Source organism: Helianthus annuus, chromosome 9 (genome assembly GCF_002127325.2).
Source record: "Helianthus annuus cultivar XRQ/B chromosome 9, HanXRQr2.0-SUNRISE, whole genome shotgun sequence".
NCBI classification, from domain to species: domain Eukaryota; kingdom Viridiplantae; phylum Streptophyta; class Magnoliopsida; order Asterales; family Asteraceae; genus Helianthus; species Helianthus annuus.
Window position 1 is genome coordinate 27,429,747 of NC_035441.2, and position 72,089 is coordinate 27,501,835.

General features: G+C 36.7%; 3 protein-coding genes, 1 long non-coding RNA gene and 1 other non-coding gene across 5 annotated transcripts; 3 read left to right on the forward strand and 2 right to left on the reverse strand.

The window, feature by feature from the left end:
- Positions 1 to 15,149: 15,149 nt before the first annotated feature.
- Positions 15,150 to 16,309, forward strand: LOC110875439 (GEM-like protein 1). Its single transcript, XM_035976888.1, has 3 exons — positions 15,150 to 15,246; positions 15,874 to 16,145; positions 16,280 to 16,309. Exons 1-3 carry the CDS (start codon positions 15,150 to 15,152, stop codon positions 16,307 to 16,309), a joined length of 399 nt encoding a protein of 132 aa, XP_035832781.1.
- Positions 16,310 to 34,176: 17,867 nt separating this feature from the next.
- LOC110877356 lies at positions 34,177 to 39,055 on the reverse strand. The gene is made up of 2 exons (XR_002556968.2): positions 38,812 to 39,055; positions 34,177 to 34,897 (listed from the first exon to the last, which is right to left on the reverse strand). It is a non-coding gene; the product is annotated as an uncharacterized LOC110877356 (long non-coding RNA).
- Positions 35,302 to 37,951, forward strand: LOC110877355 (receptor-like protein kinase FERONIA). Its single transcript, XM_022125501.2, has 5 exons — positions 35,302 to 36,443; positions 36,562 to 36,722; positions 36,812 to 36,947; positions 37,043 to 37,194; positions 37,397 to 37,951. The coding sequence occupies exons 1-5, from the start codon at positions 35,429 to 35,431 to the stop codon at positions 37,748 to 37,750; spliced, it is 1,818 nt and encodes a 605-aa protein (XP_021981193.1). The 5' UTR covers positions 35,302 to 35,428; the 3' UTR covers positions 37,751 to 37,951.
- A 488-nt stretch (positions 39,056 to 39,543) lies between the features above and the next one.
- On the forward strand, positions 39,544 to 40,685 carry LOC118481689 (photosystem II CP47 reaction center protein-like). Its single transcript, XM_035976889.1, has one exon. The coding sequence runs from the start codon at positions 39,582 to 39,584 to the stop codon at positions 40,683 to 40,685; it is 1,104 nt and encodes a 367-aa protein (XP_035832782.1). The 5' UTR covers positions 39,544 to 39,581.
- TRNAC-GCA lies at positions 40,667 to 40,737 on the reverse strand. Its single transcript has one exon. It is a non-coding gene; the product is annotated as a tRNA-Cys (tRNA).
- Positions 40,738 to 72,089: the final 31,352 nt, after the last annotated feature.

Here is a 72,089-nt window from a genome sequence, read left to right on the forward strand (position 1 = left end):
GACTTTGACAGCGCCAAGTCGAACTTTTACTCGGACAAAATGGATATCCAGTTCTATATGTGTAGTGCATTGATGTTGGACTAGATTGTCAGAGAGGTAAACAGTCAAGATGTTATCGCAATAAATGATAGATGTGTGGCGAACAGGGACAGATAATTCAAGTAAAAGATTGTGAACCTAGCTAAGTTCGGCAACTGTGTTTGCCACGCAACGGTATTCAGCTTCTGCACTTGACCTGGATATTGTGGACTGGCGTTTAGAAGACTAGGAGATCAAGTTGGATCCCAAAAGGACGCAGTAGCCACGTCTGGAGTCAGGGCACCCGCCCCAATCAGCATCAGAGTAAGCTGTCAACTCAGTGGAGGAGGATGGAGAAAGTAATAATCCGTGATCAAGGGTGCCCTTAATATAGCGTAGGATCCGTTTCAGAAACTGGAAGTGTGGTTCTCGAGGAGCATGCATGAATAAACAGACCTGTTGAACAGCATAGGCAATGTCAGGTCTGGTGATGGTGAGGTACTGGAGGGCCCAGTCCAAGTTACGGTATAAAGAACTATCAGAAAAGGGAGAACCATTGTCGGCGCTAAGTTTAGATCTAACTTCGACAGGAGTGGTAGCAGGCTTACAATTAGACATGTTTGCATGGGACAAAATATCAGCTGCATAGGTGGACTGAGATAAAAATAACCCGTTAGTATGTTTGGTGACAGCAATACCCAAAAAATGATGCAAAGTCCTCAAGTCAGTCATCTTGAATTCAGCAGTGAGGGACTTAATAATGTTCTATAACAGATCATCACTTGAGGCAGTTAAAATTATATCGTCGACGTATAACAGTAAATAAGTCATCTGATTTCTGTGATGGTAGATGAAAAGTGATGTATCACAGACACTGCACTTGAATGCACAGCTGAGTAAGTAACCTGCAAAACGTTGATACCAAGCCCTGGGAGCCTGTTTTAGACCATATAAAGATTTTTTTAAGTTTGCAAACATGCTTTGGACAGTCTGAGGAGACGAAACCGGGTGGTTGAAACATGTAGACGGTTTCCTTTAAGTGCCCGTGAAAAAAACGCTTTTTTGACATCAAGCTGGTGTGTTGACTAACCGCGCGAGACAGCGTGACTGAGCACCGTGCGAATGGTGGTGGGTTTGACCGCGGGCCTAAATGTCTCATCACAATCAACACCGACGGTTTGGCTTTTTCCATTTACTACCAAACGAGCCTTATGGCGTTCTAAAGAGCCATCAACGTGGAACTTGTGCTTGAAAAGCCACATGCATCGAATAATCGGAACATTAGGTGGACGAGGGACAAGTTCCCACGTGTTGTTGGCCGATAGAGCTTCATATTCGTCAGTCATGGCAACCTTCCAGTTTGGGTCGGATAAGGAGGTCAGATGGGATTTTCGTAGGGGTGGGATGGTTAGGGTATTGAGTGAGTAAGGGAGTTTCGGACCAATCCACACCCGCTACGCCTTCTGCCCCACTAACCGTCTCTAGTCCAGCCCAATCTCCACAGGCCCACAGTACACCTCGGCCCAATCCCCAGCCCGCACCACATAACCCACTCGACCCCTCTCAACCTCCTGCCCGGTGGTCCGGTTGAACACTAGGTAACATGGGTAAAAGAGTAGTGGATTGGGGTCGAGGAAGTCGTGAGAGGGAAGTTGGTTTTGAGGGTCGGCCATGGGGAATACTTCTTCGTCAAAGGTGACGTGACGAGAGAAGATAGTTTTACCCGAGGTAATGTCAAGGCACTGATAACTGTGACAAACGGCAAAATTCCGGTAATTCCGTACAACTTGAACAACTATTTCGACTATTATTTTCGCGTATTTGACTTAATTTTAATTAATTAAAGTCTTGAGAGTCTAGGAATTACTAAAATCATAGTGAAGTATGATAACGAATCCGTTGCGATTAGAAACAATATCCTAGACTAACAATAGGAACGCGAATAAACGATACTTGTCAGTACTAGTCGCGGTACGGTCTGACACAATGAAAACAAGACATACAGTTATGTCTACACAAATATTCTATAAAAAGCTTTGTCCAAAAATAATATGTGCTTTATCATTTACAAAATTCCAATTAAAAACCAATTTGTCCAAGTCCGAAGAAAAATACAGCAATCGTGCGGAATATACAGCATTCCGCAGAACGAAACAGTAATTGTCCGAAAAACCCAAAAATAAATATTATTTGACATAAATAATATAATGGGTATTAAAAACGACACAAAATCCGCAATCAAATCTTATTGAGTTAAGCTGCACGGCTAGTTCAGTAAGCTGCCAGTCAGCAAAGCCGGTACCGGAACCGTGTCAAAAATAATAAAATTTTTAGTCTAAAAAGTTGGATTAATTATTTGGATAATAAATCAAGTGCAAAAATAATTTTTGTTATGTATTTATCCAAACGAAACACGGTGTCAGTATTTAACCCGGTACAGGACCCGAACCGACTTTTTCAACCGAATTACAAACTAAAAATTTTGGTGAACTAGTTTTACCTAGTGTCACACTACTTTAAAATATTAGAGCTTAAAACCTTGTAGATATTTTTATATAAAATATCAAAGTTCTTAAAATTCCTAAGGTTTCTAGTTTAAATAAGATTTTAATAAAAAAATTCAGCAAATAACCCCCATATTTAGCTGATTTTCGAAATTATGTGGGCCCCATAAGCCTACTCATTTTGTTGATAGTGTGTTGGAAGTCTTAGAGCATGATTAGTGTAGTTTCCAAGATTTTAATTGATTTTTACACTCCATCTTCCTTTCATAATTCCTAAAACCATCAACAAAATACCACCTTCTTACTCTCTCTCTAAAAATTCGGCTAAGGCCGTGGGGTATGGTGGGGCTTGGGTTGGGCAAAAGGTGACACGTGTAAAGGGAGCCAGCCCACGGGGTGGTTACGTGTCCGCTGGGTATGGTGGGGCGTGGGTTGGGCTTGGGTTGGGCGGGTGGCTATGCCATCTCAACAATTAATTTTAATATATATTTATATTTATAATTATACAAAAAATAAACACACATATAACATACATATTTTAAAAAAAAATACATAAATATACATAATAATTATCAAAATAAAAGACAGTCATTCTTCGTCGTCTTCGTCGGTTTCGAACCCAGGAATCATTGAAACGTGTTCCACCAAATCAGCTCGAAGGTTCTGATGTATCTCCCTTGACTTTATTAAATATTCATTTGCCGCTTTATCTTCGTCTACGTTACCTGGTTGGGGGTCATCGTCATCATAGTAGGTAACGACCGCTCTACCTTCATCCTCCAAAATCATGTTGTGAAGAATGATACATGTGTACATCACGTTTCCAATCTGATCCTTGTCCCATAGTCGACAAGGAATTCCCAATATTCGCCACCTTTTCTTCAAAACACCGAATGCTCGCTCGACGTCTTTACGTGCAGCCATCTGGACCCTGTTAAACTTTAATCTCTTTGGATCTGTGGTACCGTGTTTTGTGAACGATTTTACAAAAACCCCCCACTCTGGGTAAATCCCATCAACTAGGTAGTACCCGTACGCGTACTCAACCCCGTTTACAAAGAAACTTCCTTTGGGTCCTATACCATTTACCCGATCATTGAAAAGAGGCGAGTGGTGTATGATGGTAATATCATTATGTGAACCTGGCATATCGAAGAACGCATGCCATATCCAAAGATCTTGGGACGCAACCGCTTCAAGCATGATGGCTGGCACCCCGTGAAATCCACTAGTGTGAGCACCTTGCCATTGGGTAGGACAAAGTTCCCAGGGCCATTTCATACAATCTAAACTACCTATCATCCCGGATAGCCCATGATAATCAGCGTGATGTTCCAATATTTGTTGCATGTCACTGAAGGGGGGCTTTCTCAAATATCTTTTCTTATAAAGTTCTAGAATACACGAACAAAAGTTGTGAAGAGTTTCTCTAGCTACACGTGCAGACATTTTTAAATAGTCATCCATAATGTCCGAACTATTGCCGTACGCTAACTGCCTAAGTGCGGCCGTGACCTTTTGCCACGTACTAAATCCTAATTGCCCGGTTACATCGGGTTTTTGTTTGAAATAATCATATTTCTCTTCAAGATCTCTAGATATTCTTAAAAATAAGTTTTTACTCATACGAAAACGACGCCTAAACATTTTTTCATCATACTTAGGTTCCGCTGAGAAGTAATCGCTTACCAACAAATCGTTAGCGGTGTGCCGTTCATGAGCGATGTACCTCCTCCTCCGTTTAGGTTGTTGAGTCTCTTCCTCATCGTCTTCGTCTTCCACGATAGCTTTCACCACAGCCGTGATCATTTGTAGAAATATTTCCGCACCATCGTCAGATGATGATGACGATTCACTATAACTTGAAGAACTCATGGTAATATTGTGTTTTATGTGTTTGATATTGTGTGAGAAAAATGTTAAATGTGGTAAGTATATATAAAATAAAAAAGATTTTTTTTTAAAACCTAGCCCCCAACGGCTACTTTGAATGGGCCACTCAGCAACCGCCATGTCACCTTGGTCCCCCGCCCCACGCCCGCTTGAAACCCAAGCCCCAAGGGCCACGCCCCAAACCCAAGCCCACCCGGGGTGGTGACTTGGGCGTTTTACCCCAACCCACGCCAAAAGTCCCGCCCCATACCCCACGGCCTAAGAGCATTCATCACCATCTTCATCTTTTTCAAACTCAAGAACACTAAGTTCAAACATGCATGGATGATTCAAGAAGGGTTCAAGACTTGAAGAAGCACTAGGAACCTTGGATAATCTTATTTTCTCATCTTCATCCATATTTTCCTATCAAAAATTGTAAGAACATCATACTAACTTCACTTCTATTTTGATTTCTTTTACAAGTTCATCTAAACCCACTTGAAAAATAACAAGAAATAACTAAAAATCATTATTTTTAAACATGATTTTTCTATGATTATGAGATGAACTTGGAGAAATCTAGGCTAATAAACTCGAATCTTGGTTATTTCTACTCAAAAATATGATCTACATACATGCATGTAGGATCAACCAAGATTCATCAACAAAGTGCTGAACATGAGTTTTTGATGAACATGCATGCTAGTAAAATGTGAAAAACCATTTAAAAACAAGAAAATAAATTTTTGAAAAATTTGTTGAATAAAGTTTCCATTTCTGGAAAGGATCAAAATCAAGAAATATGTTGGTAGTAAACGTTTTGAATACACATTTATGCTTTAAATGACTTTGTAAGACATCTAAAACAAGAGTTTTTCATAAAATCTCGTTTTACAAATTTTTGGCAAAAATAAGGAATAAAGTTTCCTTTTTGGGAAAGTTGAGAACAATATCATGTTCATGCTACTTTTGTTGACAAATTTTGATAGATATTGATACTTGATGATGTTTTGTATTGAAATAATTTGAAAACAAGTTTTGTATAAACTTGGGGAAAAAACAATATTTCAAACTAAACTATGGCAAAATTTTTATAAATTTTGTGATATATTAAAAGTTGTTAAACAAAGAAGTTTGTGACTAAAATTATTATTTGAGGCCTTTAAACATGCTTAAACAATTTTTGGACAAAGTCATGAATCCATGTTTTATAAAAGATTTCTAAATAAAAATGACAAGTATATATTTTTGGATAAAATGTGTACTTACAAAAATATTCATCAAGTATCATAAGTTTATATATTTTGATGTGTACATCATATGTTAGTTCTAGTAGGATCAAATGAAAAATTATTACACATCCATAAAAATTACAAAATATATATATAAACTTGAAAATGAAATAAAATGTCCATCCTTGGACACGAAAACACAAATGGACAAATTCGGACACTATTGGACTATATGGACTTTTGAACAAACAAAAATGGCACAAACAAAACAAATGGTAAAATGTGACGGACGACACAAACGGGATAAATGATACGAATAAATAAAACCGACAAGCAGTAAATGACTAGAATAAAATACGAACCGTTACACAAGTTTATGCACTAAAATGTTCAACTATGGCATAAGTAATGATTTTTATAAAAATTAGATTTTTATAAAAATACAAGTATTACTATTATTATTTTTTTATATTTTATTTACTAGCCCAAAAATTATGTAGTTTAAAAACTGGTCCATAAATTAAAATTGGGCTAATGCCCATTTCTCATAAACAAAATTTGGGCTAGGCCCACTTTTACAAAACAATGGACTAAAAATATATTTTTAGTCAAAGTTGGGCTAAAGCCCACTTTACAAAATACTTGGGCTAAAACCCCAATATTTACAAATTATTATGGACTAGATATATTTTAGAAAACAATTTGGGCTAGGCCCATTCTTACACAAGTTATTTGGGCTAAGTCCACAACTATAAACTAAATTGGGCTAGGCCTACTTTTATAAAATGTTTTGGACTAAGGCCCACTCCTACAAATTAATTTGGGCTTGACCCATTTTAAACAAAGTTATTTGGGCTAGACCCATAAACACCAAATACCCAAAATGGACTTAAATTCTAAAACATAAATTAAGCCCATACAAACACAAATAAAATAAAATAAATATATATATACAAGGAAGTTATATATATACGAAAACACAAACACAAAATACAAGATAGAATATTTGTACGATACACAAAAACAAACCTAAGTGTCTAACTAGATTAGAACACTTGTAGGTCGAGAAACGAACCGCGAACAAGGAATCGAATAGAGATTTGCACGGAACGCAAATCTGTGAGTTCATGTTTTCCCCTTTTTACTTTGAATGTTTATAGTTTTAAACTTTTGGGGATGTATACATGTTACAAATAGTATGATAATACAATGAAACTATTTTGATCACATGCGGATAGGTGTTAAAATAAAGGGGCCATTAATGAATAAACAAGTACCGAGGAACAAACTGATAGATCTATTTGGGTTTTGGCAAGCCCCACTCTTATCGGCAACGATAACCATGATCGATAAGAGTGCCTTTGTGTCCAAACTAGTGTCGTTGACACACACGATAAATTGTCAAGGTTTGGTTGCCTCCTATTCGGCATACATATTAGTGTCCTTGCAACACACTAATGATCATACAATTTCTTTATCATGCTATACAAAAACGAATTTTAGTACTTCAAATGTTTTGGAGACTCATTTGATGCGAAAACAAAATAACATGAATTCACTCAACTTTTGTTGATGTTTTCAAAATTAACATGTATTACAGGAGATTAGCGGACGGCTATGGAAAAATATGTTCAAGTGGTTATCAAGAACACAAGCTTTTGTGATGTCATCCGTTTTTAGTGTTATGTTTTGAACTTTGAATAATGTAGTTAAAGTTGTTGTTTCAACTTTCAAACAAGACATATGTAATGTAAATTATGGTTTTGAATCAAATGTATGGATGAGCATCTTTTATGTTTCAAATATGTTGTTTACTCGATTGATTGTAATGATTGCCGCTCTCGTCACACCTCGCCATACGCTTCCGCACAAACCGAAAATCGGGGTGTGACAATAACCACGGTAGTTGGCCAGGTATCCAAGGAAAAGGCACGCTGTGGAGCGGTAAGCGAGTTTGTTAGGACGAGTGGCAGAGGTATTAGGGTAACAAATGCATCCGAAGACGCGAAGGTGGTCATAAGAGGGTTCCCGAAGATATAGGAGAGACAGGGGGTGTGGTTTTGGTGTAATTTAGTGGGTAGAATGTTGTGGAGGTAAGACGCGGTGTGAAGGGCCTCGACCCAAAAGTTGGAGGGAAGAGAGGCATGAGTGAGGAGGGTAAACATTATTTCGTTTAAATGACGAAGCATACGCTCCGTGTAACATATCCATTTTTTTATAAGAGCTATAGGTTGTTTAAATTTATTAACCCCTAGTAACTAGTTTTATTTTTAAAATAATTATTCAACTCATATAGTTTTAAAAAAAAGTTATTATATATATATTTGGTTGAAATGTTATACTAACTAATTGGCTTATATATGTGTTACATTTCTATTTTCTATATTAAAATAAAGTATATAAAAACTTATATTATTAGACGGGTAGATTACGGGTAAGTTGACTGTTACAAATATGAAGTACCTAAACGAGTCCAGGAACCGTTTAATAAGTAAACTATAAAAAATACATTGTATTTGAACTTACTCTGCTTTTAATGAAACTTGGTTCAAAATGTAGATAAGATTATTCTCGTTCTAATGGTATATTCATAGTTTTATAACACGTCATATTTTAGACGTTATAAGCGCCAAATAAGTGAAGCAGCTGAATTAATTATAATAATAAAATAATAATAAATTTAACATTTGAGATTTGAGATTTGTAAATATTGTGTGTACGTGTCTTCGAGATAATTAGAAAGGAATAAAATAATAATTAAAATTGAAACACTCTACAATTGAAATGGTGGACGAAACTTACGTGTCTTCAACATAAGGCTACATGTGGCCTCCAAAGATCTTGGAGATAGTATAAATATGGACTGAACCTTTGCCAATTTCTTTCATTCTCTCGTACCCCCTCTTCACTATTCTATATACTTCTATTTTCTTAAGTATTATACTAATAATACTTTAAAGGCTTGCCCTGTTTTAAGTGTTGTTTTAACTCCCGATCACCGATACCGTTTCCGATTGATTTGGAGCCCCATGACGCATGTCAAGGCTCTGCCCGACTAAGTTTGTTGGGGTTCTGTCTCGTGACATAGGGATAAGGTTGAATTAGGGTTACTATACTTAACACGAGTGCATTATATATATATATATATATATATATATATATATATATATATATATATATATATATATATATATATTTGCAGCTCAGGAGTTATACTCAAGATTTATACCAGGAGGCTTTCTAGTTGAACCCTAAAGTTACAAAGTGAGTCCATTCTACTTTTCTCACCGTTTGTGAGTCATTCTTCTTTTATCACATTTTTTGCAATACAGTTATATTTAAAAATGCTTTTCAAAAACCCTAAAGGTTTATTAGATATACTTACAGTAATTAAGTTTTTATATTATACAATAGTTGTCACTATGTGGAATTTTTATACATTACTTGACCTTCGTTACTATTGGCCAAAAAGTTAACCAATAGTAGCATGACCACAAGCACGGGGGAATTATGCCCCAGTAGCCATAGCCTATAACTAATATTATTTTTACATTACTATATTAAAATATTGAATATATCTTATATATTTATATAAGATATATGGAATGGGCAATGTTATGCGGTTGGTTTGGGACACCTAGCTAGGCCAAGTTTGTCAAAGCAAATTGACATGATGAATAAACTTATATATAAATAATGAACAAGAAAAAGACTATATAATTTACTAGACTATTAAACATCATACATTTTCTGCAAATATGATATAATATGTAATATACTAAATTATTACATGTTATATTTGACATAAATGTATATCATAATAAAATATGTCAAAAATAATATATTCTATTTTTAATATACTAAGATTATATTTTAATCTTAGTACGATAATATATTAAAGAATAATATCACAATTAACTAATATATTATATTTGATAAAGTTATAGCTACTAGTTTGACAGAAATGATATATTTCATTTTCTGGGTTGAGTGGTTTTGTGCCATAGAAAATATATTTGATAAAGTAATATCACGGGACACTACTAAGTCTAGAGTCACTAGTTGAGAGAATGATCAACAATAACATGACCAAAGGCACTAGTTGAGAGAATGATCAACAGTGTTATGACCAGAGTCATTAGTTGAAAGAATGATCAACAGTGATATGACCATAATTACTAGTTGAGAGAATGAACAATAGTAATATGACACGAGTCACTACTTGAAAGAATGATCAACAGTGATATGACCACAATTACTAGTTGAGAATGATCAATAGTAATATGACCCGAGTCACTAGTTGAAAGAACGATCAACAGTGATTTGACCACCGTCACAGGAGTCGCCTAGTGACCAATATAATAGTAAGATATACTATATATCTATTACTTGATAAATTCACTATTGGACGAAAGTGAGCCAATGAGTGATATGACCACTGTCACATCGGAACTGCCACAATGTGACAAATACTGATTGAGTTTTGGGTAAATATAAACAAATATAAACACTCTTAATGCTCTAAAGTATAACAATATATTTTTATAAAAATGGAATGATCTCGCCAGTATTTATTACTGATAAAATGTTTTCAAAACATGTTTCAGGTAACTTGTTGTAAAGATAATAGAAGCCAGCTATGGAGAACTGAAGGTTTAAATAAAGTGGCTGTAAACACCTGAATAAAAGAAGAAAATTATGTTTTATTTATTTGGGTTTATCCCTATAAAAACAATTGAATTAAATATGGTTTTTAAGCATATTTGTTTAATATTAAAAGTTTGGTGTTTATAAACTCTGAAATTATTTCCTAACTACGATCCTGATGAAAATTTTTCCGCTGGGTAATTAATAAACACCGAAACCATCAGACTGGTTCACGGCTCCCGCTCCCGGGCCGGGGTCGGGGGCTGTGACAGAAGGTGGTATCAGAGCCACTTGTTTAAGTTATTTAGGTGTTTTTTTAATACCTAATCTGAAACAATAAAGTTAGGAAATTAATACAAAGTAACATATGTGTTATTTTTGTAGATTTAAATATATGAATATATATATATATATATATATATATATATATATATATATATATATATATATATATATATATATATATATATATATATATATATATATGTAGATATGCATATATGATTCCTGGAAGTATTGTTTTGTTTTAATTATTCTGTGATATTAATAATTGAAAATGTTTGTCATTCAGATGTCGAATGAAGTATCACATAATCCAGAAGTTCATGCTAATAATGAAAATCCTTTGGATAAAAATGCTATAGAAAATCTAATAGCCCAAGGAATAGCTAATGTTTTATCTTTAATAATTAAAGCTGTTAAAAACCCCGTAGAACCTACCAAAGTTGTGAGTAGCAAGCATACTCGTGACGATAGTTTTAGCCATAGTGTCAATGGAGGCAATTATGATATTATCAAAACCCCATTTCCCAAGAAAAAGAAGGCGATGACTCTCGGGTGTACCTACAAAGAATTTCTAGCTTTTAAACCAACTGAGTTCGCCGGCAGTGAAGGAGCCACGACTGCTCTGCGTTGGTTGGAAAAGACGGAAGTTGTTCTTAAAATCAGCAAATGTGCCAAAGAAGATAAGGTGAGGTATGCTTCTAACCTCTTTAAGGAAGAAGCCTTAGAATGGTGGAATACAATTCTTCAGGCAAAAGGAAGTGACATGGCTTATGACATGAACTGGGAAAAGTTCAAGGAAATGACAGAAAGGAAATTTTGTCCCCCTTATGAAAAGGAACGAATGGCTAACGAGTTCCTAAATCATAAAATGATAGATGTAAATTGTCGGAAGTATACGACGACGTTCTTCGAGTACGCAAGAATGGTACCAACTCTAGCTTCGCCAGAACCCGTACTAATTTCTTGTTATATTTGGGGATTAGTTAGCGAAATCCGAGACATGGTCAAGGTCGCCAGACCACAGACTATTAAAGAAACAGTTGAACTCGCTAACATCCTGACAGATGGAATAATCCGCACAAGAGAAGAAAACAAGAAGAAAGAGTTAGCCCAGAAAATTTCCCAAGAATTCAAGAAGAAAGGAACTGAACCGTCATTGGAGCAACCTACCTGCAGAAGCTGTAACAAAAAGCATTCGGGAAGATGTCGTTTTAGGAGAACACCCTACTGTGACTTCTGCAAGATGACCAGGCATATAGAGAAAGAGTGTAGAAGGAAAACTAATATTTGTTTCAACTGCGGAGAAACGAGACACATCAAACCATATTGCCCGAAACTGACCAAAGAACTCGACAACCAGGCCAAAACAACAGACGGAGCTAAGAAGAACGCGTGAGCATTCGTACTTACTATGCAAGAAGCAGAAATGATTCCAGACGTAATCGCTAATATGTAATATCTAAGTTAAGCTATTATTTGACCCTAGTACAAATAAAAGTTTTTTTTTAAATAAATGCATCCTGTCAAGTACTTCATCTATTCAAACCCATAACAGACTTGTTTGGTCTTCACTTTCATTGAATCATTTATTTGGTTACGACACCTTGTGGTGGCATTCTCATTAACTTGAAACTTGAGCTAATTCCATTCTCACACCTGATGTACATCTTTATTTATTTAATTTCTGTTGATTTATTATCTTAAAACAGTCTTAATACAATTATGTGTTAAGATTCGTATTATATTCTGGTGTACCTCTAAGGATTCTTTCATCATTGATCGAAAATTCTATGATATTCATTTGGTCTTTCATTATCAATTGGAAATCCTATAATATTTATTTTAAATGAATATCCAAATTTACTTCATTAAAGCTTTCAGTTGATTACGAACACGGTGAAATTGTTCGGTCACCGTAATTATCAAACCATTTCAATCATTACGACACCTTGCGGCGTCGGTATAAACTTGTAGCTTGGGCTAATCATAATCATACGAATCATTCAAAACCATATCTGTCTTTCAGTTGACTGATCATTTAAAAGTAGTCTTGATACAATTATGTATTAAGACAATGATGCGCTAAACTCTGTTGTATTTCGGTGTATCCTTGCAATTCAATAAATGTCAACACATTGATTTTTCTCATGTCATGGTTTGATAATTGACAAATCATTTTTGTGCATCTATTTCATTTTGCGCTTGTTGATTCTGAGTCTTCCTCAGTTGACAAACAAAGTAAGTTTCTTTTGACGAAGAAATCTATTGATTCGAAAAGTCATTTCACGACTTGTAAACAGTCAATTTAGACATCTATTAATCATATATCTCTTTTGGGTTGAACATAGTCACCATGGAAATTATATCATTTCACCTCGTTCGTTTGACATCGATTCCTAGAAATAATTCAGTTGAACCATTGAGCCCTGTTTATTGTAAAACACGTATTCATTTGAACTTGTCTTGATTCTGTGTCATTTACCTTAATACTGTTTTTATTGACTAAGACGTGACTTAACTTTAAAAAGAAATCGTAGCCCAAATCTCGAGGACGAGATTTAAAACAAGGTGGGGAGGATGTAACATATATATTTTATAAGAGATATAGGTTGTTTAAATTTATTAACCCCTAGTAACTAGTTTTATTTTTAAAATAATTATTCAACCCATATAGTATTAAAAAAATTATTTTATATATATTTGGTTGAAATGTTATATTAACTAATTGGCTTATATATGTGTTACATTTCTATTTTCTATATTAAAATAAAGTATATAAAAACTTATATTATTAGACGGGTAGATTACGGGTAAGTTGACTGTTACAAATATGAAGTACCTAAACGAGCTCAGGAACCATTTAATAAGTAAACTATAAAAATACATTGTATTTGAACTTACTCTGTTTTTAATGAAACTTGGTTCAAAATGTAGATAAGATTATTCTCGTTCTAATGGTATATTCATAGTTTTATAACATGTCATATTTTAGAAGTTATAAACTCCAAATAAGTGAAGCAGCTGAATTATTTATAATAATAAATTTAACATTTGAGATTTGTAAATCTTGTGTGTACGTATCGTCGAGATAATTAGAAAGGAATAAAATAATAATTAAAATTGAAACACTCTACAATTGAAATGGTGGACGCAACTTACGTGTCTTCAACATAAGGCTACGTGTAGCCTCCAAAGATCTTGGAGATAGTATAAATATGGACTGAACCTTTGCCAATTTCTTTCATTCTCTCGTGCCCCCTCTCCACTATTCTATATACTTCTATTTTCTTAAGTATTATACCAATAATACTTTAAAGGCTTGCCCTGTTTTAAGTGTTTTAACTCCCGATCACCGATACCCTTTACGATTGAGCCCCATGACGCATGTCAAGGCTCTGCCCGACTAAGTTCGTTGGGGTTCTGTCTCGTGACGTAAGGATAAGGTTGAATTAGGGTTACTATACTTAACACGAGTACATTATATATATATATATATATATATATACTATCTATAATATACATATCCAAAGGACTTCTTAAGGTCATTAAAATTTCCTTAAAACACCCTTAAAGCATGGCATGATGTACAAATCTTTTAAGCATCAGAAAACATCACTTTCCACTTATACCCTTTACTAAAAAACACGGGATACCATTAGGGTTTCAACTTCATTCATTTCAAAACATTTCAAAATCGCCCGCTTCCCTACAACCCTCTCTTTCTCTCTATCCCTCTCTGGCGATTCAGAACGATTTCACTAGATTTGTTCCTCTCTCTGGCGATTTAGGAACGGTTTCACAAGATCTATGAAGTTTCAACAAATCGATGAAGATTCTTACCTCCTGGTTCCGTTTTCCGGCTTTTATTGGCGTTTTGCAACATTCATCAAGGGTAAGTGACACTGTCCTTTTGATTCTGAACACTATTTCTTCATGTATTCACTGGATTTTACTTACGTTTGTTTGTGTTTTAAGATAGATTTTCGTTTTTTGTAGGTCATGGTTTAAAGACTAGATCTGGTGAAGAATAATAAGAATATTTGGAAGAAGACAACAAAATCATGGAGAAGAATCAGATCTCGGTGGTGGGAGTTCCAGATGTGATTCCCGTCAAGTATATGGAGGTGACCGAGGTTTTAATTTCAGTATAGTGGATAAATTCCCGTCTTTTTGTGTTCATGTGAAGTTTCGTACTTATCAATTGAATTTACAGTCTGTCAATCTATGTGAACGAGGTTTTAATTTCAGTATGGTGGATAAATTACTTGATAATGTGTGAAACTTCTAGATCTGGTCTGTTTATATGCAATTTGTAGAAATGATTGTGCTTAAATTGCGTTCTCTCACCAAATAATTTCTGTCTTATTCATGGTAGATTTGTCTGAAGTACTATTTGCTTTTTGTACCAAGCAAGAGGGGGGGAGCCAGGTCTTCCTGTTTCTTTCTACGATTTGAAGTAGCAATGCTGAGTGGATATTGGTGTCGGCTGCTCCCGTGCGGGATTCTTCAACCAAGAGTGAGTTTACATATTATTAATAATACCATCCCATGTTAAGCCATTATATGTTTTGTTTGTTTGGCAGATACCATGGATTCGGTAAAGGTTGTGGTGGGGAGATGGGCGAAGAAGGCCACTGAAGCAACCAAGAAGGGGCAAGAATATGCTGGAGATATGTGGCAATATTGTATGTTTCATTAATTTTATATATCTATAGTGGTACTGGTCGCATTACATTAACTAAAAAATAAAAATGGCTATGGTAAGTAAAATTCCACTTGATATGTTTGCATACATACAATATAACTCAAAAGATGGTTACCATGCAAGTTAGACCCCATAGTTTTCATCATTTTTGGTATAATTCTCTGAACAATTTAGTAAAGAGGTTTAATCTTTGTCATCACAAGCGTAAGTTGAAGTTTTGGCATCATTATTCATTACATATGCATCATCATTGTCTGAACATGTGAATAAAGATGTTTATTATCTCAAGTGTAAATACATCATAATTTTGGACACATCACATACTAAGATTTGTTACCGCCTGCCTGGTAGTGAATCTTTGTATCAAGTAGTATTTGTATATCTATTGGGATTGATTTGACTTCTCTTCTACAATTGGTAAGTGATATTCGGTTATTTTTTATCATGTTAAAGAAAAAGCAAAATTATCTGAAGGCAATGTAATTGGCTCTGAGATGGATGAGAAAGGTAACACAATTTCACACGGGTGTGGAGTAATAATGATTACTGGACTCTTAATATTTATACATATTTATTTGATTAACTCTTTATTTAAATGTGTTGGCAGTGAAAACAGGTCCCAGCATTGCTGATGCTGCTGTTGGAAGAATTGCTCAAGGAACCAAAGTTCTTGCAGAAGGTGGATATGATAAAATCTTTAGAACAACATTCCAAACCATTCCTGAGGAACGGCTTCTCAAGTCGTATGCATGCTACCTATCAACTTCTGCAGGGCCCGTCATGGGATTACTCTACATCTCAACTGCAAAGCTTGCATTCTGCAGTGATAATCCACTTCCATATAAAGTTGGCGATGAAAAGAAATGGAGCTATTACAAGGTCAACTCCCTTCTTCAGTTATGCCTTATTTCATTTCAATATATTCAATTACCGCAGAGGTCTCTAATGAGGTAACACATTTGTTTATCTAGATCCGATGTTATTGTTTCTGATTATGAATTTGCATAATTCAGGAAGATGCGAAATCCGATGTGAGGCCCTAATTTTGTGATTTTTTTCCATTCGTTATCAGCAGCGGCAAACCCCTTCCGCCGGCCTCCTTTTCGGGCTTGAGCTCTTACAGTCTGTGGTAATGATGCTTGAAATTCTCAACTAAACATTTTTAGGAAGAAATATTTAAATTAAGGGGGTGCTTGGATGTGCTTCTGATGTTTCAAGTTGTAATTATCATGTTTACTAAAATCATTTAAGACCCCATAAAATAGAATGACCAAAAAGGACGTGCTTGTGAGTTGTGATTGTTTATAGTACTTTAGAATATAGTGTTTTGAATTTGTACTTTCGTATTGTGTTGTTGTTAGCACTACAGATAGCTCATTCTGATGATTTGAAATGCAGGTGTCCGACACTGACCTTGCAAAGGAGTTACATAAAAAGTACAGTGCGGTTAGTACTTTATAGCTTCTTTCTTTAATGCTATCGTAAACTTTGTGCGACTTTTTAATTTGTTTTTTTTCTCTGACCACCAAATGCCATCACAAAACCACCAATCGCCGCACACTTCTGATTCTCCGCCGCTGAAGTACGCCGCAACCAACCCTCACGTTCTGCTAGATTGCCACCATCGTCGACTCAGCAAAATCAGAAACTACATCCCCGTACATAGCCCTAAATTCACTAACTTAAGTGATATGTTTTCCGCTGCATCGCGCGGGTAAACGGCTAGTGTGTATATATATATATATATATATATATATATATATATATATATATATTTTAAACAGCTCAGGAGTTATACCCAAGATTTATACCAGGAGGCTCTATAGTTGAACTCTAAAGTTACAAAGTGAGTCCATTCTACTTTTCTCACCGTTTGTGAGTCATTCTTCTTTTATCACATTTTTTTGCAATACAGTTATATTTAAAAATGCTTTTCAAAAACCCTAAATGTTTATTAGATATACTTACAGTAATTAAGTTTTTATATTATACAATAGTTGCCACTATGTGGGATTTTTATACATTACTTGACCTTCGTTACTATTGGCCAAAAAGTTAGCCGATAGTAGCATGACCACAAGCACGGGGGAAATTATGCCCCAGTAGCCATAGTCTATAACTAATATTATTTTTACATTACTATATTAAAATATTGAATATATCTTACAAATTTATATAAGATATATGGAATGGGAAATATTATGCGGTTGGTTTAGGACACCTAGCTAGGCTAAGTTTGTCAAAGCAAATTGATATGATGAATAAACTTATATATAAATAATGAAAAAGAAAAAGATTTAAATATAATTTACTAGACTATTAAACATCATATATTTTCTACAAATATAATATAATATGTAATATACTAAATTATTACATGTTATATTTGACATAAATGTATATCATAATAAAATATGTCAAAAATAATATATTCTACTTTTAATATACTAAGATTATATTTTAATCTTAGTTACGTTAATATATTAAAGAATAATATCACAATTATTTAATTAATATATTATATTTGATAAAGTTATAGCTATTAGTTTGACAGAAAATGATATATTTCTTTTTCTGGGTTGAGTGGTTTTGTGCCATAGAAAATATATTTGACAAAGTAATATCACGGGACACCACTAAGTCCGGAGTCACTAGTTGAGAGAATGATCAACGGTGACATAACCAAATGCACTAGTTGAGAGAATGATCAACAGTGTTATGACCAGAGTCACTAGTTGAAAGAATGATCAATAGTGATATGACCACAGTAATATGACCCGAGGCACTAGTTGAAAGAACGATCAACAGTGATTTGACCACCGTCACAGGAGTCGCCTAGTGACCAATATAATAGTAAGATATACTATATATCTATTACTTGATAAATTCACTATTGGACGAAAGTGAGCCAATGAGTGATATAACCACTGTCACATCGGAACTGCCACCATGTGACAAATACTGATTGAGTTTTGGGTAAATATAAACAAATATAAACACTCTTAATGCTGTAAAGTATAACAATATATTTTCATAAAAATGGAATGAATTCGTTAGTATTTATTACTGATAAAATGTTTTCAATAGGTGTTTCAGGTAACTTGTTGTAAAGATAATAGAAGCCAGCTATGGAGCACTGAAGGTTTAAATAAAGTGGCTATAAACACCAGAATAAAAGAAGAAAATTATGTTTTATTTATTTGGGTTTATTCCTATAAAAACAATTGAATTAAATATGGTTTTAAGCCTATTTGTTTAATATTAAAAGTTTGGTGTTTTATAAACTCTGAAATTATTTCCTAACTACGATCCTGATGAAAATTTTTCCGCAGCATAATTAAGAAACACCGATACCATCAGACTGGTTCACGGCTCCCGCTCCCGGGCCGGGGGCTGTGACACTCCGCTTTGCCATTTTGTTGAGATGTGTGAGGACAAGAAAATCGTAGTTGAATACAATGTTGAGAGTGATCGTTACAAATTAGGCACACTTTAAATTATATTATAAATGAAGAAAATGTATGGATATTGTTATAAAAGATATAACTTTAATTGGTTTTTATATTAATAAGGTTGTAAAAGAAAATAAGTTAAAACATTGCGACGAAGTGGTATGTGAGACAATGAATTGTTAATTATCGTTGAGCAAGGAAAAAGATATGGTGGTGGTGAAATTAATTTGAAACTAGTAACCATCATGTTATTAAATAGAAAGAGATTATTGAATGGCTTTAATGGCTAATAAATTAATGAATTCTATGTTTGTTGCTAGGGGTGTACGAGACGTTGAAGGGAAAAGAGAATTAATTGAGAAGGAATCAATATAGAGGAATTAATAGCATAATATAATTAATCAATTGGTTTTTGGATTGTTATTCGTTGGGCTCTTTGTGAATTAAAAATAAAGGCCTATAGAACTTCACTAATGGGCTGTGGAGTTGAATGCATGGAACAAAAGGAAAAAAGGGAGTTTGCAATTTGGGATATTTGACGGCAGAATGATATAATTGTTTTACTTGGGTTGCAAGTTGGAGGGAATTCTATTATTTATTTTATCACAACTGCCATATATAGAGGGGGAGGGGGGGGGATCGCAGCCGTCGCACAACATATGAGGGACGAATTAGATTATTCTCTCATTCATTCAAGCTAATGGAATCTAACCAACTCGGGATGACAACCGAAGCGGTGAAGACAAGCATGCGCGGCTAAACTCCTCGTGACTTCTGCCCGGATGAACGTTTACATGGTTTGACATAATTATTTGTTTTTTTGATTCTTGTAAACTAGTACAGCTTGACCACTTGTGTTGGATTATTGGTAAACGTTTCTTGTTTTTGAATTGCTTGTCATTTATTAAGCGTATTGGCAACTTTCTTGCGTTGTTAGCGGGTTGGTAAATTGTTGGGTAATTGATACAATCAAACGGGTTATTGGGTTGCATAGTGAATCTTAAAAACTATCCCTATTAACTAATCAAATTCATTAATTCCGAGGCCATGTCTATGTGGTGTTTTGAATCAGAAAACGGATTATATTAAAACGGGTATTCGGGATTCCGGGTGGAGGTTACTTCTTCTTAATATTGATAACACTTTTCGTGACAAATTGTGTTTTCTTTACAGTTAAACAAACAAACCCCCAATTTAGATAGTTTAGTTTTAATTAATTTTCTTTTACGCTAACCACAAATTCCCCGTGGATACGATACCCTACTTACACTATCTACGTAGTTTTAATTAGGTTTTTGATTAACCCTTACGACAGTCATCAGAGAGGTGAAGGAGGTGAAGTTATGAAGGTTTGTGTTGTCAAATTCGCCGCCCATGTCGCATTGTATGGCTTGGATAGGTAGGCGAAATTGGGTTGTGACAAATTGTTGAAAACGGGTTATTTTGAAAAATTTTAAGATCTAAAACGAAGGGGATAAACCCACGTGTATTGGGTAAAGTCGTCGATTATAACCAAATAATACTTATAGCCCGCATGAGACACGACATCTCACGTAAATTGTATTGGAAAGAGTTTTTACGTAAACTGACGAGACACGACATCTCACGTATTTACGCCGCACATGAGGCTAGATGGCATTTTACAGGGATGCTCGGTAGCATCGATTGTACATCGAATGGAGAAATTGTCCAAGAGAGTTGCAAGGGGCGTATGTTAGGGTGACTTCAAAAGACCAACCATCATACTTGAAGCGGTGACGTCTAATGATTTATGGTTTTGGCATTCATATTTTGGTGTTCCAGGTTCAAACAACGACATCAATGTTTTGCACACGTCGCCATTGTTTCATACTGTAACAGATGGTACTGCACCCTTCTGTCTATTCTATGTTAACGAAAGATATTACAGACCAAGGGGAACCCAAGTTTAGAGCTGAAATCGACATGCTTTCTAAGTTGCGCCATTCTCACTTAGTGTCTCTAATCGGTTATTGTCATGAAAATAACGAGAAGATCCTCGTTTATGAATACATGTCCAATGGAACCCTCTACCATCAGCTACACAAAGCCGATACTCCTTTAACTTGGTTGACACGGCTCAACATAGCCATAGGCGCGGCACGTGGTTTGGCGTACCTTCACACCAGCAGAGTCATACATCGTGACGTGAAAAGTTCAAACATTCTTTTAGATGAGAACTGGACGGCCATGATTTCGGATTTTGGTTTGTCCAAAATCGGCCCAGATAATCAACCAATTTCTTGCGTTAACGCAAGTGTTAAAGGCACATTCGGGTATCTTGATCTAGAGTATTTATATACTAGAAAATTGATAAGAAAATTCGACGTTTACTCATACGGGATTGTATTATTCGAATTGCTATCTGGAAGGCTTGCTGTAGACGAACGCAATGAGGAGGACGAATGTAGTTTGGTAAGGTGGGCTCAAAGATGTGTCAGAGAAAGAAAATTAGATCAAATCGTTGATTCTAATATCAAGGGAACGATTGCTGCCAAGTGTTTAAAACGGTTCGCTCAAATTGCAGATCGTTGTGTGCACAATGATCCGAAAGAACGTCCTTCCATGACTGAGGTAGTGGCCTCACTTCAGGCTTTAAGTGTACTACAGGAGAAATCAAACATCGAGTTATCAACGACTATGAGTTTCAGTTGGATAGTGCCAAAGTATTTAGTTTACGCAATAAACCCAAACGTCGGTATGAACAAACTTTTCCTAGTGTATATGCACTGTTGTTTGTTCATGATTATTCACATGTTTAATTTTTTTTCTCAATTCTATAAGATTTACCTTTCTTGTTCACCTTCTTAGACCAAAGTGGAACAGTGATCAGAGGCGTAAATAAGTTTAGATTTGACGAACTGAAACTTGATACATGGTTGGGTAAAGGAAGATACGGAATGGTTTACAAAGGTTGGGTTGATAAGACGGAAATGCCCATTGCAGTTAACATACTTCATCAAAAGAAACCTGTAAGTCCTGAAAAGCCTGAGTAAAGTGTGTAGTATTTTTTTTTCTATCTAATTCTTATTAGGGCTGGCAATTTTACACGAATACACGACACGAATTTACACGAAGTTAACAGGTATCGTATATGGCCTTAACAGGTATGGTGTACCAAACAGGTAGACATGAGATTACCTATTAATTTTCATGTATAAACATGTTAAATACCTGTTAACACCCGTTAGTACACGATGAGAAATTAAATTAAATAAAACTCATCAGCCCTGTGCGTGTGGGTTCCTTAATTCCTTTCTATTTTCATTCCTCATTCAATTAAAAAAAAAATTCCTAAACTCCCTCTGTAACTCTCAGATAGCATGTCATGTTCGTGTTTTTGTTCGTGTTAACAGGTAATTTTCGTGTTTAACAGTTGAACATGATGGGAAAAAACGCAAAACCCGGTCACAAACGGTAAACACAAACGCGGAAGCAAACTTCGTTTGACCAAGACTTTTCCCAAACTAGAATGAACCTGTGAGGATGCAAACAAATAGGGTATCCCAACTACAATCAAAACAGCCCCAAACAGCCCCGAAAACAATAATAATAAGAACACCAAATTTTAGCGTGGAAAACCTCTCAAGAAAGGAGAGTAAAAACCACGGGACTACTAGAGCCGCTTCAAATCCACTATCACCAAATTAGAGCAATACAAAGTCTTCCCTAGGTCTACTAGAGGCATACAATAATCATCATACACTTGGAATCAACAACATCAAGCATATGGAATCAAATACAAAGACAAAAGAAGGAAATGTCACCAAATTCTGCAGCAGCAAACAGAGGCTGTGCAGACGAACTTCCAAAGCTTATTTGGACAAACCCACCGTTGGATAAGGTCTCCCTGATGTCCGAATGACTGTGCCAAAAATTCAGAGCGATCCAACGGTTCAATCTCCGGTAAATGGACGACCTTTGCAGCTAGGTTTTGAAGTGATGGAAATGAACTTCTTCTTTTGTGTGTGTGTTGTGTGTGTTGTTGTTGCTGTGATTTTAGGGTGTTATATTCAGCTCAAGACCCCTGCTTCTTTTATTCAAGATAAATAAAACCAAATGGCCCAATAAGAATTATTGTTGGGCTTCCACATGGGCCAAAAAACCCAACAATTCTCCCCCTTTTTGGCCTATGAGGAAGAGTTCGCCATCCCGGCGATCGAGCAACAAATCTTCAACTTCTCCCTTGCCAAAGATTTTGTTAACATATCAGAACCATTATCATCGGTATGAACTTTATCAAGTTCAAACAACTTGTCTTCAAGAGCATCTCTAATCCAATGATACTTCACATCAATATGTTTTGTTCTCTTGTGAAACGTAGAATTCTTAGCAAGGTGAATAGCACTTTGATTATCACAAAGAACCACGTAGCGTTGTTGCATAAAGCCAAGCTCTTGCATAAACCTTTTCAACCACAACAGTTCTTTGCATGCTTCTGTTGCTGCAATATACTCAGCCTCAGTTGTAGACAAAACAACACACTTTTGCAGTCTTGACTGCCATGAGACAGCTCCCCCTGCAAAAGTCATCAAATATCCAGAAGTGGATTTCATGTTGTCTTTGTTTCCCGCCAAGTCAGAATCAGTATAACCAACAAGCATTGGCTCTTCATTCCCAAATGTTATACCCAATTTGGAAGTACCACGTAGATACCTAAGAATCCACTTAACCGCATCCTAATGCTTCTTACCAGGATTTGACAGAAATCGACTAACAACACCTACTGCATGGGCAATATCAGGTCTTGTACACACCATTGCATACATCAAGCTTCCAACCGCTGATGCGTATGGAACTTTATCCATGTCTTCAATCTCCTCCTTCGAAGAAGGGCAATCTTTATCGGTTAGTTTAAAATTGGGAGTAAGAGGTGAACTAACCGATTTGGCTTTATCCATGTTGAACCTGCGAAGCACCTTCTCAATGTATTGCTCTTGTGATATGTGCAACTTCTTTGAAGCTCTATCTCTAGTAATCCGTATACCAAGAATTTGTTTTGCTGGCCCCAAGTCTTTCATAGAGAACGACTTGCTCAATTCCTTCTTCAGCTGAACAATTCTCTCTGCATTCTTGCCTACAATCAACATGTCATCAACATAGAGTAATAAAATGATAAAATCATCATCACCAAACCTCTGAAAGAAAACACAGTGATCTGAAATGGTCTTTCGGTAGCCTTGCTTCCCCATAATAGACTCAAATTTCTTGTACCACTGTCTCGGTGCTTGCTTCAACCCATAAAGACTTTTCTGAAGCTTACAGACATAGTCTTCTTTACCTTTAACCTAAAAACCTTCAGGTTGCTCCATATAGATTTCTTTATCCAAGTCACCGTGAAGGAAAGCTGTCTTGACATCCATTTGCTCAACCTCAAGATCAAGACTAGCTGCCAAACCAAGAATCACTCGAATGGAACTCATCTTCACGACTGGAGAGGAAATCTCATCAAAATCAATACCCTTTCTTTGACTGAACCCTTTAACCACCAATCTGGCTTTGTACCTAGGCCTCGAGGTATGTTCTTCAGTCTTCACTTTGTAGACCCGCTTGTTCTTCAAAGCTCTTTTGCCCTTGGGCAACTTTACTAACTCAAAGGTATTGTTCTCATACAAGGAATTCATCTCATCTTGCATGGCTTCAACCCACTCCCTTTTGTGTTCATCTTCCATGGCCTCTTCATAACACTCAGGCTCTCCCCCATCAGTAAGCAAGACATACTCATCGGCAGAATAACGGACGGAAGGATGACGATTTCTTGTAGACCGTCTGAGTGGGACAAATGTTGGCATGCCTGGTACTGGTAACTCTGGATGAGGACCCTCATCTAACTCTTGCTGCTCTGGAATATCATGATTATCAGTACCATGTTGTTCATCATTTTGAATATCATCTTCATTATGCGGCTCAGAGTGCTGTGGAGGAACTTGATCCAAATCAGTAAGATCATCACTATGTTGAGGAACTATCTTTGTCATCTCAATATCTTTCAAACTTTGATCTTCAATAAAATCAGCATCGAAACTTCTTATGAGTTTCTTCGAGATTAGATCATAAAACCTGTGTCCAAACTCATCTCCCCCATAACCAAGGAATATACATGGCTTGGTCTTTATATCAAGCTTTGTTCTTTCATCTTTGGGAATATGCACAAAAGCCTTGCATCCAAAGACCCGCAAATCATCGTATGAAACATCTTTGCCGCTCCAAACCCTGTCAGGAACATCAAAAGACAAAGGAACACAAGGAGTACGATTAATAACATTTATTGCGGTGTTCAAAGCTTCACCCCAAAAGGAATTAGGCAACCCTGCATGTGATACCAAACATCTAACCCTTTCAACCAATGTTCTATTCATCCGTTCTGCTAAACCATTCAACTGTGGTGTCTTTGGAGGAGTCTTTTGGTGCCGAATACCTTTCTCTCTACAGTAAGCATCAAAAGGACCAATGTACTCACCTCCATTATCTGTTCGAATACACTTGAGCTTCTTCTCAGTTTGTCTCTCAACTAAGGCATGAAACTGCTTGAACACGTCTAATACTTGATCTTTAGACTTCAAAGTATAGGCCCAAACTTTTCTCGAATGATCATCGATAAAAGTGACAAAGTACAAGCAGCCCCCTAGTGTTCTAGTCTTCATAGGACCACAAACATCTGAATGTATTAAATCAAGTATATTGTCTTTCCTATGAGGAGGGTGACTCTTGAAAGAAACTCTTTTTTGTTTACCTGCCAGACAATGAGAACACTTCTTCAAATGAACATCGTGCAAATCGGGCAAGGTATTCTTCTTCAACAAAATAGACATCCCTTTTTCACTCATGTGAGCGAGTCTCCTATGCCATAAGTCGGTCATATCAACATTCACTAACAAATTGACCGAGTCTTTGGAGATCTTTGGATGTGTTCTGTATAACTTTGAACTTCTTTTACCTCTTGCCACAATCAAAGAACCACGAGTGAGTTTCCAAATACCATCACCAAAGGTACTATGGTAACCATTATCATCAAGTAAACCTGCGGAGATTAAATTGAGTCTAATATCTGGAACATGTTTTACATTGTGTAAAACCAACTCCATCCCAGTGTCAAACTTCAAGCAAACATCCCCAACACCTACAATCTTTGATAGCCCGTTATTACCCATCTTAACAACCCCAAAGTCACCAGGTGTGTAAGATGAATAAAATTCCCTTTGTGATGTCACATGACACGTAGCACCACTGTCAACAACCCAACTCGAATCATCACGTGCAATGTTCACCATATCATAATCACAACAAATGAAGAACTCTTCAGTAGCAGTATTAACTTCAGCAGTATCATTGCCACCATCATCCTTTTTATGATTGTTATTTTGATTGTTGTAATTAGCTTTCTTGTTCTCCCTTTTTAATTGTCTGCAGAATTTAATTGTGTGTCCTTTCCTACCACAATGATGACACTCATAATCAGCAAACTTACCTCTGGACTTACTACGATGCTTCCCTTTATTACTCGGACCTCTATTTTGAGCTCTCCCAGTGCTCTCTATGGTCAAGACATCGGATTGTGAAGAGGAACCTTGTGATTTTCTTCTCATCTCTTCATTTAAAATACCGCTTTTAGCCATTCCCATAGTAATAATACCATTTGCTGCAGAGTTGGACAATGATGTCCTAAAAGTCTCCCAAGAATCCGGTAAAGTATCAAGAAGCCATAAGCCTTGTACCTCGTCTTCAAACTTGATACCCATTCCTGCAAGCTGATTAATGATACCTTGAAAAACATTCAAGTGATCAGTAATAGGAGTTCCATCATTGTACTTCAAGTTAATCAACTGTTTAATCAAGAACAATTTATTGTTTCCGGTCTTCCGAGCATACAACTCCTCAAGCTTGTTCCACAAAGTACGAGCGTGAGTCTCACCGCTAATATGGTTCAAAACATTATCATCAACCCATTGGCGAATATAATCACAAACCTTTCTGTGCAATATATTCCACTCTTCATCTGTTTTATCACCCGGTTTGTCGGTATTAAAAACAGGCATATAATAATCCTTAACATAAAGGAGATCTTCCATCTTGCCTTTCCAAACATGATAATTAGAACCATTCAAATTCACAATCCTACTTGTATTAGCTTCCATCGTTCAATCAAGTTTTAACCCAATAATAAGAGCCAATGGCTCTGATACCACTTTGATGGGAAAAAACGCAAAACCCGGTCACAAACGGTAAACACAAACGCGGAAGCAAACTTCGTTTGACCAAGACTTTTCCCAAACTAGAATGAACCTGTGAGGATGCAAACAAATAGGGTACCCCAACTACAATCAAAACAGCCCCAAACAGCCCCGAAAACAATAATAATAAGAACACCAAATTTTAGCGTGGAAAACCTCTCAAGAAAGGAGAGTAAAAACCACGGGACTACTAGAGCCGCTTCAAATCCACTATCACCAAATTAGAGCAATACAAAGTCTTCCCTAGGTCTACTAGAGGCATACAATAATCATCATACACTTGGAATCAACAACATCAAGCATATGGAATCAAATACAAAGACAAAAGAAGGAAATGTCACCAAATTCTGCAGCAGCAAACAGAGGCTGTGCAGACGAACTTCCAAAGCTTATTTGGACAAACCCACCGTTGGATAAGGTCTCCCTGATGTCCGAATGACTGTGCCAAAAATTCAGAGCGATCCAACGGTTCAATCTCCGGGAAATGGACGACCTTTGCAGCTAGGTTTTGAAGTGACGGAAATGAACTTCTTCTTTTGTGTGTGTGTTGTGTGTGTTGTTGTTGCTGTGATTTTAGGGTGTTATATTCAGCTCAAGACCCCTGCTTCTTTTATTCAAGATAAATAAAACCAAATGGCCCAATAAGAATTATTGTTGGGCTTCCACATGGGCCAAAAAACCCAACAGAACAGTCGTGTTAACAGGTATTAACAGGTAATTTTCGTGTATATCGTGTCGTGTTCCTGTTTGAAAAAAAGACACGATAAGTTATCGTGTCGTGTTCATGTATGGGATTTCGTGTATCGTGTCTTATCGTGTCGTGTCGTGTCTTATCGTGTACGGGTATACACGATATGTCAGCCCTAATTCTTATGAAGGAACTCAATTTTGAAAGTTGAATGCAGTCCAATCTGGAAACGTTGAAAGAATTTGTTCATCCCAACCTTGTTAAGCTCGTAGGATACAGTTTCCAAGGTGAACGACTATGTCTTTTGTATGAATTCATGCATAAAGGAAATCTTGGGGATCTCCTTCGTAGCGGTAAGCAGCATAAGTAACTCGAGGCACAAACCAAATACTTTTTTACTCAAAATGGTGCGTTTTAACTTGAAATTTAAATTGTATGGGTTATAGGAGCCGTAGCACGACTTCCATTGGTTACAAAGGTGAAAATTGTAGTAGGAATTGCTCGAGGGATTGTTTTCTTGCAAAAGATACAATCACAAAAAAGATGGTCGCGTGCGGGTGAGTCCTGGCTGGACAGACGTAAGATTTTGCTAGATGAGGTAAAACATGAGCTGGTCTTGTCTTCTATCGGTATTATCTTCACTTTTCTTATTGGGGTGTATAGCTAATAACAGTTAACAATATATGACTAAATGTATAGCACATTCACACAAGGATTTGAAGGATTTATGCATTTTTTCTTAGTTTGTTGGACTAGTACTACGCTAATTCTGCGATCACTTTCTAAACAACTCTTACTGATTTTAATCTGTGCACAAAATATAAATCTGCAGGATTTTACAGCAAAGCTTTCAGATTATGATGTTAGTACATTGGTAGACGCTGAATATAACATAGCCTATCCGGATATTTATGGGGCCTTAGAGCTAAAGAGCAATCTCTCTGGTTATGAAGTAGTATTTGTAGAGGTTCTAACCGGGGAAAGAATCTATAGTTCTAATAGACTAGAGAAGATTGATCGTTTGTTCCATCAATGTGGAAATGGCTCATTGCAACATGTTGCACAGTTGTGTTTTGAACTCTGCAACGAAGTTGATTCGGAATCAAAGATGGTAACAATGTTAAATGAGCATGATGTGTTGATACGAAACAGACTGAAACTCTGGTTAAGGAATACACACAGCTAGCTAGGACTGTTAATTGTCAAGATTTGTATCATGTTTCTGGGCAACAAAAGTTATCCATCAAACCAACTGGTTGACTCATATTAGGCAGACTGGGTTGATCGTCAAGATTGAAGAATTACCTAGGCGAATTGGGTTAGTCCATGTAATTATAAACACTGCGTTGTTTTGATTTTATTTTATTTATACTTTGTAATTGTAATATATAGATGTACTTTTCTTTGCATATAATACTTACACACACTTATTCCAGATTATTGGACTAAAACCTACGATATTTTAGTTTCTAGGCCACATTTGATAGTACTAGATCAAGAGTCTTAATCATGCATGATGCATGCTACGATATCTTGGTTTAGGGGTCTTAATATAATGGCAAAACTATGAAACAAAAATCGAGTGTGCTACTAATTATCATTTCAAGGAGAGATATCATTGTCTTTAAAGAAATTTCCCCAAACCATTTAATAAAAATGTTGTGCATCAAGTTTCATGGTGGATTGCTTCCCTAACTATAGTTAAGAAATGTATGTAGATTCCCAACTCAACACCGCACTTTGTAGCGGCAACTAGATTGATCTACTGTAATCGAAAATTCAACCCAATTAGGGGTAGGGGCGCACATCACTTATCACTCACAACTATCAATTAAGTTTCGCCATTTTAGTGGAAATACTCATCACTTGTGATGCAATCTCTTTTTTTTTTTTAAATTAACAATAAAACAATAAACTTATAAATTATAAATTTCATTTAAATTAAAAACAATATTTTTAAAAATATTTTAGACTACAACTTAAAAATAAACATATAAAAACAAAAACATACATAAAGAAAACCTACTCCTTGTCCGAATCAGGAACTTCCAAACCTAAAGAACTTACAAGTTCAATTAAATCGCATCTCAACCGAAAGAGAATTTCTTCATCACACAAGTCTTGTTGGACATTTTCGCGAACGGGAACTTGTGTAGGAGGATTTGGATATTGCACGTCCGTCTTCTTTGATTAGCATATTGTGCAATATGATACATGCATATACTATGTTATGTATTGTTTTCTTATTCATCGCACGAACCGGTCGGTTTAGTATGCCCCATCTACCCTTTAAAACACCAAAATCACTCTCAACATCTTTTCTTGCCGATTCTTGTAACCTTTTGAACGCATTTTCTTTAATATCGACAAGAAATGATGGAGCATTCACAAAAACAGACCATGTTGGGTAGATACCATCCACAAGAAGAAAGCCTCGTCTGTAATATCTTCTGTTAACATAGAATGGACGGAAGGGTGTGCCACCATCTGTTACGGTTTGAAATAACGGTGACGTGTGCAAAACATTGATGTCATTGTTTGAACCTAGAACACCAAAATATGAATGCCAAAACCATAAATCATTCGCCGTCACCGCTCTAAGTATGATGGTTGGTCTTTTGACGTCACCACTAACATACGCCCCTCGCAACTCTGTTGGACAATTTCTCCATTAGATATGTGTACAATCGATGCTACCTAGCATCCTTGAAAAATGTCATCTAGCCTCATGTGCGACGTAAATACCTGAGATGTTGTGTCTCGTCGGTTTATGTAAAAACTCTTTACCATACAATTTAATGATCCCGTTACAACAAAATTGCAAACATTCACCTGAAGTTCTATCCGACATAGCTAAGTATTCATCAAACTGATCGGGAGGGTTAACTGTCGCTAGTTGGCTAATGGCGGATGTGCATTTTTGTATCGGCGTGAAACTTCCTTTGCCTATCCCTTCGTAACGTTCTTGAAACCATTCTTCAGTTGCTTCGATGTCTCCAACAATCCTTAAAAATAAATCTTTTTATCACACCCTCAATTTCCACATGCGAAGTATTACCGCTAGGCGTGTGACTGACCAGGATTAAGCCACCAATCACATGTTACAATTATAATAAAATAATTTCACCAAACCAATACGATTAGTGACTTTGAAAGTTCAAGTTTAAAGCATGGTTGCAAAAGTCGCTAGGCGCTCCCTAGTCGGTCGACCGGGGAGTTGAGAGTACTCGACGTAGACGGAGAGTACTCGGGGAGTACTCGGACATGTTAAATTATAAAGAAATTAGTTTTTGGAAATTAAATATATGTCTAATAACATAAATTTACTAATATTTATAACAAAATACGTGAAAATGATATTCATTATTTAATATGATAGTCATATAAGTTATGTTTTGTTATTTTTTTTACGTCAAACTTGGCCCGAGTTGACCTACTAGATTCGATTTTGTTCGAGTTTGACCGCGTTTGATCGATTCCAAGTACTTAGGCGGAGTTAGAGAAAGTCGCCTCGGCAGCCTACCTTGTAGCGACAACTCGGGGAGTGCTCGGCCTTGGAAACCTTGTTTGTGTTTCGATCACTTGTACATTTTACAAATCGGTTCTGATTAAAATTTATATCTAGACGTAGACGAAAATAAAGGTGTCTCAATTACATACTCAGAGATTCATATCTTAAAAGTTATAAGCAAAAATAAAATATACTCAAAAGTAATTTAAATGACAAAATATGATGTTAGTGAAAAACTAGTAGAAAAATATACTCAGCATCATTCACTTTTAATATATAGAATGGGTAGGTTTAGCAAAAGTAGCTGGTGGCTGGTAGCTTGAAGCTGAAAGCTGGTAGCTGTTGGCTGGAAGCTGGTAGCTGTAGCTGGTAGCTAGTAGTTGTAGCTTTTTAGATATATTTGGTGTTTGGTATAGTAGCTGAAGCTTTTAATAAAATGTATAAAATGACTAAAATAGATATAACTAAAAATTTAGAAAGTTGGTGCATTAAAAATTTCCTTATTTTTAGTTGTTAAAATAGTCATTTATTCCCTAAAAGCTTGAAGCTCCTTCAACCAAACAAGACTTTTTATTGAGTTGGAGCTTTTTCTTAAAAGTTTAAAGCTAGAAGCTTCTAAAAGCTCCATGCCAAACATACCCAATAACTAGGTTAGAAACCAGCGTATTTTACGGGCTGTATCAACTAAATATAAAATAATTATTAATAAGTGGGAAAATAAAATAAATAATTGAGAAAAGAAATATTAAATAAATAAATATTCATAAAGTAAAAATAAAATATATTAGTTATTAACCCATTGGTATTAGGGTATACTCATACAAATACTAACATAGGCTCACTTACAAAACTAATCTTATGATTTATATTAGTCATTAACCCATTGGCATTAGGTTTAGACCTTTAATTAAACATCGAATTCTAACCCTTATGCTATATATTTCGTTAAGGCCTAAGAGCACTTTTTTTTTAAGCTCAAACAGAGTAAACGAAATTCTTAGTTTCAGGCTTTCACCCATCCAAAAATTACCATTTTAAAGTAGTTAATTATGTTTTATAAAGCACTTAACAAACCACTTTAAATGGCTCAGCTATAAAAAGTTATATATCTTTTTGACTTTTTCCAAGCGGTTCTTTCACCACTTTAAAAAAGAGAATAAACCTATCAGATTATCAATTGCAACGGTTCACCAACCGCTGTAAAAGGTAACCCATCAATTTTAATCCCTATTAATTATAACTAGTATTAACTCCCCTCGCGTTGCGGCGGGGCGCAAAACCGTGACAAATAGCATTAATACGATACCACCATCAGCGACAATCAACAATGAAGTTGCGTCGTGTTAGTGCGGAGAAATTAGACCGAAACGTAAAACATAGAAAATAATAACTAAGTTAATTTAGGACCCGTACGTTGCGACAACCAATCAAACAGGAAAAATAGACGTTGAACCACACACGCACCGTTCCACCATGTCAACTCGCAAAATTTAGAGCATAGTGTAAAACGAAACGTAAAAGCGTTGAACCACACACGTATGTTGCGCTGTTTTAACTCGTAATGGGTTAAAAGTGTAATGTTAAATTTATTTTTTGAAAAGCCCGCAAAGTATGGGGTACAACACTACTATGCAATAACTTGTTGCTAATTTATAATGTGTAAATATTAAAAAGCTATATATTATTTTAAAATTAAAATTACTATTTATGGTACTTCGAAGACTATATATATATTATATATGTTAAATTTATTTTTTGAAAAGCCCTCAAAGTATGGGGTACAACACTACAATGCAATAACTTGTTGTTAATTTATAATATGTAAATGTAAATATTAAAAAGCTATATTTTTTGTAAATTGAAATTACTATGGTACTTTGAAAACTATATATATATATATATATATATATATATATATATATATATATATATATATATATATATATATATATATATATATAGGGAGCCGCTAGAATGAAAACCACCCCGAGTTGTAAGAACCGCGAGAACCACACCATCCGGGTCGCCGTTTACCATGATTTTTTTTACAACTACATGTGTATATTATAAACACATCTGTAAAAAAAAAATTTAAACGCCCCCCCCCCCCCGAGGGGGTAGTTTTTTACACCACAAGTTTGGTGAAAATAAAAAGAAAAATAAAAACACCAAACTTGTGGTGTAAAAAACTACCCCCTCTGGGGGGGGGGGGTGGGGGCGTTTAAATTTTTTTTTACGGATGTGTTTATAATATACACATGTAGTTGTAAACAAAAAATCATGGTAAACGGCGACCCGGATGGTGTGATTCTCGCGGTTCTTACAACTCGGGGTAGTTTTCATTCTAGCAGCCCCTATATATATATATATAATGTATAACTAAAAAATTAAAAAATAAAAACCTAAAAATTATCATCAACTGTTCATCATCACTTTAAATTCATATAGATAATGGTTTATGAACCACTTTAAAAAGGAGAATGAACTCGTTAGATTAAATCAATTGTATTGGGTTCATCAATAGCTGTAAAAAGGAAAACTGCTAAATATAATCTATATTACCGTTTAAAAAAAAACTTTACCAACTGCTGCAAAAGATAATCGGCCAAGTATAACAAACAAAGGCACTTCCATGACACTATAGCCTCGTGGCATCTTAGTAGTGTAAGAAGGCTTAAAAACCTTTAGGTACTGGTTCGATTCCCACAAGATGATTTTTCCCAAATTTATTGATTTTTTTTTCATGAATTGGTGTATTAGCATTATTTCCTAGTGGAGAATCTGGAGATGGATATGACCGGATAGTTCCACTAGTGACACAATAATACACCAGAAGTCCGTCAATAATTCAAATTTGCAGTTCAAAATTAAAAAGCACTAACTAAATTAACCCGGGACCTAAGGCTTGTGATAACCCTACATGAAAACGAAAAAAATGGGCCTACCTTTACGATCCAAACTATTTTCAAGCCCACATCTATATCCCATGTACCAACATAGGCCCATGACATAAATTCAAATGTACATAATATATTCATCAAAATACATAGTACAATTCCCTGTACATAATTTTGGGCCCAAGTTTAAACCTTTGCACTAGCGGCCCATTCAATTCTTTATTCAGCATCAACTCCATCGGCCGCATCCAACTATGATACAATACTTGCCATGCCCAAGCCGAAACACTCCCCTTTATTAATGATCTACCATCAAACACTTGGTCCATAGGATGGTCATGGTGTACTCTGGTTAAGCCTGTTATCATGAGCCTAACACCCCAACTCCCCAATTATGGGTTGCAATGTTAAGCCCAAATCCATCAAACTTCCACATAACACTTTCAGTCCAAACACCTAACCTAAACATAAAATAGGCTCATATCCAAATTAACATTTCCTGCCCTGCCCATAGTCAAATAAACAATCTCTAATGGGCCCCTATTCTCCAAATTGACGAAAAAATTCCGTCCACATGAATGGCTAAAACAGCCCAACTATTGTGACAGAATTCCAACAATACATAAATGGCCCAAATGAATCTCCCTCGCCGAATACGTATTAACCCTCAACCCAACAAACTATCCCAACTAGCAATTTGATGCACATAGTCATGTACCTATAACAAGATCCCATATGCTAACCATCAATGTGTTCATATTCATAACCATAACCACAAATTTGCTGTTGACTTCTGACTTTTGACTCCATGTGGGCAATATTTTAGGATTCCTCCTGATGAAACATTAGACCCGATCAAGTTGGATTTCAGTTCTTATATACGATTTGGTTGTGAAATTATATTTTACAAGAACATGTCCTGGGCTGATAAAGTATCCATATTAGTCGAATATCGTATACTATATAAAACTGTGAGCAGACTATTTTTAAAATGATTATAAAATGTACAACTGTGTTCCTGAGTTTACTAATAAAAGGAAGTGATAACAAAGTGAAAAATATTTATGTTGACTTTAACGGAAGAAAGTCTTTCCTCCTATAACTTCCCTTTCCTCGTAACTTCCAACATCTAGCTTTTATTTGTCATCTACAAAAAAAAAAAAAAAAAGAAAAAAAAAGATATTCCTTGACTTTTCAGTCAATCCTTATCTATTAATTTTTTTTGGCCACTCACAGTGAGGCTTAAATTTCCTCCCACCTACCTTCACATAGTTAAAAACTGGCTTTTGTTGAATAGTCATCAACCTGCTTGTTGCCAGATAAGTTGAAAGCTAGTACTTTGATACTAGAATATAAAGCAGGAAAATGGATACTACAAACGAAGAGGGGGAAAATTCATCTTCACCGACGTCTGCACATCCATTTCGGCTTTTTTCTCTTGCCGAAATTGAATATGCAACCAAAAACTTTGATGATGAACTGGTCATTGGACAGGGTGGATTTGGAAAGGTATTCAAAGGTTATATTTCAAGTGAAGAAGTTGTAGCCATCAAACGGTTGGATTCTATGTCCGACCAAGGGGAACCCGAGTTTAGAGCTGAAATCGACATGCTTTCTAAGTTGCGCCATTCTCACTTAGTGTCTCTAATCGGTTATTGTCATGAAAATAACGAGAAGATCCTCGTTTATGAATATATGTCCAATGGAACCCTCTACCATCAGCTACACAAAGCCGATACTCCTTTAACTTGGTTGACACGGCTCAACATAGCCATAGGTGCGGCACGTGGTTTGGCGTACCTTCACACCAGCAGAGTCATACATCGTGACGTGAAAAGTTCAAACATTCTTTTAGATGAGAACTGGGCAGCTATGATTTCGGATTTTGGTTTGTCCAAAATCGGCCCAGATAATCAACCAATTTCTTGCGTTAACGCAAGTGTTAAAGGCACATTCGGGTATCTTGATCCAGAGTATTTCTATACTAGAAAATTGACAAGGAAATCCGATGTTTACTCATACGGGATTGTATTATTCGAATTGCTATCTGGAAGGCTTGCTGTAGACGAACGCAATGAGGAGGACGAATGTAGTTTGGTAAGGTGGGCTCAAAGATGTGTCAAAGAAAGAAAATTAGATCAAATCGTTGATTCTAATATCAAGGGAACGATTTCTGCCAAGTGTTTAAAACGGTTCGCTCAAATTGCAGATCGTTGTGTGCACAATGATCCGAAAGAACGTCCTTCCATGACTGATGTAGTGGCCTCACTTCAGGCTTTAAGTGTACTACAGGAGAAATCAAACATCGAGTTATCAGCGACTACGAGTTTCAGTTGGATAGTCCCAAAGTATTTGGTTTACGCAATAAACCCAAACTTCGGTATGCACAAACTTTTCCTAGTGTGTGTGTATATGCACTGTTGTTTGTTCATCATTATTTACATGTTTAATTATTTTCTCAACTCTATAAGATTTACCTTTCCTGTTCACCTTCTTAGACCAAAGTGGAACAGTGATCAAAGGCATAAATAAGTTCAGATTTGACGAACTGAAACTTGATACATGGTTGGGTAAAGGAAGATACGGAATGGTTTACAAAGGTTGGGTTGATAAGACCGAAATGCCCATTGCAGTTAAGATACTTCATCAAAAGAAACCTGTAAGTCTTGAAAACCTTGAGTAAAGTGTGTAGTATTTTTTTTCTATGTAATTCTTATGAAGGAACTGAATTTTGAAAGTCGAATGCAGTCCAATCTGGAAACGTTGAAAGAATTTGTTCATCCCAATCTTGTTAAGCTCATAGGATACAGTTTCCAAGGTGAACGACTATGTCTTTCGTATGAATTCATGCATAAAGGAAACCTTGGGGATCTCCTTCGTAGCGGTAAGCAGCATAAGTAACTCGAGGCACAAACCAAATAACTTTTTTCACTCAAAATGGTGCGTTTTAACTTGAAATTTAAATTTTATGGATTATAGGAGCTGTAGCACGACTTCCATTGGTTACAAAGGTGAAAATTGCAGTAGGAATTGCTCGAGGGATTGTTTTCTTGCAGAAGATACCATCACAAAAAAGATGGTCGCGTGTGGGTGAGTCCGGGCTGGACAGACGTAAGATTTTGCTAGATGAGGTAAAACATGAGCTCGTCTTCTATCGGTATTATCTTCACTTTTCTTACTTGGGTGTTTAGCTAATAACAGTTAACAATATTTGACTAAATGTATAGGCTTACAAACTCTTTACCCAACATAGCACATTCACACAAGGATTTGAAAAGATTTATGCATTTTTTCTTACTGATTTTAATCTGTGCACAAAATATAAATCTGCAGGATTTTACAGCAAAGCTTTCAGATTATGATGTTAGTACATTGGTAGACGCTGAATATAACATAGCCTATCCGGATATCTATGGGGCCTTAGAGCTAAAGAGTAATCTCTCCGGTTATGAAGTAGTATTTGTAGAGGTTCTAACCGGGGAAAGAATCTATAGTTCTAATAGACTAGAGAAGATTGATCGTTTGTTCCATCAATGTGGAAATGGCTCATTGCAACATGTTGCACAGTTGTGTTTTAAAGTCTGCAATGAAGTTGATTCGGAATCAAAGATGGTAACAATGTTAAATGAGCATGATGTGTTGATACGAAGCAGACTGAAACTCTGGTTAAGGAATACACACAGCTAGCTAGGACTGTTAATTGTCAAGATTTGTATCATGTTTCTGGGCAACAAAAGTTATCCATCAAACCAACTGGTTGACTCATATTAGGCAGACTGGGTTGATCGTCAAAATTGAAGAATCACCTAGGCAAATTGGGTTAGTCCATGTAATTATAAACACTGCATTGTTTTGTAATTGTAATATATAAATGTACTTTTCTTTGCACATAATACTTACACACACTTATTCCCGATTATTGGACTAAAATCTACGATATCTTAGTTTATAGGCCACATTTGATACTTCTGGATCATTTTCAACTCGGGCGTTTTCAACCTAAATTGTTAAAACGGGTCAATAATCTAAGTTATTGTTTTCTACTAATTAATTGTTAAAAACTCTATATTTTATAGAATTGCAATAGTAAACAAAGATAGTAAGGGTTACAAAACCATGTTACAATAGCATATGTGAAATTGAAGTAGCCGATGATGAAAATAGAAACTTGATATTAAATCTTTCTTAGAACATATGCATATCTGTGATAATAAGAAATGACAACCAAAATGATAGAAGGGATACAGGTGGCGGATCTAAGAATTTTTTTCACTAGGCTTCTTTTAGTAGATTCCCACTATTTCTCACTATTTTTTTTCCAAATCATACAACACTCTCACTAATTTTTCCCATTTCTTCTAAACCGAATGGGTTCCTGGGAACACACAAAAGTGGCCTTGATCCGCCCTGATGGGTACGAACCCATGACTACAACAAAATTTTCAAATTTCCTACAGTAATATTGAACCCCATGACAACAACAAACCCACATATACTTGCATACATAGCACAATAAGAATAACATGAACAAGAAAGTTGCTTTTATTTATTAACAAGCTGCAATAGAACCATATAACAAATATATAATTTGGTTGAAGCATTTCATCAAGCACCTGATGTGCATCTTCAAACCGAGCAGTTTTAAACAACGCAGCTATTAAACATTACTGAGTATCCTTCAAGGCTTCTATATAGCAAGAATCATACATCGAAAGAGAAAAAAACTAAGACTGAATAACTTACTGAACCTTTAACATGAGGGGATAGTCGAATAACATGACGACAACTATAGGTCAGACGATGTAGACGGTAGTACAGGTGTCGTTGAGTCACCATCGATGAATAAGCATGTCGATTTGCAAGGGGCGCCGCATAACTAGAGAAAGCGGCCGAGTGAAGAAGACCCAAGAAGTAGAGGGAGCTTGTAATTTTTGTGAAAGAAATTCATGGATTGCGGCATTTGGGGGAAATATAAATTAGGGGGTGTTTGGCCTAGCTTTTTTAATAAAACTTATAGCTTTTTTAGCTTTTTTTTTTACAAAATAAGCTTAAGTTGGTGTTTGTTTAGCTTTTTAAGGTTATGCTTATTAGCTTATATAAGCTAATTTGAATAAGCTTATTTGAAGATGGTTTTCTAGCTTATTTGAAAAACTTCTTTGTGTAAGAGCAAATTATATAAAATAAGCTATAAGCTAATCCAAACACTTAAAAAAAGCTTATCAAATGATAGAAAATAAGCTATAAGCTACTATAAATTATAAGCACAAGCCAAAAAATAAAAGCTAGGCCAAACACCCCCTTAGCAGGGAACTTTGTCGATGGTGTAATGGTGTGGTATGGGAGAGACGAGTATCATGGGGTGTGGTTTGGTGGTTTTTTTGGGGACTATTCGTCACGTAGGTGTCACGTTAGCATGGATGGAGGACTATCCCTTTGAGGACTATCAAGGGTGGTGGACGATAGTCCTCCTTCTGTTCATATAATGCATACAGCTTTGGTTGCTGGTTAGGCCGGTTCGATGGCCCTGTATGAATTAGCAGTTTTTGATCCTTCTGACCCTGTTCTTGATCCAATGTGGAGACAGGGTATGTTCGTTATACCCTTCATGACTCGTTTAGGAATAACAAATTCCTGGGGCAGTTGGAGTATCACAGGGGGGACTATAACGAATCCGGGTATTTGGAGTTACGAAGGTGTGGCTGGAGCGCATATTTTGTTTTCTGGGTTGTGCTTTTTGGCAGCTATCTGGCATTGGGTATATTGGGATCTAGAAATATTTTGTGATGAACGTATAGGAAAACCCTCTTTGGATTTGCCCAAGATCTTTGGAATACATTTATTTCTTGCAGGTCTAGCTTGCTTTGGTTTTGGTGCATTTCATGTAACAGGCTTGTATGGTCCTGGCATATGGGTGTCCGATCCTTATGGGCTAACAGGGAAAGTACAATCTGTAAATCCAACGTGGGGTGTAGAGGGTTTTGATCCTTTTGTTCCGGGAGGAATTGCCTCTCATCATATTGCGGAAGGGACTTTGGGCATATTAGCAGGTCTATTCCATCTTAGCGTCCACCCGCCCCAACGTCTATACAAAGGATTGCGTATGGGCAATATTGAAACTGTCCTTTCCAGTAATATCGCTGCTGTCTTTTTTGCAGCTTTTGTTGTTGCCGGAACTATGTGGTATGGTTCAGCAACTACCCCCATCGAATTATTTGGGCCTACTCGTTATCAATGGGATCAGGGATACTTCCAACAAGAAATATATAGAAGAGTTAGTACTGGGTTAGCCGAAAATCAAAGTTTATCAGAAGTTTGGTCTAAAATTCCTGAAAAATTAGCCTTTTATGATTACATCGGAAATAATCCGGCAAAAGGGGGATTAGTCAGGGCGGGCTCAATGGATAACGGGGATGGAATAGCGGTTGGATGGTTAGGACATCCTATCTTTAGAGATAAAGAAGGCCGTGAACTTTTTGTACGTCGTATGCCTACCTTTTTTGAAACATTTCCGGTCGTTTTGGTAGACGGAGACGGAATTGTTAGAGCCGATGTTCCTTTTCGAAGGGCGGAATCTAAGTATAGTGTCGAACAAGTAGGTGTAACTGGCGGCACCCGGATTTGAACTGGGGAAAAAGGATTTGCAGTCCCCCGCCTTACCACTCGGCCATGCCGCCAAAACGATACACAATAGGATCAAAATTTCCCTTTTTGGGTTGTATTACTAAATTTTAGTTTATTGTACTTGCATCCTGTTTTTAATCCTTTTTTTAATTTAGAAAAATTAGAAAAGAAACCGTTTTTCCCCTTTTGATTATCTTTGATCTACCCCTTCGATTGATTATATAGTATCTCAAAACACACAATGCCAAAAAGCTTCCCCTCACTTTTATATTGAAAAAGAAAATGTATATTTCACTCAAAAAAACCAAAATTGATGACAAATGGGAACCATTAACTATTCGTTGACTGAGAATTCGTGAATGATTATTGGATTTGAATCTAAAATTTGGTTTGCCTAATGACATAAGAAAATACAAATTAATACATAGTTAATTGATTCTTTTGAATAAAAAATCCTTCTCAATTTCCATTATAACAAAAATGATAAGTATATGTAAACCCCAAAACGGAAATTGTTACAAAGATACAAAGTTGGCTATTTAGAGTATGTTGCCTATAAATAAAATATTTTTTTTATTTACTTAAATAACTAGCTTATACAACCCCTATACACGTTAAATGACAAAAAAATGTAAATTATAAACTTGTATATAATCCTTATTAATGAAATGACTTATATAGATAAAATAGTAAAACAAAAGAACAGTTATATTTTCGCTATTCAAAATAATTTTCTAAGTTTTCATTTCTCTTTTGAGATACTACAATCCATTTTATTATGTCTTCAAAAGAAGTAACACTAAAAAATAAAAAAATAATGATCATAAAATTGTAAGTATTTTTAAAAATAATTATAAGTTATGAGGTTATGGTAAATGAATTGTAATTAAATTCTACTATGTATATTACACGGCTTAAGTAAATATTGAACATGTGTATTACACGGCTTAAGTAAATATAATGTTATATACTTAATAGGGACTCAAAAAGTAATTTACTATTAATTAAATTTGAAATTATACGTTTGATCTCTAAATATATTAAATAATATTATACTTATTATATTATTTGATACATTTATATTTGTTATAGATAATTATTAATTAAATTTGAATTTATACGTTTATCTCTAACTATATTAATTAATATTATATTATATTTTGTGTATAAAAATTAATATGTAATATTATTATTAAAAGGGAGGAGGCACCAGAGAGTGACACGTGTACAAAAAGATTTTTGTTTATTAGTATAGGAAGATAGGAAGATTAAAACAAAGTAAATAAAAATAAAAGTTACATTTAAATAAAAACCTAATGTCACATTTAAAAAAAAAACTAAGCATTAAAAAAAACTAAACATTAAAAAAAATACAACACAATTAAAAAAAAAACCTAATGTTACATTTAAAAAAAAAACTACACTACGCACTCTATTTTTTTTCCTTCATTTTTTCTAAGATGTGACGGTTTTCCTCAGGATATTTTTTCTAAGGTTGAGGGAGATTGGTTTATAAAAATAGGAGTAAACTGCCATTTTGGTCCCTGAGTTTTGGTCACTTTTGCCACTTTAGTCCAAAACTCAAACCTTTTTCATCTGGGTCCCTGTGGTTTCAGTTTTATTGCCATTTTGGTCCAAAAATGAAATCAGGTCATACTTGTCTAATAAAATCCTGCAATTTTGTCATTTTCTTCAGGGGCAAATCAGGTCGTATTTGTCTTATAAAATATGGTATTTATTTATAAAAAAAGAAATGATCATTTTGCCTTTGCGGAAAAGGATAAAATAGCATGATTTTATAAGACAAATATGACCTGATTTCATTTTTGGACCAAAATGGCAATTAAACTGAAACCACAAGGACCCAGATGCAAAAAGTTTGAGTTTTGGACTAAAGTGGCAAAAGTGACCAAACCACAGGGACCAAAATGGCAGTTTACTCTAAAATAGAGAGAAAGTTGAGGTTGTGTGTAAAAAATGGTGGTTAAGGTTAAATATATAGTGGTATTGAGTAGGTTTTTTTTTTTTTTTTTATAAAAGTCCATATCGTCGATATAAACCTCCATTGTATCCCCCAGTTTGTCTTTAAACATCATATTGACCAGCCTCTGGTATGTTGCACCTGCATTTTTTAAACCAAAAGGCATGGCAGTATAACAGTATATACATGTGGGTGTCATGAATGCTGTGTCTTCCTGATCAGATGGCTCCATTTGGATTTGTTGAAATCCTGAGGATGCATCCATGAAGGTCAGCATTTCATGCCCGGCAGTTGCATCTACCATTGAATCTATATGAGGTAATTTTAGGACAAGCTTTATTAAGGTCTGTATAATCTACACAAACTCTCCATTTCCCATTTTTCTTTTGAACCACCACCACGTTTGCTAGCCACTTGGGGAATTTGACTTCCCTAATCATCTTGGACTTCAATAATCTTTCAACCTCCTTTTGTATAATTGTGTTCCTTTTAGGAGCAAATTTCCTTCTCTTTTGCTGAATGGGCTTGAAAGACCTGTCAATTCCAAGCTTGTGACTTATAATATCTTTTGATATACCTGTCATGTCTTCGTGTTTCCACGCAAACGTGGACTTCCTGCATTTTAAAAAGTTAGTAAGCTGATTCTCAATATCCTGAGAGATATTAGCCCCTATAAGCACCGAGATATCTGGATTATCCTGATCCAGGATAATTTTCTTAATATCCTGCTCCGAAGCTTCCACGATATCATGGGCTTGTATCTTTAATTGCTATCCTGCTCTAGATTTTGTTGAGGCTTTCATCGAAGAGGAATAACATTCCTTCACCTTCTGTTGATCGCTTTCCACTTTGACTACCCCCCAAGGAGTAGGGATCTTGATACACTGATGATAGTGTTTTGGTCAAAAATCAAGCAAAGATAATGCAACCAAATCTTTGTGTGTGAGGTGTGATGCTTGAATCAATAAACAATATTAAGGATCACTCTGAAATGTAATGAACAAGTGACACAGAGATTTATACGAGGAAAAAGCCCTTGATCAAGAGATGATCTCCGGCATAAAAAACCTCGGGTGATGGAAACTACCGATCACCAACTTAAATAAAATAAAATGTGTGTTACAACTTCGGATGACAGCGAGCTAGTTACAAGGATCACTAGAGTGAAAATGTGTGACAATGGTGTGTAATCGCCGAGCAAACTGTTGTAAACTGATGAGAGCTGTATGAGTGTGTGTGTGTTTTAGCCAAAAATAGCCAAGTGTCCTAATTTAGCTCGCTATCCCCTTTTAAATTTAGTAAAATATCTAAATAACTAACTATCCGCAATTCGTGCACTCTCCCCACGATCTCCATAACATTCACCATGGTCAAGCACGTGCGGAATAAAAGAGAATATGCTCCAGGAATATCGCCATGACTAAGTCCAAGCACGTACTCCTGCAAAACAATCCCATATTCAAAGTAGACAATCGTTAGTGTAAGGATCACTATAATGATCCTGGATCCTGATCCTACAATACTCTCTGAGGATCACCAATTCAGACAGAATTAAGGATCCCTGAACCCGATAGCAATTGAGGATCACTGATCACAGGAAAATCTTCCCCTAACAATTGCCCCCAAAATACAAGGAGCAAAAGTGAAAATAACGAGTTGTATTTTCTGTTCTTATCCGCAACAAATCAATCGGATAACTAGACGTTGTAAGCGGACTAGCCGTTACCAACCTAACGTCACTGAAGTGACTACCCTGCAAGATCATTATTGTAAATTGAAGTTAGGGATAGAGATCGATTTGCATTTAAATTCGAGAAAGACTCCCTTTAAATCCTCATTCGAAGATCAAGCAGGTATCTCTCTTCCTCTTCTCCCTTTACGTTTTCTTTTCCTGTTCATCTTCTTCTCTACCATCATGACTAAAATGATGCTAAGATCCTACCCGGCTAAGGATCACACCAAAGATAGTCCTCTTAAAAGCCAGGGGATCATTGAAGATTCCATGAAAGAGCGTTGCTGCTTCACCGATCCACAGATAGACAGAATCCGCCATTGTTTTCCAGCGAGTACCGTTTTCAAAACCTTTAATCCCACCATTCTGAGCGATTTCGTGTCTGAAACTTGGGTACCTTTCCCAGCCACTCCGTTCTCAATAGAATACACATACCCTTTCCCTGAATTCACCCAATCTTTCTTTTCCCTCACCGGCATCTCCTATACTCAAGCTATGTCAATGATGTGGAGGGTCTTGATTACCCTTGAAAGGATCATTGAGCAAGAAGGCATTGATCTGGGAATGTCGGAGTTGGTAGAGATGTACAATCTAGTGAGCCACGGATCCCACCGATATTTACTTAAACACAAACCTTTTGAAGAACACCCCATTCTGAAAACCACGAAGAATGATACCAACTGGAAAAGGAGGTTCTTCTTTGTCAGGAGGGATACCCTTCCAAACGGGAAGGATCTGCCAAGGAAGTGGGCCACCCATGGTAGGATAGAGGATCCTTAGAAGGATCATCGAATGAGCTTGCCTCTGATCAGGGTCACTAACATATTTTCATTTCTTTTGTGCAGCTATTTCTGTTTCACATATTATACCGTCACCTGCCACCAAGGAGAGGCTTGCTGCTTTCAGAAAACTTGATCCTGCAACAAGGTCATTTCAAGCCATTACCCAGGATTCTCAAGAAGTATCCTCAGGTTCTGTAACAATGTCGAGTAAGTATCCTGCTTTTTGTATAATTAAACGTTTAAATAAATAGAAATAGGATAAGGATACTTATCTGTTTTGGGTGTGCAGGTGCTGGAAAGTCATCAAAATCTGCTTCTCGCTTTAGTGTCACTGATCTTGACACTGTTCGGTCTGGAAAGAAAAAGTCTGTTGCTAGCCCCTCCGTCATAGTCCCCAAAGCAACCACTTCAAAGGGAAGAACTGGAAAGAAGAGAAAGGCTGTCGGTACCCTTGAAGGCATTCCTCTGATCTAGCATCAATTCGAGGAATACGTTGCTGATGTAAGAATAGCTGATCCTTAAATGTGATTCTGGTACATGATCCTTCCATACTGACAGTAAGGGATCCTGAACTGTATCTTTTTTTTTTTTTGCAGAAATTTGCTGAATCCGTGACTACGTTGGGAACGTTGAAGAGCTGGAAGAGAAATACTCGGACCTTCAACAAGTGGCGGTGCTCAAGGATCACAAGATTGCCTCCCTTGAAAAGGACCTCAATGATGCCAAAACTCAGACGGTTAAAGCTCAGATCAACGCTGACTACGAGAAGCACGAGCTCATGGAGGGTGCTAAAGTCTCCGCTACCATTGCCATGTATAAAACCAAGCTGCAGATGGCCCAAGAAGCTCAGGATCCTGACTTTGACAGGAGCAACTGGGACATGGAGGGCTGGAAGGCTAGGCTGGCTGAGTTGGAGGATGAAGAGGAGGCTGATGAGGTTCTGGCAATTGAGGCAACCGAGAGTGGCAAGGATCAGGCCGGTGGAGAGGCAAGTGGAGCTGGTGATGGTGATGCAGCGAAGGTGTAAGCTGCAAGGATGGGCGATGATGGACACTTCTAGACATAACCAGAGCCCATTTTTTAAGTTCGGTAGTGGTTTTTTGGTTGTGATGTTTTTAGACAATGATGGGTTGTATTTTGAACAATAGTATTAGGTTCATGGATCATGGATCCTCAGACGATAGGTATGATAATAGGTGGTGGAGGGATCCTCTGTTTGGGGGATGAAGCCACTTGTTATACTGCCGCCTTTTACTTCCTGCACTACTATAACTGCATGAACAATGGACACCCTTTGCCAACCCATATGGACGGGCCACGTTTTGCTGGTAGAAATGTGGGTTGGCAATTTTGACAACCTTAAAGGGTTGAACATTTTGTGAATAAATAAAATTTTAACTTTTTGACTTATCTTGTGTTGTCATCCTTATGAATCCTTTAGTTTCCAAGTGTTATTATATACTTTATTTGAATAAGAAAAGTTAAACAAATTAAGTTTAAGAATTTTAGGATATGATCCGGGATCAAATATCCTATAGTCGGAAAAGATAAACTTTAGAAAGGTTATGCCATTTTAGAATCATTGGGTCTGTTGTCAAAGAATAAGGGTCACTTATATAAATGATAAAATCAAAGTAATTTGAGGATCATACCTGAGGATCCAAGTTAGGATCCCAACTCCTTAACAATCATAATCAGGATAATCAAGAAAGACATACCTTAGTGGAAGGTAAGGATCAAGGATCCTTGCTTGTTTAACTTCAAAAACCTGAAACAGAATATAACCTGGGACTAAGCCAACATATAAGACAAGTTAGTGATTGGGGACAAGCCCAACAATTCTGGGGACAAGCCCAAAGGATAACTGACGACAAGCCCAAAGGATAACTGGGGACAAGCCCAAAGGATAACTGGGGACAAGCCCAAAGGATAACTGGGGACAAGCCCAAAGGATCTTGTGTAAACTGGAGTATGGCCCTCACTGGCGACTATCCAAACTTAGTGACATGAAAATGCCAAAACCTTAGCTAACGTGAAAACGTTAGAAACCTTAGGAACGGATGTATGGTACGTCTACCATTATACGTAGGATCCCGGATACAGCCAGTACAATGAAATTGTCAGCCCCTAAAGCGAGTACTGGTCCCATTGCCATGAACTGTACCAGGATCATCGTGCGCTACTGGCGATACTGGGGACAGGCCCAAACTGGGGACTAGCCCAAAAAACTGGGGTCAAGCCCAAATAACTGGGGTCAAGCCCAAATAACTGGATACTTCTGTGGAGACTTATCCTCTGCCAAGGATACTCAAACCTTTTGCAAAACTTAGAAACAAGTGAAAGGGGGATAAAGGATACATGATCCTTATCCTTAAGTATTTGATATATAAAAAGTTAAAGAGTTTGAGGTTAGATCATTACCCTAACGAGGATCCTTCGTTGATCAAGGATCCTTCAAGGACCATCATTGGCTAAGGATCACGGATCCTTATTACATGAAGTATCTCTTCAAGTGGACAGCATTCCAAGCTCTTGGTAACAAATCACCGTCCATTGTCAGTAAGCGATATGCCCCCTTTCCTGCTTCAGCTTCAATCAAATAAGGGCCTTCCCATTTTGGTGCCAACTTTCCATCAGCAGGATTGGTGGTATTCTGAAATGCTTTCCTTAATACCATATCACCAACTTGGAATTTCCTGATCCTGACATTCTTGTTGTAAGCTCCGGCCATCCTTTGTTGATAACTGGCCATCCTTACCCTTGCCAAATCCATAAGTTCTTCTATAGTATCCAAGTCTTGAACCAAGTTTTCAGCATTTCCTTCAGGATCACGGATACTTATTCTTGCAGTAGGAACCGCCATTTCTGTAGGGATCACCGATTCTGCTCCAAATACCAAAGAGAATGGAGTTTGACCAGTAGCATTCTTGGGAGTTGTCCTATCAGCCCATAATACATAAGGTAGCTCTTCTGCCCATTTCCCTTTCTTGGATCCAAGTTTCTTTTTCAAGTTGTTGATGATGATCTTGTTGGATGATTCTGCCTGGCCATTAGCTTGTGGGTGGACTGGTGTTGATGTTATCATCTTAATCCCCCAGCTGTCACAAAAGTTAGTAGTTCTACTCCTAATAAATTGGGATCCATTATCACATACAATTTCAGAAGGGATACTGTAACATTCCTAATTTTTATATAAGAATTATGAGTCTGGTTAGATTTATTAACCACTAGTAACTAGAAACTATTTTATTTTAATATAAATATTCAACCCAAATAGTTTTAACCACTATTTTATATAGTTGGTTGAAATATTATTCTAAAATTAATTGGCCTGTATATGAGTGCCCTTTCTAATAAAATAAAAGACTATTAAAACTTATATTATTAGAAAGGTAACTTACGGGTAGGTTGACCGTAAGAAATATGAAGTTCCTAGATAAGCCTAGGAACCGTATAATAAATTAAATTATAAAATACATTGTATTTTAAACCTACTTTATTTTTAATGGAACTTAGACCCAAATGTAGACAAAAATATTCTCGTTCTAAAGACATATTCATTATTTTCTAGAACATCATATTTTAGAAATGATACGCGCCAAATAAATAAAGCAGATGAATTAATTATAAGAATAAAATAATCTAATTATAAAGTGACTAATATGAAATTTGAGAAAATGTAACTTCAAAAGTGTGTGCATATGATGGTCTACGTGTTCCATATTTTTTTTACAAAGAAAAAGCTTTAAAATTAATATTTAAATCTTGTATATACGTGTCAAAATTAGAAAGGAAATGAGAGACTCTATAATTGAATGACAGGCACGGAACTTACGTGTCTTTCATGCAACACTCATTCCTCAGCTATATATATAGGAATCCCTTTCTACTTTCAAGTGCTCATTTGTCTATCTCTATCTCTCGAAATTTTTATTTTTCTTATTTTTACCTATAATAATAATAGGGCTCTGCCCCGTTTTAAGTGTTTTAACTCCTGATCACAGCTACCATTTCCGATTGATCTGAGCCTCAGGGCTCTGCCCGACTAAGTTATTGGGATTTGGTCTCGGGACTTTGGGACAAGGTTGATTTAGGGGTATTATACTTACCACGAGTGCAATATATATTTTTTTAATAGCCCAAAAGTATACCCAAAATTTATACCAGGAGTCTTTCTAGTTGAACCCTAAAGTTACAAAGCGGGTCCATTCTCTTTTCTCACCATTTTATTCTCTTTTTATGATTTACCCAAAACTATTATTTATTTATTATTCTATTTTGTAAAACAACTCTCATAAAAAGTCATATCTATTATTTTATTTACCCAAAAGGAAACCCTAGTTGAGACACCCAAGTAATTCTACACAATCCCTAAAATTTTCAGAATAAACAGAATCAGGTTCAGGGCCCCTAAAAATCAGGGGGGGGGGTATTTCCTACTCAACGATTATCCAAATAAAAAGCTGTCTAAATTGAATTTCGAGATTCCATCGACTCATCAAGGCTAGTCCCACACGCGGCAAGCCTATAGTAATTAGGTGTCCCTTACGGACCGTAAGGGATAATGCTTACGGTCCGTAAGCATGTCCAAATTTGTGTATAAATAGCAGACTTTGGGACTGGAAATTGGGCGATAGAACGACGTTCAAATTCATTTCCTACGTCGAGTTATTTGCTGTTCACTTCACAACACACACAAAATCAATAATTAGTAGAGAGGGGTGCTGCTACGATACAGGGTATTAACTCGATCGCTATTACGATTCATTTTCCGACCGATCAATATATCCAATGGATGTTTAAGTGCCACCCACATTAGGGTTATACTTTGTCGTTCGTCGTTAATTCGATGGATGTTTAAGTATTGTACTTTGTCGTTCGTCGTTAAATCGATGGATGTTTAAGTATCGCACTTTGTCGTTCGTTGTGAGAATTTGATCTCGTGAGTTATCGTAATTGTTGTATTAAGTTACCTACCTAGTTCGTATGCACTAGGTTACAAGGCTAAATCAATAGGCTAAGCTCTGCCTGTGTAAATCTGCAATATATCAAGGCTTATCTGTAGACTAAACTTTGGCCGTATGAATCTGCATGATTGTAATGTGAGTCATTCTCTTTTTATTAAATGTTTTACAATACTCCAAATTATTTTCAGAATTATAAATTACAGTGATTAAGTTTATGTAATCACCAAATTACAGCCAGTATGTGGGGTATTGTGCACATTACTACTGTTTTAATCACATTAGGTGGCCGAACCTAAAATTAAGTGATATACGTCATTCATTGGGGCAGCCAATGGTGATATGACCACAGTCACAGATCCGGTCGAGTGACAAATACTGTGGGTAGTTGGTTGATATCTGAAACATATGTAAAAACTCTTAATACTGTAAATTATAACAAACGAGTCGTTTTAGTAAACTGAATGATTCACTCAGTATTTCCCGCTGACAAAACCTTTTTAAAACGCGTTTCAGGTAATTACAGTAGATTGGAGTAAGGATTGGATCCGGCATTAAAAGGCTTCAAGAAGTGGCTTATTTTATTAATTAAATCAAATTAAGAACTATTTTTTTTTATTAAAAGCTACCTTTGTAACAATGGAATTTATTCCATCTATTTAAATAAAATCCGGTGTTTCTAAACTCTGATATTTTTCCTAACTCACGGTCCTGATGAAATTTCCGCTGCAATGTTTTTCAAAATAATCACCGGTACCACTGGACTGCTCGCGGCTCCCGATTCCGGCCAGGATGGGTTCGGGGGACGTGACAGAAGGTGGTATCAGAGCTAAGCCACTGCTTTAAGCCTATAAGTGTTGTGATAATAACACTTAAGCTTAAATAAAAAGAGTTAGGAGATTACTATTAAATGGTAGCACAGCTGATAACAGTTAAGACTTGAACATAAGAAAAGATGCCTTAGTATAAGCTAAGCCACTTGTTTACGCAATTAGGTGTTATAATAATACCTAAGTTTAAACGGAAAATTAGAAGCTTAATATTATCTGATAGCACTCCGGATGATATTTAGACTTGAACTTAAGAATTTTGCCTTAAATAAACTTTAAGGTAAATTACTTATATAAGTACAATATAATGGATATTGGTATTCCATAAAAATGACAATTAGCAGGCAATAGCATTTAATTGCTATTTATTCTTGTTTATTGATATTACTTGATCTAGAATAAAGATATGTTATGGAAATACAAATTTCCTTGATTCTGGATAAAAGCCCTAAAGAGGCACTGTTAAAATCTTGAAAAGATATTATTTATGGGAAATAGAAAAATTTCTCCGGCAAAACTGGGTATAGAGTAGCAGACTCTCCAACTTGTCCGGATATACTGAGATTACCGCTCCGGCGCGAACCGGATAAGACGGGATACATAGTATGTCAAACAAGTGACAAGTTTCCCTAAATAGTATCATAACATGATATCTGACTTATTTTTGGAAATATGAATCTGTTAAATACATTGACCTTATAGAGGATATGTATATTACAGCATGTGAGATATATGATTCCAAAAGCCAAATAGGAATAAAGCACAAGCATATGTGTCTAGATTTCTTTATTAGAAATCTCTCGCATATATCTTTAATTTTGAGATCAAACATTATTTCGTTTGATCATCTGTCTCATAACTCGTGCAACAATATAATTAAATGAAAACTTATTAAGTTGGGACATCATCAAAAGTATAAGAATTTCCAATGCGTTACTATAAACTATTAACGCAAGTAAGAAGTATATAAAGTTGTGAAAACACATGAAACTTAAAATATACGTCCACAGACGTTGAAGTATATCCCACACGATTTTCCAAGGCAAGACCTTTGAAAAATATAAATTAGGCACGATGACACCAATGCTAATTCCGTCAGTAGAAAAAACTACTAATAAAAAAGAAGCACTTTGCCATATGATCCTACAACCGACATAAACCTCGCTGAGATACGTTGTAACAAGATTTCATAATCATCGGTGCACAGAGTCATAATTATCGGTACTGCAAAAGAAGTCATATACTTTTGCAATTCCTCTATTTTCTTTATTACAAATATACCATATTCGACATTCTCTTGAATGTCACTTAACAACGGTTATCACACGAAATTCCAGATAAAGTTTTATATTTCTTTTCGTTGAAATTCAGACTTCTACATATAATAAGTTGACTTTCGCAAATTCTACTTCATCTAATAATCATCATATTATGATGATTTCTTTCATAGCAGCAAATATTGATCTATTTCAATTCTTGGTAAATCCACACGTTACACATGCTCTGTTTGTTGCGAGTATGATTCGCTTGCTTTATGAAGACCACTGGAGGGCTTCATTCCAATTTATCAAAACTCAAATATCATTTCACTTTTTGCACTATGAATCGCATTATTATAAAACAGTGACTCTTTGATATCGAGTTAATGAATTTTATTAAACCATTGAGGTAAAGAATTTATATTTTATATATATAAAAAATTATATTAATATATACTCTCATTTAGGTTTATATTTAAGTTATTTATTATTAATAATTTTATTATTAGTGTTAGTATTATTTTTAGATACTAGAGTTATTATCAGGGGCATGTATTGAATAGCCTAGCCTTAGTTAGGCATGGACTGGCCACCTATGCTTAATCAAGGCAGCACTAACCAATATCCGCCATGATAATGACTAGTTAATTAAGTCATCATACTTATTTTAATTATATAAAAAAACTTTACTTTGTACTGTAAAGAGAAAACATATTTTCATAAAACAAAACCAGAATTAGAGGGACGAATAAAATTATATAAAAAATTATGTATAACCTATTTTGTGGTAATTATATACCATAACACCCTGATAAGAAAATAACCATATAAGAATAATATAGTAGTCATCAACTACGTTGGATTAAGAGAACCTTGTAATATCTAAAGAATAGCCCCTGTTTTCACATTTGTAAATACATTTCACAACGTTATATAGTTTCAAAATGAAAATAAGTAATCACATAGAATCAACGCATTAATTGTTATATATATCCAAAATATTTTACAAATACTTCTGTACAATAAATATTTTACACCTCTATTTACAACTTTCATTTAACGTTATAAATAATAGTGATTCTTTTACAAAATCATAATACTAAAATATTTTGTAAATGTAATAACTTTATTGCGGTATTCTGTAATCTATATTACATAGTATTTATATTTGATATGTAAGATATGGTTCAGACAGGAACACAAATAATATATATTACATTTGCTTTACAAAAATAATATAATAGTTGGTCATGCCAAAACAACTTGTTCTTATTATATTTCCATGACATAGTATGAAAAATATAATCACTAATAATATACTATCACATTATTTCACAATTTAAAACAATTTGGAACTCTAAACAATAATACACTAACTTTATAGTCTTCTAGTGTATCTTTGCAAATTCACTCATCTCAGCATATTGATTTTCTCATATCATAAATATTTGACAAATCATTTTCATGCTTTTATTTCATTCGGAACCTGTTAATTCTAAGTCTTCCTCAGTTGCCAATCAAAGTAAGCTTTCTTTTGACAAAGAATTTTATTAATTCTAAAAATCTTTCACATCCATTTTAAATATCTATTAATTATATATCTTATGGCTTGAACCTAATCACTTTGGAAATTATATCATTTCATCTCATTCATTTGTCTTTGATTTCTTGAACTAATTCAGTTGAACCACTGAATCCTACTTATGGTACAACTCGTATTCACAAAATTTGATATTTTAATTCTGTGTCATCTACTTTAAAATTGTTTTTATTGACCAAAATATGACATAAATCTAAAAGAAATATCGTAACCCAAATCTCGAGGACGAGATTTAAAACAAGGTGGGGAGAATGTAACATTCCTAATTTTTATATAAGAATTATGCGTCTGATTAGATTTATTAACCACTAGTAACTAGTAACTATTTTATTTTAATATAAATATTCAACCCAAATAGTTTTAACCACTATTTTATATAGTTGGTTGAAATATTATTCTAAAATTAATTGGCCTGTATATGAGTGCCCTTTCTAATAAAATAAAAGTCTATAAAAACTTATATTATTAGAAAGGTAACTTACGGGTAGGTTGACCGTAAGAAATATGAAGTTCCTAGATAAGCCTAGGAACCGTATAATAAATTAAATTATAAAATACATTGTATTTTAAACCTACTTTATTTTTAATGGAACTTAGACCCAAATGTAGACAAAAATATTCTCGTTCTAAAGACATATTCATTATTTTCTAGAACATCATATTTTAGAAATGATATGCGCCAAATAAATAAAGCAGATGAATTAATTATAAGAATAAAGTAATCTAATTATAAAGTGACTAATATGAAATTTGAGAAAATGTAACTTCAAAAGTGTGTGCATATGATGGTCTACGTGTTCCATATTTTTTTACAAAGAAAAAGCTTTAAAATTAATATTTAAATCTTGTATATACGTGTCAAAATTAGAAAGGAAATGAGAGACTCTATAATTGAATGACAGGCATGGAACTTACGTGTCTTTCATGCAACACTCATTCCTCAGCTATATATATAGGAATCCCTTTCTACTTTCAAGTGCTCATTTGTCTATCTCTATCTCTCGAAATTTTTATTTTTCTTATTTTTACCTATAATAATAATAGGGCTCTGCCCCGTTTTAAGTGTTTTAACTCCCGATCACCGCTACCCTTTCCGATTGATCTGAGCCTCAGGGCTCTGCCCGACTAAGTTGTTGGAATTTGGTCTCGGGACTTCGGGACAAGGTTGATTTAGGGGTATTATACTTACCACGAGTGCAATATATATTTTTTTAATAGCCCAAAAGTATACCCAAAATTTATACCAGGAGTCTTTTTAGTTGAACCCTAAAGTTAAAAAGCGGGTCCATTCTCTTTTCTCACCATTTTATTCTCTTTTTATGATTTACCCAAAACTATTATTTATTTATTATTCTATTTTGTAAAACAACTCTCATAAAAAGTCATATCTATTATTTTATTTACCCAAAAGGAAACCCTAGTTGAGACACCCAAGTAATTCTACACAATCCTTAAAATTTTCAGAATAAACAGAATCAGGTTCAGGGCCCCTAAAAATCAGGGGGGGGGGGGTATTTCCTACTCAACGATTATCCAAATAAAAAGCTGTCTAAATTGAATTTCGAGATTCCATCGACTCATCAAGGCTAGTCCCACACGCGGCAAGCCTACAGTAATTAGGTGTCCCTTACGGACCGTAAGGGATAATGCTTACGGTCCGTAAGCATGTCCAAATTCGTGTATAAATAGCAGACTTTGGGACTGGACATTGGGCGATAGAACGACGTTCAAATTCATTTCCTACGTCGAGTTATTTGCTGTTCACTTCACAACACACACAAAATCAATAATTAGTAGAGAGGGGTGCTGCTACGATACAGGATATTAACTCGATCGCTATTACGATTCATTTTCCGACCGATCGATATATCCAATGGATGTTTAAGTGCCACCCACATTAGGGTTATACTTTGTCGTTCGTCGTTAATTCGATGGATGTTTAAGTATCGTACTTTGTCGTTCGTCGTTAAATCGATGGATGTTTAAGTATCGCACTTTGTCGTTCGTTGTGAGAATTTGATCTCGTGAGTTATCGTAATTGTTGTATTAAGTTACCTACCTAGTTCGTATGCACTAGGTTACAAGGCTAAATCAATAGGCTAAGCTCTGCCTGTGTAAATCTGCAATATATCAAGGCTTATCTGTAGACTAAACTTTGGCCGTATGAATCTGCATGATTGTAATGTGAGTCATTCTCTTTTTATTAAATGTTTTACAATACTCCAAATTATTTTCAGAATTATAAATTACAGTGATTAAGTTTATGTAATCACCAAATTACAGCCAGTATGTGGGGTATTGTGCACATTACTATTGTTTTAATCACATTAGGTGGGCGAACCTAAAATTAAGTGATATACGTCATTCATTGGGGCAGCCAATGGTGATATGACCACAGTCACAGATCCGGTCGAGTGACAAATACTGTGGGTAGTTGGTTGATATCTGAAACATATGTAAAAACTCTTAATACTGTAAATTATAACAAACGAGTCGTTTTCGTAAACTGAATGATTCACTCAGTATTTCCCGCTGACAAAACCTTTTTAAAACGCGTTTCAGGTAATTACAGTAGATTGGAGTAAGGATTGGATCCGGCATTAAAAGGCTTCAAGAAGTGGCTTATTTTATTAATTAAATCAAATTAAGAAATATTTTTTTTTATTAAAAGCTACCTTTGTAACAATGGAATTTATTCCATCTATTTAAATAAAATCCGGTGTTTCTAAACTCTGATATTTTTCCTAACTCACGGTCCTGATGAAATTTCCGCTGCAATGTTTTTCAAAATAATCACCGGTACCACTGGACTGCTCGCGGCTCCCGATTCCGGCCAGGATGGGTTCGGGGGACGTGACAGATACCAAATCTAGTAATAATATTTCTTTTGATAAAGGATATCACTTCTTTCTCTCTGACTTGAGCAAAGGCTTCAGCCTCTATCCACTTGGACAAGTAATCAGTCATAGCAAGCATGAACACTTTTCCACCAGGTGCCTTAGGAAGCTTACCAAATATATCCATTCCCCATCTCATAAATGGTCAAGAGGAGGATATAGGATGCAAGAGTTCAGCTGGTTGATGAAGGATATTACTATGTCTTTGACAAGGATCACACCTTCTAGCATAATCCACATCATCCTTCTTCATAGTAGGCCAATAGTACCATGTCCTCAGGATCCTTGAGAATAATGCCCTGCCCCCAGTATGATTTCCACAATCTCCTTCATGAAAATCCTTTAAGACTTCTTGGATTTCAGGATCCTCGATACATCTTAGATATGGTCCTGCAAGAGATCGTTTGTATAGCATGTTATTCAATATTGTAAATTGAGATACCTTAATTTTGAAAGCTCTGTGGTGTTCTCCTGTAGGGATCTCTCCATGTTGGATATATCTCATGATTGGGAGGATCCAGGATCCTGATCGCGGAGCATCACTAGGTATGATCGCCGAATCTTCTCCTATTTCCATAGCCACATGGTCCTCTATAGCAGGATTCAGGATGTGGATAATAGGGATTTTAATATCTTCTGGGATCTTCAAGGATGATCCTAAATTAGCTAGTGCATCAGCTTCTGCATTCTCTTCTCTTGGTACCTGTGTCAAACTAAAGGATACAAAAGAGAGTGCCAATTCTTTGACTATCTCTAAGTATTTGATTAGCTTTTCACCTTTAACAGCATAGGATCCATTAAAGTGATTAGTGATTAATAATGAATCTACATGTACCTCAAGATACCTGATCCTCATATGCTTGGCAATTTGCAAACAAGCTATCAAGGCTTCATATTCAGCCTCATTGTTAGTAGTTTGGAATTCACAAGCTATAGAGTGGGGTATTATGTCCCCCTGTGGCGATTTTAGTAGTATTCCAAGCCCTGTTCCTTTGACATTTGAGGCTCCATCAGTGTAGAGTATCCAAGGATCCTTAGTTTCCTCTAGCTGTTGGACTTCTAATTCAGTCTCCCTTTGCAAGTCACTACTGAAATCTGCCACAAAGTCAGCTAAGGCTTGGGATTTAATGGCTATTCTAGGCTCATATCTTATATCATAAGCACTGAGTTTCACTACCCACTTAGCCATCCTTCCTGACATTTCAGGTTTCCTTGGTGATCCTTAACAAGGACCGCACTTACTGCTTTTAAGGATACTGCTAGGTATAAGGATAATATGTCCCCTTTTTCTGGTTCCATCAAAGCGGGGGCTGAGGATAGGTAATCCTTAAGAGCTTTAAGGGCACTTTCATGCTTCTCAGTCCATTCGAATTTCTTGTTTTTCCTCAGGATGTCATAGAATTCCTTGCACTTTTCTGAGGATTTGGATATGAACCTGTTAAAGGCTGCGATCCTGCCTGTTAATCTTTGCACATCCTTAGCATTGGCAGGTGATTTAATGTTCACAATAGCCTTAATTTGCTCTGGACTTGCTTCAATGCCCCTCTTAGTCACCATATAGCCTAGGAATTTACCTGCTTTAACACCAAAATGACACTTGGAAGGATTTAGTTTCATATTAAATTTATCAAGGATATTGAATGCTTCCTCCAAGTCTTTAAGGTGATCCTCAGCTTTTTTAGACTTAACCACCATGTCATCTATATAGACTTCCATATTGTGTCCAATTTGATCTTTGAACATCATATTGACTAGCCTTTGATAAGTAGCACCTGCATTTCTTAGTCAAAATGGCATAGCAATATAACAATAAATACCAGGTGGGGTCATAAAGGCTGTATCCTCTTGATCAGATGGTTCCATTTGAATTTGTTGAAATCCAGATGAAGCATCCATAAAAGTTAACAGTTCATGACCCGCGGTAGCATCCACCATGGAGTCAATGTGGGGTAATGGGAAAGGATCCTTGGGACATGCCTTATTTAAATCAGTAAAGTCGACACATACCCTCCACTTTCCATTTTTCTTTTGAACAACAACCACATTGGCCAGCCATCTTGGATACTTAACCTCTCTTATCATACCTGCTCGGAGTAATTTTTCTACCTCCTCCTGGATAATGGCATTTCTTTCTGGTGCAAACTTCCTCCTCTTCTGATGGATTGGTTTGAATGACCTGTCAATGCCAAGTTTATGAGTGATTATATCCTTAGATATACCTGTCATATCTTCGTGTTTCCATGCAAAGGTAGATTTTCTTCTCTTGAGGAAGGATACCAAATCCTCTTCTATTTCGCCAAGGATCCCTGATCCTATGTAAATCTTAGACTCAGGATCATGAGGATCCATAAGGATTTCTTTCACATCCTGCTCTCTTGCCTCCAAGACATCCCTTGGAGGATACTTTAATTGCTATTGCTCTCTAGGCCTTGAGGCTGGTTTCATTGATGAAGTGTAGCAGTTCTTAGCCTCTTGCTGATCACTCTCAATTTTTACCACCCCCCACGGACTAGGAAGCTTTACACATTGGTGATAAGTGGATGAGACTGCCTTCATGTCATCTATCCAAGGCCTGCCAAGGATAACATTACAACAGGATAAGCAATCTATGACACAAAATTTTTGATAAGAATGTAATCCTTCTATATAGATTGGGAGTTTGATGTCCCCCCAGTGTATTCTTGGTCTCCCCGCTGAATCCCACAAGCACTGAGGATCTTGGTATAATATCGGATTCAGGAATATTCATCTTCTTAAGGACATCAAGCTGGATGATATTCACAGAGCTTCCTCCATCTATAAGGATCCTGCGAACAAAATGGTTAGAAATAAAAAGAGTAATAACAAGACCGTCATGATGAGGATCCTGAATGTCAACACGATCATCCTCATCAAAAGTTATGACTTTATCCTTGGTAACACTGGATGTTCGAATGGGCCTGTCTCCATTATCCATCTTGGTTTCTTTGGCATGTCTTTTGCCTGCTGAAAAGGAAGTACCACAAATGTCTGATCCTCCATATATGAAGTTTATAACTTGTGCATCTGCTGGAGGAGCTGGAGCTTTTTCTGGGATCCTTTCAGGATCCTGGGTTCTCGACTTCTTTCGTCCCAACAGTTCCTTTAAATGCCCCTTGCTTAACAAGTAACCAATTTCTTTTCTTAGTGCAATACACTCTTTAGTGAGATGCCCAAAATCCTCGTGATAAGCACACCATTTTGATTTGTCTTTTGTAGCAGCTGGTTTATCACTTTTTCTTGGCCACCTAGCTTTCTCACCTAAATTCTGCATTGCAAGAATCAGTTAATTGTTATCAACAGAAAAACAGTATTCAGAGATTGGAGGATAATCCTCATCATCCTCTTCCTGTTCCACTGCATGCACATTCTGGTTATCAGACTTTTTGTAGGATTTGAACTTGTTGTTCTTGAAAGAGGATCCTTGCTTTTCCTGTTTTGAGGATCCTGCTAGTCTTTCCTGGATCCTTTTGTCATCCTCTAACCGGATGAACCTAAGGGCCCTGGTTCTTACTTCATCGAGATTCCTGCATGGGGTCATAACAAGATCAGCATAGAATAATGAATCCCTAAGCAAACCCATTTTAAAGGCTTCTATAGCCGTAGCTATATCCAAGTTGGGGATATCTAAGGATTCCTTACTGAACTTAGTGATATAATCTCTAAGTGATTCATTTTGACCTTGAGTTATCCTATACAAATCACTAGTTAATCGTTCAAACTTTCTACTACAAGAAAATTGGTTATTAAACAAGTTAACTAGATTAGCAAATGAAGTAATAGAGTAGGGGGGAAGACTTAGCAGCCATTTAAGAGCTGATCCTGTAAGTGTGGATCCAAAACCCTTGCATAGACATGCTTCTTTCAACCTCTCTGGGATGGGGTTAATCTCCATCCTTTCTCTGTATTGAGCTATGTGTTCTTCAGGATCTGTGGAGCCATCATATAACTTCATGGTTGGTATCTGGAACCTCTTGGGTATCTCAGCATCACAAATAGGTGGTGCAAAATGAGATAACTTATGGCTCCCATCTGCAATTTCAGGAATAGGCTTAACCACCCCCGGAACACTGGATATCATATCCTTAAGATTTTGCAACTTTCTAGCCATAGCTTGATTGATACCTGTATCCTGCATAAGGCCATGGTTAGTGGTATAAGAATTATTGAAAGTGTTACCTCCCGGTGGATTCAAGCTTGGAATCCCGGATGTGAATCCATATTGTCGAGGCTCTGGTATGATTGAAGGACCAGAAGAAGCAATGGTTTGCATTGGAATGAAGTCTCCTTGATGGACATCAGAACTTCCAGGTTGCAAACTTCTTAAGGATCCTTGACCCTGAGAGGATCCTTGAGGCTGAAAGGAGGATCCTTGAACCTGCGAGGATCCTTGAACCTGCGAGGATCCTTGAACCTGAGATGATCCTTGAACCTGCGAGGATCCTTGAACCTGAGAGGATCCTTGAACCTGCTGCGTCCCCATGTATCCTCCTGAGCTGGTGAAGGATCCTGGATGCTGGAAGAAGGATCCCTAATGCTGAACAGAGGACCCCGATGGTTGAAAGTAGGATCCTAAAGCTTGAGACATTGCCGATGATCCATAACGCATCCCTGCTAATCCACCTAAGTATTGGACATCCGGAACTGAAGAATGCTAGGAAGTTATGACCGGAGTGTCAAAGTTCAGTGATCTAGGCATCAATGGAGAATGATCCTCCACTGATCTCTTCTGCTTCTTGATATCACCAATCTCCTTGAGGATCTTTTCGTTGGTTTTGTCCTGCTCTTGTATGTGATCCCTCATCTGCAAAATCAAAGTAAAAAGGTCACTAGTAGTAGGATTAGCAGAAACAGAAGAAGTTGGTGGTTTTGAGAAAATAGGAGTCGGTCTCTTTTCAGCATTCTTCTGGGATCCAGAAGGTGGTGGAGGCAAAGGTAGAACGCCCTGTGAAGAACTGATTGCCGGTATTGAACTTGAAATGTTCTTCGCTGAAGAAGCCATCTGCTTGGTTGTAACGAACCGAAATGATCACAAAAACAAGAATTCCTTAGGAATGAAGCACCAATCGGCCCACGGTGGGCGCTAAACTGTTTTGGTCAAAAATCAAGCAAAGATAATGCAACCAAATCTTTATGTGTGAGGTGTGATGCTTGAATCAATGAACAATATTAAGGATCACTCGGAAATGTAATGAACAAGTGACACAGAGATTTATACGAGGAAAAAGCCCTTGATCAAGAGATGATCTCCGGCATAAAAAACCTCAGGTAACGGAAACTACCGATCACCAACTTAAATAAAATAAAATGTGTGTTACAACTTCGGATGACAGCGAGCTAGTTACGAGGATCACTAGAGTGAAAATGTGTGACAATCGTGTGTAATCGCCGAGCAAACTGTTGTAAACTGATGAGAGCTGTATGAGTGTGTGTGTTTTAGCCAAAAATAGCCAAGTGTCCTAATTTAGCTCGCTATCCCCTTTTAAATTTAGTAAAATATCTAAATAACTAACTATCCGCAATTCGTGCACTCTCCCCACGATCTCCATAACGTTCACCATGGTCAAGCACGTGCGGAATAAAAGAGAATATGCTCCAGGAATATCGCCATGACTAAGTCCAAGCACGTAATCCTGCAAAACAATCCCATATTCAAAGTAGACAATCGTTAGTGTAAGGATCACTATAATGATCCTGGATCCTGATCATACAATACTCCCTGAGGATCACCAATTCAGACAGAATTAAGGATCCCTGAACCCGATAGCAATTGAGGATCACTTATCACAGGAAAATCTTCCCCTAACAGATTGGTTGAAGGCACAGCTTTCATATCGTGAATCCACGGCCTGCCTAATATAATATTATAGCAGGATAATGAATCCATGACACAAAATCGTTGCATCGAATTCACTCCTTCAACATGTATGAGTAGCTTTATCTCCCCAACATTGTTCTTTGCCTCTCCACTGAATCCTACAAGCACAGTGGACTTTGAGGTGATCTCCATTTGTGGGATGTTCATTCTCTTCAGGGTTTCCAACTGGATAATGTTGACCGAGCTGCCATTGTCCACCAGTATCCTGCGTACAAAATGATTAGCAATATATAAAGTGATTACCAGACCATCATGATGAGGATCCTGAATGCTATCCTGGTCATCACTGTCGAACGTTATCACTTTGTCAGTTGTAAGTGTCGTCATCCTCGTTCGCTTGTCCCCTCTTTCTGCCTTAGCCTCCTTGGCATGTCTCTTAGCTGCAGAGTATGAGGTTCCGCATATATCGGATCCTCAGGATATGAAATTGATTATCTTGGTGTCTCGAGTAGGTGATGTTGCTCGTTCAGGATCCTTCTCAGTATCCTGACCGTTGTTCTTCTTTCTGCCCAGAAGATCTTTCAAATAGCCCTTGCTCAGCAGGTAGCTTATGTCCTTCCTCAGGGCTATGAAATCTTCTATCACATGTCCAAAATCCTCATGGAAGGCATACCACTTGGATTTATCCTTCCAATCGGGGTTTTGCTGGTTCTTCCTTGGCCACCTCACTTTATCTCCTAAACCCTACATGGCATACATCAGTTTAGGGATATTAACAGCAAAACAATATTCTGACAATTCAGGATATTCTTCGCTATCTTCATCCTCAACAACATTCACTTTCTTGCTGTCATTTTTACCATACGGCCTAGAGCGGTATAGTTTGTACGGGGATTCCGATTTCCAGTTTGTTGATTCGTATGTCGAGGATGAATTCATCCTCTCTTGCATTTTATTGTCGTCTTCAAGCCTAATATATCTCAAAGCCCTGTTCCGAGCTTCATCTAGGTTCCTGCAAGGATTCATTACAAGATCCTGATAAAATTGGGAATCCTTCTGCAATCCCATCTTGAATGCTTGCACAGCTGTAGCAACGTCAAGGTGTGGGATATCCAAGGATTCCCTGCTGAACTTGTTCACGTAATTCCTTAAGGATTCTTGAGGACCCTGAGTTATCCTGTAGAGGTCACTTGTTAGTTTTTCAAAGCTTCTACTGCAAGAAAACTGACTGTTAAACAAATTAACCAAATGAGCAAATGATGTAATTGAATGAGGTGGGACGTTTAAGAGCCACTTCAAGGATGATCCTGTTAGAGTAGAGCCGAAGCCCTTGTAGAGGCATGATTCCTTAAGATCCGACAGAATAGGGTTAATCTCCATCCCCTCCCTATACTGAGCAATATGTTCCTCGGGATCCGTGGTCCCGTCATAAAGCTTCATATTGGGGGTTTGGAATCTTTTTGAGATTTCAGCATCACAGATAGGATATGCAAACCGGGATATCCTATGACTGTCCTGGGATACTTCCGGTATGGGTTGTACCATCCCAAGTACACTCGATATCATATCGTTTAGCTTCTGAAGCTCTCTGGAGAATGCCGACGTCATACCTGTATCCTGCGAAGATCCAAGATTGTTAGTATCAAGAGTATTAACATTATTAGGTAAGTTACCAGTTTGATTATTCTGGCCATATCCTGGGACCCTCACATTCGATATCTTGGCTGTTGAGGGTTTCTCAGGAGTATTGCTCTTGGAATGGCTTGGTACGACATTGCTTTGATTATCCTCAGTATACACTGCTGAACTAAAGTTCAGTGCCCTGGGCTGCAAGGGAGTGACAGTATCCTCAACAGGTTTCTTGGAGTTGGACTTTAATAGTTGTATTTCTCTCATTATTATCTGGTTAGTCTCCTGCAGTTGCTTCATCTGATCCTGTATACTACCAAACAAAGTTAAATTTCATCATTAGAAGGCATAATAGGAGTTCTCCATGTGACACCAGATCTGTGGACATTCTGAGCAGGAAGAGTGTCTCGGGATATATGAGCTTCAACCCTCCATGGAGAAGCTTGAACTTGTGAAGAATCTTGCATTTGTGGAGGTGGTGGAAGCACTGAACCGGTTGTGGCAGAGGTTGTAGCAGGCATGGAAGAAGAGCTCATGTTTGATTTCGAAGCCAATGAAAATAGTTGTGTAAAAATTTTTGAAAAAAAAGTAGAGTAGTGATTTTAAAAAGCTTTTAGTAGAAATAGCACCACTTGCCCCACGGTGGGCGCCAAATTGTTTTGGTAAAAAATTACCGAAGCAAATAAGTGATCAAATTAGTTTGTGAGGTAGTGTGCTAGAAATGCTTGTGAAAAATATGTTGGTTTGTTCGCTTACAAAAACAGTTTCAGGATATAGCCTCAGGATATGAAACTATACCAATAATCAAACTATGAGTTGAAAAAGTAAAAGTGGACACATGACTTACAAGGAAAGCCCTTGATCAATCTAGATCTCCGGTATAAAACCTCGGGAGCTGACAATCACCGGCTGCCTTGTTCTTCTTATTGCTTGAATATTCATGATACAGTGCAGGATAATGCTCAGATCTCTACTAAGTGTTATAAAGATTGCTAGTGTTTAGTGTTATTGTGCGATAGCAAGAGAAATGTATGAGAGTTCGAGAGCTGTGTGTGAAGTGAAGTGTTCCTACGATCTGGCACTCCTATTTATTGTTATAAATATCAAACAACTTCTCTGGCTTCAACGTTCATTTTCCAACTGATTTGAGCGAGTCTTTAGGAGAATGAGTCCATGTAAACGTTATGATCCTGCAGCCATGACCTGCAAGTAAATAATTATTAACTGCCAGGATACCACATCAGGATGTTACCAATATCCTAATCCGGTATGCTGATCATAATCAGATATCATAAAATCAAGATATAACTTCAGCATATGGGCTCAGAATTCCACCCGTAACAGTAATTGTTGCTAAGAAGTTCTATCAAATCTACAAATTTTAGCAGGCTTATGGCTAAACACACTATAGTATTAGCGGATTAACCATTTACAAGTTCAGCTAAATTGGAGGGTTTAGCTAAATTAACATGTTAAGCTAAATTTAAGGGTTTAGCAAAATTAGTAAGTTTATCTAAATTAAAAAGTTTAGCTAAATTATAGAGTTTAGCATGCGTAGCCTATAAATAGGAGTGTTTGTGTAATATTTCATTTAACTATTGAAATGCACTGAGAGATAATGTAGTGCGCGTATGTGTAACTGTGTGTTTGGGACTACGTGTCTGTTGAGACAACAAAATATAGACCGAGGATAGTAGCAAGGGTGGTTAGGAAGAAGGGTTAAAGGGTTTAACCTTGCCTAACGCAGGTCGTGGGGTCCCCCCACGTTTGCAAGACGTGGAAGGAGGTTCACTAGTTTATGTTTCTTGTTTGAAGATCCAATTCCGAGGTGTTATTCAGAAAAGGACTGAGGAACAGAAAGAATAAGCGTAATGTGAATGTGAGTGAGGGACACTTTGAGTGAAGTGAATGTACGATGTGAATGACCAGAGTTCGAGAGAACAAAGCTGATCTGAGATGTCTTTGTTAATGAATGAAGTGTCATTATATAGTAGAAGACATGTCCCAAAGAGGTATTCATTTGACTAGTGAACCAGCTTGCAGTGAGGGGCTTACCCTTTCGGGGGTTGAAGCCTTTTGACCCCCGGATAATAGCATGTATTCTGTGGACCTGCATTGCTTTTACGGCTGTGGTTAGTGAGACTGTTTGGGGATGTGACTTGTTCACTGTTCCCGTGTTACTTTACTCCATCTCCTCAGCTTTTTCAAGCGTTGAACCTTTTAACCTTTTAGGTGTTTACATACTTGGCCATTTTATTTGGTCTCGGGCTACCCCCGTCATCAGCCCCCCAAGTCAGAGGTTTTTGGGAGTAGATCAAAGGTTTCAAGGGTTCAAGGCTTGAAGGATTGGAAGGTTGTCGGTAGTTAATGTTTGAATTTTGAAAATCTGACAACTGATTTGATTGATGTGCAGCAGTTCCTAGGGTGGCGGTTTTGCAGGGTGCACTGTTTAAATTATTGCCCCTATATTAACTTGTTTATATTTTCTTATTTGCCTTTTCAATATTCCATCCAAGTTTTCTCTGCAAGTCTTCCCCTTTTTTTTCAAGGTTAGTGCTGGTTTCGTTTGCTTTATTTTTTTCATAGTTTCTTTGCAAAAATGGGTGCCCATAAGGATTTAGCAAAATCCTTTTCCCGATTAACCCAAGAGTAAGTAGAGTTATTTTGTAAGGAATACGGTATTGGGATTGAGTTTACACCTACTGCCCCTGCGTGTGATGCTTCGATTGATAAATGTCCAACTGGTTTCGTCGCCCTTTATTGTCGTCACTTTGAGTTTTCAAACCTTCGTTATCCATTTTCTTTGTTTGTTTGAATTTGTTGGAATATTACCGGGTTTCTTTTGGTCAGATTCATCCGAAGGGCATGGCTAGGGTTTTATATTTTGAGGTTTTGTGCCGTGCCCTCGGGTATGGTCCTTCATTATTGCTTTTTCGTCGTTTTTTCCGTTTGGCCAAAAATGGCGATTGGTTTACTTTTGAAGCATCTAAGGTTGATTCTGGCCTTATTTCATCTATGGTTACCACACTTGGAACTTGGAAGAATCGTTTTTTTCTGGGTTTCCGACGCTATTGTTCCGTTTAAAATGGTGTGGCGACACCCGGATGCTGTTCTCAATGAACCGGAACCCCTTGCATCTGATTTGAATGATGCTTTTCTGAAATCTATTCGTGAATGCCCTTCAAGGGTTCGTCCCTTTCCTGAGCATTTGCTAGTTTTATTAGGGGTTAGTAAGTTGTGGGAAAAAGCTGACCGGGATCCGGTTCTGATGAGAGATGGCACGGGTATGCATTTTTGTTTTCTCCTTTCTTGTATTTTTCTTAATTTTCGTCTCATGTTCTGTCTGCTTATTGCTTGCAGTTATGTCTGCCTTGGATTTCATCAAAAGTGATGACACTTCGGATGTGGTTTTTGGGGATGTTCCTGTTATCCCTGATGAAAATGTTGTCGTTAAAGGTGCTGAACAGAGGTTTGAAGGTGCTGGGTATGTTAGTGTTTCGAATGTTAAAGGTTTTTCTAAACCTCTTGTGACACCTGTGTCACCGCGACCATCAAACAAATACCAAGCCGATGAAATATTGTATTTCATACTTGGGATCTTGTATAAATATGTGTATCTTTTGCATATATCAATTCTTGTTCAATTTCAAACTCTACATCGCTTTCTGGTAAATTATACGCAAATTGGTGCGTAAACGTACTCAGTTTAATGCGAAAAATACTCCGGAACATCAACATATACTTAACATACCTTAAATAACCTTTACATAACTTAGAAATAAGTTTTGAAGACTTTGGTATGGCAAAAACAAGTTAAATCGCTTACAGGGACTAAACTTGACAAACTGCGAAAGTATGCCAATTTGAACTGTAACGAACATTCCGGAACATGTCCATAAGTTAAACATACCATAAATATCCTTTACATAGCTTAGAAATAGCCTTTAAGGTGTTCGGTGTGCTAAAATAAACTTTTGGATCATTCAGGGACTAAAAGTGTCAAAAAGTGCATAAGTTTGCACTTTCGCGCATAACTTACGTTCTGAATACATCCGGACATCCAAAAATTTATGTAAGCATCCTAATATTATGCCCTGGTGTTTGGCATGAGAAAAATCCATTCGTTGCGTCATTTGGATCGTCTTTCGCGCTTATGCGCATTCCGTCGTAATTAAGCGAACATCACGTTCGTACGACCAAACGAACTGACATCCAACATACTTTTGAGCATGTTTCATGTCCACAATGTTTAGGCATCATTTTAGGGCCTTGAAGTTGGCTTTACGGGCCTTAGAAGTGTCGGAAATGGCTTAAATATGCAACAGGGACCAAAACTGTCATTTCTGAAAGTTTGTGCAGATCAGACATGCCCAGGCGGCCCGCCTGAGTTTTGTCTATATGCTGACGCGGGCCGCGTGGCTCCTGCAGATGCAGAAACTTGTTTTTTTGGCTGAAGTTGGCCTTTCAAACACTCCAAAGGGCAATGCACTTTCACAATCTCAGGAGTTAAGGGTCATTATGAGCCACCACAACATCTTGACAAGTGTACGCATAAGATCGTGGCATGATATTCAAGAAACGATCCTAACGGTTTTGCTTTTCCTATAAATACCCCCCCCATTTGTGTTAAGACCCACAAAACTGATCAAAGAGCTCTAAGTTGATGTCATTGCTTCATACCTGAGCTCCTGGATCAAGTTTAGCTTTCGGGGACCCTTCGTAAGTGTTCTTTCGTTCTTTTAATCGCTTTCTAGTGCTAAAGTCAAACTTTGTTTGACTTTCTGCGTTGACCAGCCCACGGTCAACACGAAGTTCATTGGAACTTCATAACGTGAGCGTGATCACGATAGTTATAGTCCATGGCGACTATACCTACTGATTACCACGTTATCTAGGCTCAGTGACGAGTCGTAGTTTCGGCCAAAATGCGCATTCTTGCGTATTTTGTAACCAAACTACTCATGAGCATCAAAGCCGTTTGTTTTGATGCCAAACCCGTTTTCTAAACTTAGTTAAACATGTTCTAACATGCTTAGCTCGTCACTTTTAGTTTAGTGCTTATATAGGGTCGTAAGGTAAGCGATCTAAACCATCGCTTATACTTTCGAACCCGACCCATTTGGTTGATCTTTAGGATCCGACCAAACACATTAGGTGACCATAGCTGTAACCTTCCGAGGTTATACCTTGTGGTCACGATGTTAGGCGTTCCAAACGCATTCTACGCTAACGACGCGTTAAGGTAGCATAAGCTACCTAAACGGGTCGTAATGGGCCGTAAGCACTTGGGTTAGGTTTCATTTTAGTATGTAGGCTTTGTTAAACCATATTTCACGAGTCTCCATACTCGTTTGGTTTACGAACCCGCATACTATCCGATCCTTCCGATTTTGGTATGGTATATTAACATAGCTACCTATTAGGTGCCGTTTGATATTCCGTGATCACTAGCATTGTGTGATTATTACACAAGAACTTCAAAGCAATCTCAGGTGAGTACATTGAACCCCTCTTTTACTGTTTTCCAAACATTTTGGGGTGAAACACATGTGCCTACTTGTTACTTTCATGCTTTCCATGTTTTCACATCATATGCTTATTATGTTCGTTAGTACATATATAGTACATGATTTCATTGTGTTTATGATATGTATGTCCATTGTGTGCATACTTAGTAAAATCGATCTACAATACATTTCATGCTATGTATGCCCATTGTGTGCGTACTTAGTACATTGCTTTACATTACGTTTTATGCTATGTATGCCCATTCTATGCGTACTTAGTACATTGTTTCACATTACATTTCATGCTATTTATGCCCATTGTGTGCATACTTAGTACATCACTCTACAATACATTTCATGCTACGTACGCCCATTGTGTGCATACTTAGTACATCTCTTTACAATACATTTCATGCTACGTACGCCTATTGTCTGCATACGTAGTACATTGTTTTACATTGCATTTCTGTTGCATATGCTCATCCAGCATATGAACACATTATACTACATTTTGAACCGTTGTAACCATTAGACTATGTGAACCGTCTTAACCCTTTGATTATATGAACCGTTTGTAACCATTGAACCGTGTGAACCAGTTGTATCTGTTGACATGATTTACATTTGACAATAGACATTTGACTATACATAAACATTTCTACAATTGTTAAACATTACATCTTGATGATTTGGTTTGAGTAAGTGATCTAAGTAACGAGGCATGTGTAATATGATACAAGAATGGTGGATACGCCGCTGGTACTTCCTATATATAAGTGTTTGTATGGTATTACATATCGTGGCGTTATTTGAATCATTTCAATTTGAGACACATAACATTTTATACAAATAACACACTTTTCACAAGACCTTGATTTACAAACAACTTATCTTATACAAACTCATTTTACATGGTTATTCAGTTAACCATACATTATTCTCTTATTTATACATATCATCTGATCTTACCGTTCTTCAAATGATTTACAAGACAAAGCAAAATACAAGGTTCATGACTAAACATTTTCTCAAACGTAAGTCATGAATTCCGTTTTAACAAAACCAATGTATCTCACAGGCATTTTTATGCTGACGTACCTATTTTCACATGTGTTTTCAGGAGATGATGCATAGGACTTATCAAGACATACTTAGGCGGACCTGTGCCTTAGTGACTTAAAACGAGACAAGAACTAGTTAATTTATGTTATGTACTCTTTGGTTCTTGTTTAAACAATGTATACTTTCATATTTGATTAATAAAACGAAACTTCATTTGCCATGGATTTGAAACAATAAATTCTGTTACAACACTCCCTGATGTTTCTGCCATGATTTGTATGTTCTTCGTGGTTGGGGTGTGACAGAAAAGTTGGTATCAGAGCCAATGGTTATAGGGAATTAGGTTATTAGTAATGCTTTGACCTAGTCTATAACCTTCCTAGGACCCTAACGCGAGTTCACTTGCGTTTAGTTATAAAACAATACCGTCACCTATCCTTAGGCGACGACCACAACAAGAACATAAATTTCAAAACCACTTTGAAAACTAATCATCTGTTCTAGGATGATTGATTACTAGGTTTTGAACCCTCTGTTATAAGGTTTTGAACCCCTTTGAGTTTTCAAAAATCTCGTCAAGGTTTTGGGTCCTAAATAGTGTGAACACGTGCAAACTGGAAGAGAGAATGCCCGTACCCTGGGTTTTCTGTCTAAGGCTAGAGTGTTCGTACAAATCCACATAATCGGACCAGTCACTCTTACCTGGGAACTCTTGGGGTGAGTGTCCACTTATAGGCGATCATGTCTTCGCGATACACTATGAGGATCTATTTGCTTTGATTCAGCCTTGGTGTTGTTTGTTTGCTTCGTGGTTCAAACAAATGACCATCAACCATGATTATGGTCGGTGATTGTAACATCCTATTCTTACCCAATGCCATTTTATTTGTTTTCTTTCTTGTTTCTCTTTTAGAATGCCTCCTCGACGCGAAAACCAGATAGCGACTGCCGAACTGGCAGAGATCATTGCGCAGCAAATGGCTGCTCAATTCCCAAACCTCTTTGCTCAATGGAACCAAGCCAACAACAACAATAATGCCCCCTGCAACTTCAAGATGTTCAACTCAGCTAAGCCATCAAAGTTTTTTGGGTCTCAAGGAGCGACTGCACTTCTGCAATGGTTCGAGAGTTTAGAGAGCACCTTCAGACATGTTAAATGTCCAAACGAGCGAAAGGTAGAATTCGCATCTAGCGTCTTTGAGAAACGAGCTTTGACATGGTGGAATGGTGTGATGAGAGATAGGGGTGCCGATGTGGCACTGGCTCAAACATGGCAAGAGCTTCGAGCTCTGATGATGAAGGAATTCTGTCCTCGTCACAAGATCA

Bases quoted from the DNA above. Each gene is read 5' to 3' on its own strand.
- LOC110875439 (XM_035976888.1), top strand. From the start codon at position 15,150: ATGGATTCGGTAAAGGTTGTGGTGGGGAGATGGGCGAAGAAGGCCACT. The intron at 15,247-15,873 runs GTATGTTTCATT...ATGTGTTGGCAG, and splicing joins TGGAGATATGTGGCAATATT to TGAAAACAGGTCCCAGCATT. The intron at 16,146-16,279 runs GTCAACTCCCTT...TGCATAATTCAG, and splicing joins AGAAATGGAGCTATTACAAG to GAAGATGCGAAATCCGATGT.
- LOC110877355 (XM_022125501.2), top strand. From the start codon at position 35,429: ATGGATACTACAAACGAAGAGGGGGAAAATTCATCTTCACCGACGTCT. The intron at 36,723-36,811 runs GTAAGTCTTGAA...AGTCGAATGCAG, and splicing joins TACTTCATCAAAAGAAACCT to TCCAATCTGGAAACGTTGAA. The intron at 37,195-37,396 runs GTAAAACATGAG...ATAAATCTGCAG, and splicing joins GTAAGATTTTGCTAGATGAG to GATTTTACAGCAAAGCTTTC.
- LOC118481689 (XM_035976889.1), top strand. From the start codon at position 39,582: ATGGCCCTGTATGAATTAGCAGTTTTTGATCCTTCTGACCCTGTTCTT.